Raw genomic sequence first — 72089 nt, 5'->3', positions numbered from 1 at the left:
TTGCTTGTTTCTGTGTGCACAGAAAGATGTGATATTATTTAAAAAATAAATAAAATCCAGATTACAGGTGAAATTCCCATCCCACAGAGTTGTGTAAGGTCACATCCATGTGTTTAAGGGAAATCCTCAGATTCATGTCCTGGATGTATTTGTACTCAATTTATTTCTGTGTTTGGGTGTAAAATGACTACCTATTTATGGAATTCCTTGATACCTCTCTCCATCTCAAATGAAACTGAGCAACACATTGGTGATGTCTTAATGAGACCTGTCCCTGTGGAACCACAAGGAGCGGCTCAGGTATCTAAAGGGGATCCATTCCTTCTTCACTGTGGATGGACAGTGGGAGAGCTGTTTCCAGTGCAGAAATGGCTAATAGAGGCCAGAAGTAGCAGGAGCTAATAGCTGCTGTTTGCCAGGAGCTGCTATTGCCATTTAGATGGTACATCTGGGTGAGAAGAAATGCTGGGGAGAAGTGGGGTAGAAGGGGTGGGGTCAGCTTAGGTCTGTAATACTTTTCTGGTGATCTTTTTGCAGGCACAAGGATTCTGTGAGGATAAAGGCAACAGTTTTGCATCTCTTTCTGTTGTTTTTCCCATATGACATTAAGAGCAGATGCCCATATTACAATGTCCTGTACCTGTGCTATTTTCTGACAGCAGAATCTGGAGGACAGATTTGTATCGGTGAAAATTCAACAAGGTTAGTTCAGGTGACATGAGCACTGTATGTGAAACTGTTGATCACAGCCTGAACCTCTGATTGACCACCTGAGGCAAGCAATGAATCAGCTGTGGGAGCACAGGTGAAGGTAATTCAGCTGTGCTACCAAAAGGTCTGGAGCCTGGATCCATTTCTCCTGGATATCATTTAAGGGCTGACTACCATTAAGGCAGGGTCTTTTTCTCTGGAGATCAATCCTTTGTGGAGTTTACTGTGAACCTTCAACATTGGTGAGCTTTTTCCATTTATCACAGGTTGTCTTTCTATTACAGTAGTCTTTCATACAAAGCATCTGTTTAACTTCAGTTTACCTATCAACCGTATAATTGTGTAACTGCACAAGCACCTCTGTGAATATTTTAAGTTCTTGCCTGCCTTTCTTCTTTTGTAATGTACTTGGTGTCCATCTCCAACTACCTTTGAAGCGGCAGTGAGTCTGACTGGTCCTGTTGGAGGTAATCATTGTTGTTCACCCTGCATACTGACTTGAATTAGGGACCCAGAATGGCTGCCACTGTATTTCTCTCAGTAATATGAGACTACCGTTCTGTTGGCCTATGTTAGCACCTAGCTGTATGAAGCTTCCATTTCAGCCCTTGAGGAGTTTCCATAGGTGTGTGCTCTGCTGCACTGCAGCAAGTGACATGATTTTGTTGCTCCCTATAAAGTGTACTTATAAAAGGTCTGCTGTGGAGGATAACTTGAAAATGTTTTTTTATTATTTTTCTTATTCTAAATAAATTACTGCCAGCTGCTCCATTACTGTTTGTTTTGTCTAAAAATCTGTTCTTAGCCATTTATTTTTCAAATGCTGCTGTATTTCTCAGTGCTTTCCTGAGAATGTTCTATCTAGCAAAAAATGACTAATTGTGGTGATTTTTTTTGTATTCTGCCATCCTAAATCTTTTATATTGGTGTTTTCATCTATTCTCTGAGCTGGTAATAAGAGAAAGGGATTTCTTAAAAATCCACACCATAAATCAGCATGTTATTTTCTGCTCTGAATATATGTGGGATAGGAACTGTTAGTTTTCTTTTGTTCTAGTTACTCCTGGTGATCTTGAATATTCTGGTACTAGGCTGTCCCATTCAAAATACAAATAGACAAGTGATTGAAGACTTGAAAATAGAGTTTGCATGATGGAGTGCATGTTTACCTGTGAGGGGATGTTAAACAAAAAGAGATAGGAACCAGGAACTAGAAGTATTCTAGTGACTCAGTTTTACTCAGAAACTACTTCATTTTGGAATGTTTGAATTTCCACAGTTCTTCATGAAACCTGCTTTCTGTTTAACCCAGCTGTTTCCAAAGAATCTGTGGCAAAAAGGTTTAATTTAAATCCAAAAAGGATGCTTTCTTGCCACAGCTAATACTACTTCTAGACGGTCACGTTGTTTTAAAATGCGCTGCCTGTGATGATGAGTGTTTAGGAGCTTGGGTGAATTTGTCAAATTTGGTTTCTCAAGGGAGGTATAATTCAAAGTTAAGAGCAAGTGAGGGCAAGCAACATCAAATCAGTTCAAAAAAATTAGATGTGCTTGGTTTTCTTGGGAGAAGATATGTTAGATACATTTAATGCTGAACATCCCTATAATCTTCCAGCTAGAACAGCTGCCTTGGGTCTGAGTCTTCAAGTGTGCTGAGCCTTGACTGCCATGTGCAGGAAGTTCTGTATTTGTATGAGTTAGGCCGCATCAAACAAGTTCCTCTCTCTGTTGAATTCCTACGTCCTGTGCCTGTGAGTTAAAATGTGTGAAGCAAGGTGTTTTTGGTAACTCTTACGTGTCTGTGCTTTCCATTCACGTGTGAAGTTTCTGGTGGTGCTTTCTGCGCCACACTCTTGAGTTCTTTGTGTTTTGGTGCCCATATGGGGATGGAAACATTCAAATACTTGACCTCTCCTGTGAGTGCCAAGTGTCGTGAATGTGACATTAATATCTGCTATCAAAATGTCTTGGACTCATAGCGTTTTATTCAGCTCATTGCTATTCTAGAAGCCATTATGCTGTTTCCTCTCAGCTTTTGATACAGTGGATGACTTTTATAATGCAGTCCTTGTAAGTTTATTATGTAATTACTCTGTAGTTGGTCTCTCACTTACCTTTATACATAATCTGAATGCTGACAGCGTAGCAGACTGAAGGTGCTACACAGCATAATCAATAATAGTGGAGCTTTAAAAGGAATAATTTTGTTATAAGGCCAAACATAGACAATAACAATATTACAGTGCTATTTTTTTCTATGTGTATAGGAAATCACTGTGAACATCTGTGCAGTGTAATTACCAGGTCACAGCCTGAACCAATGGTTGAGCACCAGGTGAGAAGGCATGGCTAATGCAGGGAACTCAGGTGCCAGCTGTGTACTTGAATGACCAGAAGGAGTGGATCCATTCTCACTCCCTCATTTTAGGGTTAGCAGCCAAGGGAGCAGCAATGTGTTCCTCTTAAGCTGTCACCAGTCATTGGAAGGGTTGAGTAAATTTTCTTTTTTTTTTTTTTTTTTTAATCTTACTATTGCTCTGTGGAATTTGTATTCTAATAAAAAGCACTGTCAATGCTGCCTTTGGTCATGTAATCTGTTAATCAGATAGAACTGGCATTGTGTGGAAGATGCTCTACAAAGTTCTGTGTAAAGGAACCTTATGGTTCAATAAGTTACATACTTATGTTGACTAAACCAGTGTAGTCACTGTAATTTGAAGTAATTAGTCATTTGTTTATTTTAAGTGCCTGCTGTTAGCCTGTCATTAGTACACTACTAATCTGTGAACCCTGTTTAGAAAACACTGCTAGATTTTAACAGTGAAAAACTCCAAACAGTTGATCCCCTGAGGACAGTGAGGAGGAGTAGAGGAAGAGTCTTAGGTCTTGTAACCAGCTACATAATGACTTTCAAGCAAATACATCAAATTGCAACCCAAAGACAGTACCTATATGGTCTCATACATGTTTCCTAGACTGTTTGACAATCTGTCAAAATGGCATCTGATGTGGAAGCGTGCATGAAGTAAAGATTTCTCCACTGAGGGCGCACTGCTGGCTCATGACCAACCTGTTGTCCACTGGGACACCCAGGTCTTGCTCTGCAGAGCTCTCCTCCAGCCACTCAGCCCCTAAGTTGTATTGATGCATGTGGTTATTCTTTCCCAGCAAGACTCTTCACTTGCTCTTGTGGAACCTCAAGTTCTCTTTGCACCTCTTCAGTCTGTCCAGGTTTTCCTAAATGGCAGCACAGCCTTCAGGTGTGTCAGCCACTCCTACCAGTTTTGTTTCATCAACAAACTTGCTGAGGGTGAGCCCTATCCCTTCACTCAGGTCACTGATATTGAACAAAACTGGACCCAGAACCAGCCTGTGGGAAATACCACTACTTAAAGGCCTCCGTCTAGACTCTGCACTGCTGATCCATAGTATTATGCATCTGTTCTGATGTAAAGAACCTTCTTCCTCCTGCTTTTTGTGAATAGAAAAATGCTTTTGCCAGGGAGCTGTGGAGCTGGACTGAAGCCTATTTCCCCAGTTGTTTTTTTTTCCTCTCCATTTCTCAAGTGGAAACTAAGAGGAGCTCTAGTACTGGTATAATATCCATTGTTAATACAGGTACTCAGTTGCATATTTCTTACATATTTTGTATTAGGCAAAATACCATTTTTCTTGCTCGTTGATGGAGTAGTTCAGAGACCCTTAAAGAATGGCTGTCAATGGACAATGCTGTTTTGCTGGCTGAATCATCACAAGCAATATATTGCTGTGAGGGAGAAGGCCTGATCACATTTTCTTCTCTCTGTGTCTTCTTGCGTAATGAGCTATATTTAGAAACTGCTTTTCTTATCTGCTGACTCATCTGTGTCAAAAAGAAGAACGTTACTGTCTTTTTTAGACCAAGGGAGCAGTTAGAGTTCTTACAACACAGGGCACCTCTTAGAAATGGAAGCAATTGTCTCTAACTCAGTGCTTCTATAAGATGCATGTATGTCAGTATATAAAACAGGTTCTTTATTGTGATTTGGCCTACCTTGACTTCATATGTAGGGCTGCATGCCTGCCTGTCCCCACCTTTTCCACCATCCATCCTGCGTATTAGGAACACTCTTTGTCCTGTGTTCTTGACTGTAACAATATCCTGGCACTATTTGGCACAGTGCTAGGTGACATGGGTCAAAAATGTGTTGGATGGTGCACCAACAAGCATTGTTCCAAGACTCTATATCTACCTGCATCCCAGTTAGTTCACTAGTACAGATGTGACAGGCAATAACAAAATTCCAATTTAACATTCCTGACTTTTAGTCATGTCTGCCTTCTGTGCTGCTTCTGTGTTCATATCCAGTTCCTGTTTCTGAATCTGGAAGAACTTGGCTTTCTGTTAATTAGAGTACTCTAATTATATAGTAGAGTTCTCTACTATAATTCCCTACCACATAAACTTAAAAAGTTAACTCCTTAGTTGACTCACATGTCAAAAGACTATATTTTCTTCTGCATCAACTGTGTTTGTTAAATTCATTGATAATCAAGAAATAAATTTTTTGCTTGCACAAAGGTTCTGCTGAATGCTGGGAGTATTTGACCTCTAAATTATCTCATCCAGGTTGCTGTGAATTTTAATTATGTGTTACGAGCTAACTGAATTACTTCAAAATGTTTTCTTAGGCATTAACACTTCCCTCAGGTGGTAAGGTTCTCTGCCCTTTTTTTTTTTTTTTTAATTTTTTTTAAGCAGAAAAGCCATTAATAGAACACCAGTGTGGTTGCTGCTGAGCAATGGATTTTCTTAGATTCTATCCTCTTCAATTTTTAGTGCTGCGGGCAATTACATCTGTAATTGCTAACTATTCATAGATCTTGATGATATAATAAATTCTGAATTATTTTAAAGACATACTTTTAACTCTTTCTCCTTTGGGCATATGAGGAGAGTGTGTATGTGTTCTGGACTAATGAATTTCCTATTCTTGTTTGCTATGTTCAGAAATTACCACAGATCTTGCCTGGGCTGGTATCATTCTAGAGTTTCTGAATGGAACAAGGCACATAAAAGAAAGTTCCTTTTGGTAGTAGGAAAGCAGCAATACTTCACTGCATTTAGTTCTGAAACCCAAAAAAGATCAGGAAAACATGAAAAACCTTTCAGAAAAAAACACAGGAGTTAATAAAACTAAAAGCTTTCAGAAATATGCCCTATAAAACTGGTGGTAATCAGTGGCCTACTAATATTGCAGAGAACAAGATGTGCAGAAAGAAGTGTTTTAGTCTTGATAGAGATTTTCTCCTAACAGTTAAGTAATTAAATCAAGATGTTCTTAAAATTAGTATCCTAGAGAGATTCCTTAATATGAGCTATCTCTGTCAATTCTTATTGTATAATTAGTCCTGTCCTACATTTTTGATGACTTCAGTGTCTCTTCAGTGGGAGAAAGGCATACTTAAAAATTCTCAAAATTACACAAAGGTTTTGATCTATGAAAGCGCTATGTGATAGTGGGATTTCAATCCCCCAATATATCCTTGAAAAAGTATGAGGTCTCACAAGAATCTAGAATTATGACCCTAGAGCCATGAATTTGAGCATAAAATTGTTCCTATGTTTTCTGAAAATTAGATTCTTAAGGTGATGAATGTCTCAGCAAACCTCTCTGACCCCAGAGATCTATCCTCAGACATTGTCCTTCATGTCATTCCTTCCAGCACAGTGCCTAATCTTGTCCAGTATGTCACCTTATGCTAACACACTGGACTGCAGATAAGGTGGGGTGTGTATAAAAGCAAGCATGCGTTAATTCTTACATCACAGTTATACCTTCTGAATATGTTTTCTCATGTGCCTCTTACAGTGGATAATAGGTGATCTGACAGGACACAGCAGTGCTGATCAAACTGGGCTGGTGTTGTGGTTTAACCTGGCAGATGGCTCGGCAATGCACAGTTGTTTGCTCACTCCCCCACTCCCAGTAGGATGGGGGAGAGAACTGGAGGAACAAAAAAAAAAAAAAAAAAAAAAAAGGCAGAACTCACAGGTTGAGATCAAACTGTTTACTAACAAAGAAAAAGAAAAGATACTAGTTTTGATTATGTGTATGGCATGTGTGTACATATATATATATACACACATGAATACATATAAGAAGTGATGTACAAGAAATTGCTCACCATCTTCTGTCAGATGCCCCTGAGTAGTGGAAGAGAGTGAGAAGAACTCCCACTCCCTTCAAAACTCTTTCTGTATGCTGTTGTATGGCAGGTATGTCCAACCTGCATACTGTGCGCAACCCAGCTCAGCTGAAACTGTGAACATTAGTGTGTTATCGACATTATTTATTTTTCTAGAACCAAAAACAAAATAACATCATACCAGACACTCTGAAGAAAAGTTCTTTCCATCTTCACGAAGACAGCTGGCTTTGGAAATACCCAATAGAATGGTTCATTTGGAAGGGATCTACTAAGATTGAGACCAACTACTTGAGCGCTTCAGGGATAACCAAAAGTTAAAGCACATTAATGAGAGAATGGGGTTTAATAATTGCTTTTTGATTCTCTTGGGTAGACTGACACTTAAGCACATTCATACTCAAAATATTTTGATCATTACTACTTCTGTATTTTCTTTGCCTCTTTAAGAACTACAGTCAACATCATGAGTGTTCTCCTATTGCCATATACTCTGTTTAAATATCTGCCTTGTCTGTTAGCAAGTAGCTAACATTCACTTAACTTCCTACCATGTTTGTTGTCTTCATCTCTCATGCTTTAAGTTTAGTGAGTACGACTGAGTTTCCTTTTGTTAAAGATGTTAACAGGCTTTGTTTAATCTCCACACAACTTTGTTCAGCAGCTCTATGTAGTTTGTCGACACTCCTTGCTGCTCTGTATTTAATGATTATGTATTTCCAGTGCAGAGAATAGTTACCAGTTCTGCAAAATGTTTTCTGTGGGGAAAGGACTTGTGAAGAATCATAAAACCACAAGGTATCTTTTTTTCTCTCCACAAATACTTGTGCACATGGTAGAGGTTGAACTCAGTTCCTATCAGGTGTCACCTCCATAGGTCATCCCTATCAGATCACCTCACAGCTTTAACTTCACCACGCCGAAAAGCCCCAGCTCTCTTAGTCTGTCCTCAAAGAAGTGTCCTTTTCCATGGATCACTTCTGTGGCCCTTCTCTGGATGTGCTCCCACAGGTCCGTGTCTCTCCAGTACTGAGGCCTCCGCACGTGGGTGAAGTATTCCAGGTGAGGCCTCAGCAGCGAGCTGCTGGTCACGCATCTGTTAATGCAGCCCAGGGTACAGTTGGCTTTCTGGATTGTGAGGGCACATTGCTGGCTCATGTCCAGTTTGCCATCCCCAGGTCTTTCTTGTCAGGGCTGTGCTCAGTCCTTTCATCCCCTAGCTTGTCTTGGTAGTGAGGGTTGCCTCGACCCACCCAGGTGCAAGACCTTGCATTTGGATTTACTGAACCTCATGAAGTTCACCTGGGCCTACTGCTCAAGCCTGTCTCAGTCTCTCTGGAAGGCATTCAATTGCTCTGGTGTGTTGGCTACATCCCTAAGCTTGGTATCATCAGCAGGCCTGCTGAGGGTGCACTTGACCCCACTGTTGACGTCACTTATGAAGATATTGAAAAGTATCAGCCCCAGAACCAAACCTTGGGGGACCACTGGTCACCAGTCTCCGTCCAGACACTGAGGCATTGACCACTACTCTCTAGACTCAGTCTTGCAGCCACTTCTTTGTCCATCGACTGGTGCACTCATCAAACCTGTATCTTTCCAATTTGGAGAAAAGGATGTTGTGGGCTACTGTGTCAAAGATCTTACTGAGGCTGTGACAGATGACATCAGTAGCTCTTCCCTTCTCCATTGATGCAGTGGCACCATCACGGATGGCCACTAGGTTGATTGAGCAGGATTTGCCTTTGGTGAAGCCATGCTGGTTCTCCCATATCACCTCCTTGCCTTCCACGTGCCTTAGCATAGCTTCCAGGAGGATCTGTTCCATGATCTTCCCTGGCACAGAGGTGAGACTGACAGGTAGGTAGTTTCCAGGGTCATCTATTTTTTTTTATTTTTTTTTTTTTACCCTTTTTCGGTTTCAACATCTTTGATTGTGTTTCTCCTTCTAGTTAAGTTGGGAAGGCTTTGTTATGTAAGAAAGAAAACTTAAATATCTATTAGCTCCTCTGCTGTAAGAAATTAAGATGTGCACAACTTCTCCGTAAAGTGTGTAAGGTGTTTGGTGCTCACAGATCCTGGAGAGTGCTGTACAGTGAGGTGAGATCACACTGACGTTTTGAACACTGAGCTTGCTTGAAGAAGGGAGTTGTGTGTCACTTTGGTCTTTATCTCTGAGACATCTGGAACAATGTAGGTAAAATTATAGATGCAGGTCTTGAACATATCCACTTACAAAGGGTTGCTTTCCAATGGTCAGTCCAAAGCCTTGATATCTCACCTGCTTCATATGCAACAAGTAATTGGATTTCTATTTTTCATGTAAATGGTAATGGAATGACAGAAATTCTTATCCATACAAGTAAATACATAACGATGTCTTCATTTAAACCTTAAAATTGGTACCAGCATCTGGCAGTATACTGCCTTGATTGGTGTGATGACAACTATAAGAGGCGAGTTTTTAAAGAAAGTATAAGTCAGTTCTCCTTAGCAAAGGAAATGAAAAGCATTGCCTTTGTGGGCATACAGGTGTTCTACAGCTAGACTGCCTTTGGGATATGAGACCAAAATCAAATAATGGATATTATCATGGTGGTAAATGCTGCATGTCTGTCACTGGTTTATAGGCCGGTTTGGCTGAAGTCAATAGAAACAGTAGACACAGCTTGCTTTGAACTTTTCTGGGATTATTTTAGGATTTTTCTGTCATGCAGCAGTGTTCTTATTCTGTAGTGTGAATAGTCTTCTTCCCAGCCATTTACAGCATTGTTCAGCTCTACTGTAAGATGCGTATGTGTCCTCCGTTAAAGTCACTCATGCTGATAGCCTCATTTTTGGTGGTGATTCATCAGCCTTATGTGTTCATGAGTCAGGCTCAACCCCTGACTGTTCCTGTCAAAAGTGCTTTCAATGGCAGAAACAGGACAGGTATTAACTTGGAATTTCATATTTCAGAAGTCAAAGAGGCAAATTCTTCTGCTGTATTCACCAGAAGATGAGTTAAAAAAGTAACAAAAATCAATTATTCATGTTATAGCTGCTTCCTGATTTCAGTGCTAAGTGTGCAGGTTTGTAAAATTGGAATGCACGCATGCAATCTATACCTGTGGAGAAAGCTGCAACTTCTTGGAGGCTACACGTGCATATAGCTTGAAATTTACTTGGTTTATGTGGCATTTTTGAGTATCTGGACTTGCGTGTTATTTAGTTTCTGTGTTTGCCTTTGTTTATTCGAAGAGCTGTACTGTGTTCTCAACTACTTTTGACGAAGAATATCAAGAATGAATCTTCCACAGCCAGTTTAATTCCAAAGATGCTGTTTATAGAAAAACCCAGAGAAACCAGTGCTTTTTCTATACATGTATATTTCTGGAATATTTAAATCACTAGGATAAGTTTCAATTCCACTGCTATTTTTGAGAAATACAATAATGAAGCCTTCTCCCTCAAGTTCTACAATAGCATTCTCAGTTTCCTTTTATTGCTACTTTCTGTTCTTGGCGACGATAACAGAATTAATTTCTGTCTTGATGTTCTTTGTTGCTTAGTGAAAATCTTTCTCATCTGCTTGAGTAGGGTTTGTTCTTCATGATGCTAAGAGATTACTTTCTTAAAGCATGGAAGTGAGATTTTAATTATATCCTTTAAATTGTAATTGATATTAACTCCCTTTTAACTCCTAAAGAAATATCATGTTCTTTGTGTCTTTAAGCTCCATCAGGCAGATTGCTGCAATAACATCAAGCTTGGTGGAGAAGTTCAGCTCCATTATGCAGACAGTAATTGGTAAAGTGCTGGAAACTACAGGTAGACCACTTTTGCAGTTCACTTGATATTACTGTTTCTGCAACTATTTTTGGGGTGATTACTTTATTCAGTCATTGTATCTAAGAGAAGCTGCAGGTTGATCTTGATAAATGGAGTAAAAGACCATGCTATAGTTATGAAACATCACAAATGTGTGGTTTTTTTTACCTATCCTTTTTATTGCATGGATTAATGTGAACAATGACAATATAATAAAGACACAGTATGAAGTATTTGATATGTCTTATTTCAATAATGTAAATGCAATTTAAGTACCAAAAAGGCTTGAGCTAAAAATTAGTCTCAAGACACTTCTAAAATGAAGAATCTGCTTTGCCGGTAGCTCAGAATTGATTTCCATTGGGCTATCAGTAATGAAATTCATATATCTTATTTAAATCTTTTTATTATATTTATATCTGTTTGGTTGGTCGTGAAAGGCAGTTTTCTGAGACCATAAGAAAGACTTTTAATTTGGGTGATGAACTCCCCACACCTCCCTGTTCTTGGCTGTCAGGCTTTTGTTCCTATTTAAGAAAGAGGGCTTGTCTTGCTATGAGGGATGTGACTACTTTGAAGGGTAGTGGGGGAAGGGAGTTTTTGCCATGGGTGTCTGGAGTGCCCCGTATTTCTGACTGGTTGGCAGCTCTGTTTCCTTGAGAGCCCCTGTTGCTGCCTTCACTCCTAGTGTAATCAGAAGAATCATGAAGCAGGGCCTGTGATAATATAGATTTGAAGTTGTTCGTAATGTTATAGTGAAACACAGCACAGCTCAATGCAGATTCCACACTCAAAGGCTTCGCAGACCACTAGCATCCCATGGGTAATGCGTGAAGAACCCCTGCTAAGGGGCAGTGGTTGTGGTAGTGCAGGCTTTTAGGAGAAACCAGTGTCTCTTACCTTAAACTTGCAAGTTAAGGGGGCGGCATGGTTAGGAGCTCATGCTCTGCTTGCTTTCATCCCACACTTCTTATAGTGGTGAATGAAGTAGAAGTATGTAGTCTTCCTTGGTGAGTTGAAGTCAATCAGCAGTGACTCAGAAGTACCCAGGAATAACACTGCATACCAAATGTGATAGTCCTATGACTTGATGGAAGTATAGAAGGTGACTGGATCTTTGAAGAAGTAAGGATACAAGTTAAGCTATTTTACCACACTGCCGTTGCAGTCTTCTGTGTCAGTTCACTTTCATGTTAATTTCTTCTTACTCATTGGCCCACAAGGGAGCAGATCACCTTTCTGAGGTGAGATGTGTTAGAATTTTTCATGCTGAAATTGGAAGCTATACATGCTATTAAAAACACAATGAGAGAATGAGGTTTCTGTTCCAGACAGAAACAAGATGTTATGGATAGGTTAAGTAGTTGTAACCTCACTTCTGTGTGACTGAAAGTCTCTTGATTCTTGTTACAACCTGAGCTGGGCCCTGTTGCCTTTCACAATACCTCCTTATATACTGCATTTCTCAGCTGTGTGTTCAGTTTGTTCTGCCTTGACCTTTCTGTTTGTCCTTCTGAGGAAACTTCAAGAGGCTGACTTTGGTGTTAAGTGCAATTTGGAAGCTGCTAGTGCTAACCCAGCCTGGGCTGACTGGAGTGATAGACCTCTTAAGTGGATATGAGAGAGGGCAAAGAGTCAGTCTGTGGAGTTCAGAGTGGAATGTTGGAGGTGAAGGATCAAATCCCCCTCTGAAAGAAGTACTGCTGTTTGCCCTATGGATTTAATTTTATGGGTGTGGGTAAATCTGTACAACCCTGTGTGAGAATGCTCTGATGATGGAAAGATATAGGCTTAGGTGTGTTTGCACTTGTGTGAGTGTTACACTGATACAGTATCATCAGTTTAAATTAATTCCTTGGGTTACACAGAAAATATCCATTTTGCTGGGATAAAACATTGCAACTATTAATGATATTATCAAGCACGATAATCTACATTTTGGTAATTGATCCTGTATGCAGAAATACTAAAATACTATCACTAAATAGTTTCTATAACAGAATTTTATTTTTTGTGAAGGGTTTGGTGCACCAACAATTTCTTAGCCTGGAAATTGACAGTAGTTTGAAATGGAGAAGCATTTGTGCAGGAGACATGAACATTCTGAGAAATAATAGAATGCACTTAGAGAAAAGTATAATCTAAGGGCAAGTGCTGTTTAACAGTGACTGAGGATCTGAACAAGACTGTTAAATAAGGAATGTGAACTTTTGTGCTCTGGATTGTAATCAATCTTAAATTGATTGAAAGGGATTAAAAATGAATAGTTGAATGTCACAAGTACAGAGTTTCTTTCACTTTAGATAAAGTACATATAGATCTGGACTTGATTCCCACACAAATCTAGATGGGTTTCTGCTGTGTGCTGAGAGTCTCTGTAAGGAAGCTCTTATAGCATGCATATGTATGCTGTACATCTTTTGTTCTAAATGTAGTTTGCTTTCCAAAGAAGCATGTGTCTCCTACTCATTCTGATTCATGACTGTAAACTTTATCATTTGACATTCTCAGTAAACAGAAGCTTTAGGAAGCAATCAGTGCTTATCTGAGGAGAAGTCACTACAGGATTCCAGGATGTTATCACTAGTCTTTTGGGATTTGATTGTGCCACTCTCATTGCAATCTCACAACAGAAGTTATTTTAAAAAATCACATGAGAAATGTGCGCACGCTCAAAAAAAATTGCTCTTCACCGAACTCAAAAGTCATCCCCCTGAGTTGCTTAGATTTTAATATTTAGTGTGCGTCTTCAAAAATTTCCAGTTTGAAACAGCTTCAGTGTTTCTTTCAGTGATGCAGATGGTGTGTTCTACGTCTTTATCACAGCTGCATCTTTAACAGCATAGCAACTCAAGTATTATTTGATGACTAACATGAAGCTGTCTGTTCAGTTGAATTTACAGTTCTAGAGGCTATGACCGTGTCAATATGGTGCATCCATAAACTTATAAATGTAAAAAGGTCAGAAAAGAGGTATACCATATGCACAGATTGCTCTGACTACCACAGTAGTACAAGAATGTGCAAGTGAATAAGTGGTGTTATGTTTCTCTTCTGTGACATTTCTTATTATATTTGTGATAAATGTTTGCAGATTTCCCTGGTTAGGGAGCTGTTCATGGCCACTGTCTAGCCTGCTGCTATTTCTATGGATGTTACCATGGGCACTGATGGAAGGAAATTCATATCAAACAGAAAACAATCATGGACAAAAGACAGGAGGCAGAAAAGGAGACACAGAGGTAACTGTGTTAGGGGTCAGGATGGCCTTTTAACTGTGAAAGAGCTGTGAGGCTGCAACGGCCTTGCACGATACATAAATATTGAATGTATGCGCCACAGCTATGAAGAATTGTAGGAAATGATAAGACTCCCACTCCAAGAGCAAATGTATGGGTTTCATATTACTAATTTAGGAGCTGTGGCTGTTAAGCTCAGTGCTATAGTAAAATAAACGTCATTCTACCCACACTATGCAGAATGTGTGCGTGTCCCTAGTTTGTTCCTTTAGGAGCATGTTTGTACACATAATTGCATCTATGTACAGCATGGAGATGATAATCTCCAAATTACTAAAATAGCCAAGCAGCTTTACCAATGTGAATGTCTGTCTTTGCTAAGATGAGTTCACAGACTCACCGAACCATAAGGGCTGGACACTCTAGAAATCAGGTAGTCCAACTTCCTACTAAAGCAGGTTAGTCACCAGCATCCTGTATCTTTCATTCAGCCTTCAGTTCTCCCTCTTTTCCACTACATTCTTTGTAAATTCCTGACTCAAAAGCTGACTGCTCTGTCCATGACATGCCAAAACTACTGTCAGTGTTTCTTGAGTGTCTTTGCTTTGAGTTGAGTTCCTGTGAAGAACACAAGCTGTTCAAAGAGCACTGGAAGCACCTTCCAGAGTAGGAGGTGTGTGTGAATAAAAGCTAAGAGGAAAGATGCACTGATGGGGATTTAGAAAAGTACGTATGTGGGGGAGAGAGGTGGCGGGTGGTGCTCCTTGATTCTCATGCATTTTCATCCTCCAGACACCTTCCTTCTTTTCACTGCGGAAAAATCTAAATATCATGACTTTTGTCTTCCTCCTGTGCAGCCTATAAATTTCACTTTGTGAGCAAAGTGGGGCTTGTCTGTTTTTCCTGCCTGAGCCTTTCACTCATGTCTTTCAATGAGTGACTTGATGTAAGCTTTTAGGAAAAATGATTCCTAATAATCTAAAATGTAATCTCATATGATTCAGAGTTCAGTTTTTGAAGCTTTCTTAGTGTGTCAGAAATACTTCTCTAGGTTATCAATGTTACTCCCTCCCTGGAAAGGGGAGCATAGAAATATTAAAGTTGGAGGACAAATTGTAGGGCTTTTTGAAACTTAAGACAAGGAATGTATATACAGAAAAAAGATTCTATACATTTATTCAATATTCTCCATCCTTAAACTAAATCTTAAGCAAGCTCTCCTCTCCAAATTAAGCTTCATTTTGTCTATGGAGAGGAATCCCAAATCTGCTTGTTGTTTCATTTATGTCTTACCCAACTCCTTGTGGTACCATTTGTTATATGAAGATCCAAGATGTGATATCATTTTATGTTTTACATCCATCTTGCATTTGTGTAAATTAATAAACAAGTCCCAAGGCAATGTTGAATAGGTTTCAGAAGCTTTAATAATGATACAACACTTCTGCTTCAGGCAATATTGTTTTAATCTGAAAATTTAAGGTTTTAACCTCGAGATTTCTCAAAACATCTGCACCCTTCAGTCTAGCAATTTACAGTGTGGTTTGTTGCTGTTTATTTGTTTGGATTTTGTTTTTCCTCTTAAATCTTGATGGGAAGTATTTGTAATACACTGTCATTTATAATAAAGTTTCTGATGACAGAAAATTTTTACTGTGGACTTTGCAGCATTCAGAGATGCTAATACACATTGAAAATGAGGAGGTGATCTGGGATAGTCAGCATGGCTTCACCAAGAACAGATTGTGCCTGACCAATCTGGTGGCCTTCTATGATGGAGTGATGGCATCAGTGGACCAAGGAAGGGTAACTGATATCCCCTAGTCTTGTGCAAGGTCTTTGTCATGGTCCTGCGCTGTATCCTTATCTCTAAACTGGAGAGACAGGGATTTGAAGTTTGGACTGTTCAGTGGATAAGGGTTCGCAGCCAGAGGGTTGTTAATGGCTTTACGCTGATGTGGAGGCTGGTCATGAGCAGTGTCCCCCAGGGGTCCATCTTGGGACCAGTGCTCTTTCACGTTTTTATCAACAACTTACAATATGGGATTGAGTGAACCTTCAGCAAGGTTGCTAATGACACTAAGCTGAGTGGTGCAGTCAATATAGTAGAAAGAAGGGAGGCCACCTGGAGGGACCTGGACAGGCTTGAAAAGAGGGCACATGATAACCTAATGAAGTTTAATAAGGTCAACACCAAGATGTTGCATCTGGGTTAGGGCGATCCCAGATATTTCTGCAGGATGGAAGAACTTGAGAGCAGCCCTGTGGAGAAGGACTTGGGGGTCCTGGTAGAAAAAAAGCTGGACATGAGCCACCAGTGTGTGTTTGCAGTGCAGATGTCCAGCAGTATCTTGGACTACATCAAAAGAGGGGAGTGGCCAGCAGGGAGTAGGAGGTGATTGTCCCCCTCTACTCAACCCTCATGAGGTCCCATCTGGAGTACAGTGTCCATGTCTGTGGTCCCCTCCACAAGAAGGATGTGGAGCTGTTGGAGCAAGTCCAGAGGAGGATTCAGAGGGCTGGAGCACCTCTCCTATGATGAAAGGTTGAGGGAGTTGGGTTTGTTTAGCTTGGAGAAGAACAGGCTCTGTGAAGACCTCATTGTGATCTTCCAATACTTGAAAGGAGCTTAAAAGCAGGAGGGGGACTAACTTTTTATGCAGGTAGATAGTGATAGGACAAGGGAAATTGATTTAAACTGAAAGAGGGGAGGTTTAGGTTAGATGTTAGGAATAAATTCTTCACTCAGAGAGTGATGAGGTACTGGAACAAACTGCCCAGAGAAGCTATGAATGCACAATTCCTGGAGACATTTAAGGCCAGGCTTGATGGATTTCTGGGCAGTCGGATCTAGTGTTTGGCAACACTGCCCAAGGCAGGGGGCTTGGAAGAGTGTGATCTTTGACATCCTTTCCAACCCAATCTATTCTACCATTCTATGGACAAGTGTAGTTCTTTCCTGATTAAGTCAATTGAGTCAATACTACTTTCTATGCCTTTACTTAAATTTATTTTGAGAAAAAGATTTGGAGAGAAAAAATCTTGTTGCTCTTACAGTGAAATTTTAATAAACCAATGGAGAGCATTACCCATGATGTTATTCATGTTTCCTTTCATTTTCTGGGTTTTGCAAGAAACAACAACAACAAAAAAAGATTTAGTACTTCCTTTCTTCTCTTAAAAATACAGATTTACATCTGTCTACCTTTGGGGGAGGAAGTCCTGTTTTGTTACATTTCAGTCTGAGGGAAATTGGGAAAAGTGAACAATTTGCCTTTAGAGCTGTGATATATCACTGTAACAAGATTTATACTTGCTGGTATAAGATGGTGCAGTTACTCTCAAGATTGTCTTTAGGAGAACTTCTCAAGTGAAGTGTTTCTGTTCTTTTTCTATGTTATACCTTACTTTTCTGTACTGCATCTTGTTTTCCTACTAGGTATGTTTATAACCTCATGTATAACCTTGAGATCAAGCAGTTGTCCTCATTAGTCATAAAAGTGTGTGGAAAGAGGGTCACTGTTTTCTGGCTGTATGTAAATTTGTGAACTGTTTTCAAGTATGAGGTACAAGAAGAGTAGAATTTCATCAAATATCTCTGATTCTTGAATTCCTAATCCAAGTAAAACTGTAGAGTTTTATAAACCACTTCTCAAATTTAACACAGGCCTCAATTGCATTAAAGTTCTTTTTTAAAATCTTATTTAAGTGAGGCTTAATATATAACAATATATAACAAGAGGTGGGGCTAACCCAGACCTTTATTATCAGGGGCATTAATCTTTTGGCTTTTTTGTTTTGTTTTTTTTGTATTTCCTCATTCATTGTTGTGAATAATGAATATATAGAATGTTACGGAATCTTTGCATTGCATTTGATTAGTGAAACAACTCTTGGTATCACAATTGCTGTAACAGTTGACTGAGAGCTGGATTATTTTTGATTCCTCTTTTTCTAGTTTGGATCCAGTGATGATAGTTGCTTTAACTAGCAATTAAATGCTTATGTGTTCTGACTCTAAGATTTCATCACATTCAACATTAGAGTGAACTATACCTATAATTCTGATGTTTCTGTCTCTGAAAGAATGGTAAATGTGTAGAGAATTCAATAGCGAAAATAGAATAAAATGCAATTCCTCTTTTTTTACTGATCATGCAGAAGTGGTGCCATGTGTTGTTATTTTCTATCTCTTGTGAATTAATTAGAGCATAACAGTGTTTCCAGCTAATGAGGTAAACACTCTACTTTAGGTTCATACGTGGAAAGGTTTCTATTGCTCTTTTTTGCACAGCAGCAATAGTAGTTGCTACAGCATGCTCAGTAGAAGAAGCTGCATTAAGATCAATGATTATACACGGTAATAAGCAGACCTAATTTAGTGTTAGAAGCTTTATAAACACAAAGCCACTTAGCTAGTGATGAATTACTGTTACTGGATTGAGGTTTTTTTGGGAGATCTTAATATGGATATCTGCTGTTCTTTGTGTCGAGGATTTTCCAGATGATCCTCAGTGCAATCATTATGTACAGAGACAGGTTTAAGACATCACAAATTCATCAGGTGTGGTAGAAGTTTGCAGAAGTGTTTGTTTTCTTTCTCACTGACTCCTGAACTTGTTGGGAAGGGGTCTTTTGATTTCTTGTGACAGATAAATACTATCCAGCTTGCAAAGACCATGCTGCAGAGATTTAGGTTCATGTTACATTTGCAGAAGGCAGAGAGATGTATTGTGTTCTTGCTGAGAGAATCCGGTTGTTTTTGTTTTTTTTTTTTAATTTTTCTTTTGTTCACACCCCTACTTCATTTCCACCCAGGACAGTATTTTTGGGAAAATCATCTTGCTTTCCTGTTTAAATCATAGAATGACTTGGGTTAGAACAGCCCTTAAAGATCATCTAGTTCCAGCTCTACTGCTACGGACAGAGTTGGGACCCAATAGGTATGGCTGCTGAGGACCCCATCCAAACCAGTCTTGAATGCCTGTGAGGATGGGACATCCATAGTTTCTTTAGACAACCTGTTCCAGTGCCCCATCATTCTCTGAGCAAAGAATTTCTTCCCAACATTTAACCTAAATTTCCCTTTTTTAAGTTTAAAGCCACTCCTGCTTCTCCTGTCACTATTGGACTGTGGAAAAAAGTTGGCCCTTCTCCTGGTCATAAGGCTGCAGTGGGGTTTCCCTGGAGCCTTCTCCAAGCTACACCAGCCCAATTCCCTCAGCCAGTCTTTGTAGAAGAGGTGCTCCAGCCATCTGATCATCTTAATGGCTCTCCTCTCAGTCTGCTCCAACAGATCCTCATCTTTCTTGTGCTGGAGGCCCCAGACCTGGACTCTGTACTCCAGGACAGGGCTTCACAAGGGCAAAGCAGAAGGGAACAATTCCCTCCCTCTTCCTGCTGGCCACAGTGCTTCTGATGCAGCCCAGAACATAGCTGGCCTGCTGGGCTGCAGGCACACACTGCTGGCTCATGTCCAGCTTTTTGTCCACCAGAACCCCCAGGACCATCTCTGCTGGGCTGCTCTCAAGGAGATCTTTCCCCCAGTTTGTATAAATGTCTGGGATTTCCCCAACCCAAGTGTAGCACCTTGTACTCGGCCTTGTTGAACTCCATTAAATTCTCATACACCCACTCCTCAAACCTTTCCAGGTTCTTCTAGATGGTATCCTTTCCCTCTAGTGTGTCATCAGCACCACTCAGCCTAGTGAGCTTTGCTACCCACTAACAAACTTGCTGAGGGTACACATTAATATCTTTTTTGTAAGGTCCCTTAATAAAATGTTTTGCTTGTACCTGCATGATTGCACTTGAGTTCTACAAACTAGTGCTTTCTGTGTTGCAGGCCAGGTGAGGTGTTAACATTTCTCAGCTCCCACAGGACACTGTTGTGTCAGTATCAACTGTACTCATGTTAATAACTCCTTCCTCTTACAATGTGTTATCTTAGCTTGGAAAATAGAATGTAAATACTAAAGGAATTTTTTTTCATAGCAGATTTCTAATTCAGCATTATTTATTGTAACAAATTTACATTTTTTACATGCTCTCTCAATATTATGTGCTCTCTTTATATCCTATGCTGTCCTCTTGGTTTCACCATGACAACGGTCCCTCCAAGGTCATTTGGTAGTGACTAAGTTTCATGCATGAGTTGCTTGAGCATTACTTGACTGCTTGAACTTTGGTAGTGGAAGAATGTTATCTCTTTGCCTCTATGCACTAGCAGAAATCAAGACACAGCATGGAACACACACCTCATGGGGCTGGGTGGTGGGGTCTGACAGGGATAGAGTTACTGGGCCTTGCTGTGTCACTTGACAGTTGTGGTTTTAAAAGGAATGATGCATGGGGGAAGATTGCATGTTGTACTCCTGTGAGATGGTCATTTAACACTATTTCTCGAAATGCTGAAAACACAACTTATTTGTAGAGAGAGAGAAGTATATAATGGAATATATTGTTTAGCTAAAGACCTCATGCCCTTCCAGTCATGAAACTAGGTGGGCTCCTCAGCCCCTCACTGAGGATGTATCAAGGAACAACATGTCTGTTAAAGTTCCAAGCTCACAATATGACAGGGAATATGCTTAGCTTGGTGCCAAATGCTACTCTTACAGCTCTTGATTATCCTCCTCCTGTGAGTCTAGACCCGCCTCAGTCTTGTTGGCGTAGCTCTGTACTCAGTATGGGTAGCTTCCCTGGCTTCATGGAATACTGAAATGCCTAGAACCTAGAAAGAGGGAACTGAAATGCGAACAGCAGCAATGGGAAGTTGTGGAAAGCTAGGTTACTTGGAGTGTTATTTTTCTTAGAGCCAACTTCAAAATGTCTGGGCTGGTTTTCTTGTTTGTTTGGTTTGTTGGATTTTTTTTTTTTTTTTTTCAACGTAAATGCTAATGGTAAACAGTATGTCTTGATAGACAGCAATGTTAATATATAATCAAGTGTCAAGTTTTGCAACTCCACACCACTTGATCTTGAGCAATGCGATTTTTGCTGGTGTCCTGGTGGGCATGCTTAAGCTCTGTAGGCTCCAAACACCAACCAGCTGAAGTTATAGCAGCTCACCCAACTTCCCAATAACGGGAAAATGGGAAACTAGAAAAAATTCCTCCTATTTTTTTGATGAGGGAAACTCAATGTGTGTTATCTACCTGGGCTTCACTAAGCCCTTTGGTATCATCATCCATAAGATCCACACAGAAAAGCTGCTGATGTGTGGACTGGGTGAGCACCCAGGGATGTGGGAATTGCTCTGGGTGTACCAGGAGCTGGATTAGATCGGCCCAGAGGTCCCTTCCAACTTCAATCATCCTGTGATTCTGTGTTGTGCTCTGAAGTGGTGCATGTACTTCCCCACCCCCCTTCCATTTTTGGTTGTTCTTGCAGTTTTACTTTTCTGTTTTGGATGAACCTTTAAGCTCTGTCTCTGAATGACCTCCACAAATGTCTCTCCCATGAGAACAAGCAGCCATAAGGTATTGTGCTAGTCTTTCCTTTCAGTGGGAACGAGTTCTTGTTAATTGACAAAGACCTTTCCATATGTCACTAACCCTCTACCTAACACAGAAAAGCTGTAGTATTTATAATTACTGTTATATAATACTAATCATGCAACAAGATATGACCTTAGAAATCTCTGGGCAAATTACAGTGCCAAGTGGCAGAAGATTTTTTGGTCAAGCAAGCAAAAAATCTCATTCCTTGGGCCTTCCTGTAGCCATGTGGCAGGGTTAAGTATGTTCCAGTCATGCCAATGACAGTGACCTGCCCAGGTTGAGGAACTGCAGGCCAATGGGTACTGGAGCAGGCAAGGGGCTACAAAGGGATGTGAGGCAGCATCGTGGGTGGTGGCATGAGATTTCTATGGCAACAAGGAGTCTGATCACAGGTCATTTGTGGCTACAGTGCAGAAATAACTCCTCAAGCCTTCTGTAAGTAAATGTGCCTAGAGCCTGATCCTTGTGTGGTTGCTTTTGCTACATATGACTCATGCTGTGAACACAGAACTGGTGGAAAAGGAAAAAGTTTGCAGTTCCTTTATACTTTCCAGTATTTTAGGAAATAGGTTTTGGGTTTCTTTTCTTTTTTTTTTTTTTTGTCTAAATGAAGTAATCCAACACAACGCCTAAGAAGGTTTCTGTTATAAAAAAGTTGCATGCTGCAGAAGCTTACAAGTAATTTCAGATTTGCATCAAGAATGCCCTGAACAGCTTTCATGTGATCTTTTCCAAAAACCAGGAATGTTTATGATTCTCCCTGCAATAAATATTTTCTGTACAAGCAGATGTTCCTGTAAACATAATGATTTCTAGCATGTCAATTTGATTTATGAGGTTGTTATGAAAATCTTCCATAACTCACAGTTTCTGGAAGCAAAGGTAGAAGCAACATAAATGTGTTTGGCTTTAAAAATTCTAAATTTTAAAGAGCATTCTCATACTCAAATCTCATTTTTCATCATCTGCTATGCTTATAAAATGTCCAGATCCATGGCATAGTATTAAAAAGACTCTTCTGTGTAATCTTAAACTTATATGTCTGGAAAAAATAAGGAAGAAACAGTACACGGTGATACTGATAGACAAACAAGTTGGAGTGCACAAAACTAGATGGAAGAAAAGGTAAAATCTTATCTAAGAACAAGGGGAAATGGTTTTAAGTTGAAAGAGGGAAGATTTAGGTTGGATGTTAGGGGGAAGTTCTTTACTAGGAGAGTGGTGAGGTCCTGGAACAGGCTGCCCAGGGAGGTTGCAGATGCCCTGTCCCTGGAGGTGTTCAAGGCCAGGTTGGACGGGGCCCTGGGCAACCTGATCTAGTAAATGTAGAAGTTTGGTGGCCCTGCCAGGCAGGGGCTTGGGGCTTCATGATCCTTGAGGCCCCTTCCAACCTGGGTCATTCTGTGTGATTCTGTGATTCTAATTATTTTTTCCTAAGAGTCAATGTAGCTGTTAACTAACTCGTGGCATCATGCTTTTCATGTCAAACAATTATATTTGCCAAAGTTTTCAGTAGTATCAAAGTAGTAAGCTAAGTAGTATCTATTAGCTTCATCCTTTTGGTTTCCCTGGCAACTGAGACAATCAATTCAATGACAGTTTCAGTGCCATGGAAAAGCACCAGTTCTGTTACAGACAAAAAGTACAAAAAACAGGTAGGCTGAAATCTCCTTGTCTGTAGAGCAGCTATATTTCTTCCTCTTCTCCATTCTGCTTCATTAGCTCTAAGATGAATATTTAAGCACAAATTTCTACATACTCTATTATGCTGGTTCGTCGGTGGTCTTTGATGCTGATTCCTAAGGATCCACTCACCCCAGCTGTGAGGACCTGGATTCCATCTTAATTTTCCTGTTCTGGGTTGTGTGCGTGTGTATATATGTAAGTAAATATATGAATATAAATATCTTTCTTCCACTATAATACCTAGAAATTAGCATCATCAAGATCACGCCAGATTTGTTCCAGGGAGCAGAGGAAAGAGATCTGGTTGTTGCTCCTTCCTATATTCCTTTCCAATACAAAGGGGTGATGTTTGGATTTCTGTCACTCAGCCTGCCTGAAGAAGAAATTCAGAAAGCCAGCTGTAATGGTTAACGTCTATAAGTCATCCTACACTTGCTGCTTCTAAAGGAAAATGATTTGGCTAGGGAGGTGTGTTCCTTTCACGTATCTGTTATCATTTTGTTTTTTTTTCTTTAGGGGCTTCTTTGGAGTCCTTCTAAAACTTCAAGCTGGCTTCATCAGACCATTTCTGCATGCATTTCTCTTAATTTGTACTGCATTGTCAATACCGTAGTACTAGCAAGCATTATAGTAGTGATATAGGGTAAGATATTTGTCAAGCATTAAAGCAAGAATAGGCCATTTTTCCTTCATGCAATTTTTCTTCATTTCTTCAAAATATGACAACTAGAGGAACTTTATAGCAACCACCTCATACACTGTAATTTTTCAGTCAAGAAGACATGACTGTGTCAAACACAGCCCCTGGAGCTTAGGCATAGAGATTGTTTCGAAGCTTACATTATTTAGATCCTTAAGAAAACAAGCCTCCTCTTGAACGGAATGCAGAAAGTCTTTCAGGTTCCTGTGGGCGCTGATCCAGAGAATATGAGAAGTCAGACAACTATAAATACATTGTATGCTTCATTTAATTCTGGTGACCAAAGATGCAGAGTGCCAACAGTGTCTATCTTAGTTCTACCAGTCTCTAAGCCTGCGAGCACTGCAAACATGAGTAAGATTTCTTGCAGGCTTCTGAGTTCAGCGTTGGAAAAGTATCAGGTTGACAAGTCTGATTTGCTCACTGTCATGAGTGCTGGTTAATCTATCTACCCTCCTAAAACAACAGAGCACTGTTGAGTGAATCACAGGCTTTTTTGGGACTCTGCTCTCCCCTGAATGCTTCATGATTCAGTTCCTATAGTTGCCATGAAAGAGCTGTGAAAGAAGCTCAATCTCATGGCTGAAAACTTTTATATTCCAGTGTAACAGAGACCTTGAGCTGATTTCAAATGTCTTCATTATTTCACTAATCTAACTGTGGGACTCCAGTGTGGCACACCATGGCTGAATTGATGTGAGCACATAATGTCATTTGATCTGAGGTGGAGGAGGTTTTGGCTTTTAGGCATTCTAGAGTAGTTTCTAAATACCATCTGTGAGTGTTGATAGTTTGATTTGAACCCTAGACTTAATAAGAAATATTGTTTGTGTGTATATGCTGTTATTTCTCTGAGTGTAACAAACTAACTTGGATTTAACTGGGCACAACATTTTCGAAGACAAATTTCCCTCACTATCTTATATTTTTCACCCACACCTTTTTTCCTCCTCCTCAGCTTTTTCCCTAACTGTACATGTTTTTGATAGAACTCAACAAAATGGACCCAAGTGCAGCCTTTATTTTCCCGATTTCCTTTCTCATGACCATTCAAGATGAATAGCGGTTAGAGAGAGTTGCATATTGTATAGTGATCTTATGTTTGTGTGCTCAGTGAGTGCCTTTTCAGATATAATTGCAAATGGACTACAGAAAACATAAATTTTTGGCTGACAAATGTAGAACATCCAGTTCAATCATCCACCTATCACCAGTATTTCCCACCAAACCATGTCCCTCAGAACAATATATAATGTTTCTTTTCCCTCCTCCCCTCCAAGGATGGTGACTCCACTATCTCCCTTCCAGCACCTGCCCACTCTCTCAGAGATGTATTTCCTAACATCCAATATGAATCTCCCCTAGCACAACTTGAGGCCATTCCCTCTAGTCCTATAAGGGACTGACAGAGAAGTACAGTTTATAGTTAGTTGATGCAACAAGGTGTTTTTAACAAAAACAGTCTTAAAGTACAGTTTCATTTGACATACAGACACCATAGCTGACAGTATGGCTCAATAGACACACCTAAAAAAGAAGGTAGGCATGAGTTAAAATGGATCTTGACCTTCAGTACGATCCACGTGCTCACTTTTCAATTGCCAATGTAAGAATTCTGCTACTTTTCGATACCTAGTGACCAATGTTTCCATGCAAGAATAGAATTTAAGGACATTTATGACAAAAGAACTCTGTATGAAACAACCATGACAGGTCCAGATGTGATGGTCCCACCTAAAAGCACTTTTGGAAAAGCAAGGAAAAAATTTTGTTTGAGAACTCTGCTTGAGATCCATTTTAATTATTAATGCTTAAAAATATATTCACTGTAGTAGCTGTGTGTAATTTTTAATTTCATTTTACCTTAAATACTACATAAGTGATGACACAATATAAAATGCCACTTGCTTGTCAAAAAGCATTCACAACCAATGTTTTAACACAGAAATCTGCTGAAGTAGAGATGCTGTTAGCAGAGCAGTGATCCTGCAAACATTTCTCTTTGTTAAGGCATCTCCTGTGCTGATCTCTAGAACACAGATTTTAAAAGGAGAAAAAGGAGCAAGAAAGGAAAAACTTATTTTAGTTACTTATTACCTGACAAAAATAGGAGCTACTGGAAAGAGCCTTAAATGCGTGCTGCTGATGGGTATCTCCAGGTACCCACAGACAGTCCTACACTGATCCTACATTGCAGCTTCATAGTCATTCTCTGGGATGCAACTGCTTTGACTTCTGTGGTCTTCCTTCTTTTAATCCTGTGCCTGGATGAAGACTTTCAGATACCACCCCAGTGTGGCTGGGGAAGGAACATCCATTACATTGGCTCTGCTTCCTGCCTCTTTGCTGGCAGATCCACATCTGTGAGTAACACAGAGAAAACAAGGTCAGCCTCTGGCTTCTCAGCTTGCGCTGGTTGTAAAGCTGTCAGGGTGTTGCAGACTGTCCTGTCAAGTGTCTTAAAGCTCTGTTAATTTATTTGTTTCTAATTTAGAAGCAAGTTAGTAGAGCTGGTAATATACAGATACTTTTTAATACTGGCTCTGAGCTAGTGGCAGTGTGTTTTGGGTGATGTGGTATTTTCTTCTTTTGTTTTCTATTACAAAGTACTATCGGTGTTAAAATATTTTGTCTAGAAGTATTTGACGAGTGTCAAGAAAAATAGTTTAATCTTCCCATCTACCCAAGGAATCCTGTATTTGTTTTGTTTTTAAAGACTGACAATTAGACTGGCTGATACACATAATTGTGTTTAGATTAGAGGTAAGAAAATTGCTTATTGATCATTCTTGAGTAGCTTTTCCCACAGAAGCCAGGATGTTTTCTACTTGGAAATATTTTGTGAGGGTAATACACATTTATACAAGGAAGAATTGTTAGAAATTCCTCAGCAATTGTCTTTTAGAGTGTTTAAATCATTCTCCAAACTCAAAACAATATAAAATCACCTCTCAAGAGCATTACATGTTGTGATGTTGCAAGCAATTGCATAAAGGCATCCTTTGAATAATGACATCTGCTGCCATTTGTTTATGCACAACTGTACATCTATAGCAACTGAAAGGCGAAGGTGTCTCTGGAGGTTTATCCGGTGATGCACTGTTATGAGCATATACGAACATGATGAACTGACTGTGTGTTCCCTGTTTGCACTAGATTCAGCACCAAGGTACGAAGAATGAAGGCATTTCTACCAGCACAAAATCAGATTTTTTTCTAACAGATATGGGAGATCATATAGACTGTTATGTTAGTTTTTAATATTGTCTTCATGGATAACTTCACTAGGTTCTATAGAAATGGAATAAACTTGATCCAAAAAGCTTTGACTCCAGTGCACCACAAGTCTGAATTACAGTTGACTTTCACATAGTTCTCGAATACAATATCTCTGTTCATGTACTTTATATCAGTTTTATAGGCAGGAAAGCAGACCAAGGAAGAATACAAAACAACATCTACTGCAGGGACTAGCACTCCCTTGATCCATAGTGACCAAACCAAATCATACCAGAAAGACGTGTTGTTCAGTGAAAATCTTTCTCCACATACAAGTTAAGGATAACATGACTGATATCTCTTGTTAAATACTTTTGAAGTACTGCACACTTACAAATGAATGATATGAAAGGACAGCCATTCTGTTTTCATCACAAGTTCTGTCTGACCCTAGCCTTTATATCCCTTTTAGTCCTCCATTAGAAATATGGGGAATGAAGTATAATCTTAATCTTCAGTTTGTGGATTGTTGCCGTGTCTACTCTGTGAGCTGGCAACAGGTGAAATCATATGATCACAGATCACAGAATGATCACAGAATGACCCGGGTTGGAAGGCACCTCAAGGATCATGTAGTTCCAACCCCCCTGCCTAGCAGGGCTGCTGAATAGTATTTTAACAAGTATAGCTGCATGGGAATGTAGGTAGAGTAGATAGGAGTAAAGAATCTAATCTATTAGAGCTGTTGGGGGGGGGAAATATCAGGTGGAACATTTTTATAATAAGCCTTTCATTGCGGCTTTCTTAAAGCTATAGTAAACAAGCGAAGTATGAAAAAAAATTACAGCTGATGTCAACCTGTTTGTATAGGAGCTCCTAATAACTGCAAACCTGAAATCACAGAATTATCAAGGTTGGAAAAGACCTAGAAGATCATCCAGTCCAACCATTACCAATACTTCCCAGCTAAATCATATCCCATCATATTAGTGAATGCTTTAGAAACAAATACCCCCAAAACAGTTGCCATCAGACCAAAACTGTGAAGCAAATAAAGACATCCAAGTAGATTTTCTAATTGCCTGGGTAGGATGTATGGTATTAAGCATTCAAATATTCAAAGGATGAACAGTACTTGGTAGGAGTCACGGTGCCTGTGAGATAGGCAACAAATGGGTATCTGCCACGAACATATATAAATATATATATATAAAATATATATATTTTTGGTTATTAAAGCTGTACAATTTCTGACTTTGGTCTGAGAGGGCTGCTTGTGTTGCTTTTCTTTTACGACAGTATTGCTGATCTCTTTTCCCTGTCTTGATAATGGTTATGATAAGCATAAGTATCTATTTGCTAGACAGGATTTGATTTATAAGTTATATATGAAAGATATGTAAATTCTGATAATCTTATTAAGATTCTTTTTGCTTAATACAACCCTGCTGCATGCTACTAGGTTGTATTTCAGTACGGTATTTTAATGTGTGACAGTTAAGATCTGTTACCTCTGATGAAGCAGGCTCAGAATATTGCTTTAGCTGACTACCATCTGAGCTGAACTTTAATCATCCAATGCCTGATAAAAAATAACTTCACAGTATGTTGGAAAGTGCTCCTTTTTTGAGTTTGCAAGTTATAAGCTAGTAAGGTATTAATCTTTCTCTGCCAGTAAACACTGGTAATGCTACAAGACTATAAGCTAGGAAAGTAGTCCATTTATTTTTAGAAATAGAGAAGGTACAAGGTAGGAAAAGGTAAGTCCTAATGAATCTAACTATCAAAAGCACTGGAAAACTGGATAGTTCTGGCAATGTACATCTTGAACTGAGAAACTGACAGGAAACTGAAGAAAACCGGAAGATGGTACCTAATTTTTAAAAATGTAATGTTATTCTCTTGTTGTTAGTAATAAGATCTTTATGCTCCTACTCCTTTTTCTTTACCATTTCAATTCCTCCTTCCCTTCTCTACTACCATATTTTTTGAATGTGCTGTATTCACCAGAGTTCTCAGACATGTATAAATGACCATTTTAAGGCATTTTTACTGCTCAGATATCCAAAAGTGATTACATTTTGGCAACTCTTTTCCCTGTCTCAGATCTTGCATGTGATTTTGTGTGTGTGTGTCTGTGTGTTCTTTTATTGTTGTTTTTTTCTGTTTGATTTCATTAAACATTATTTTTAGATGAGTCAGTGAATGAAAAAGTCTCGCAACACTGTTCTTTCAAATGGGAGCTAGATGTTCTATCTCATTTTGAATAATTAATTATCAGTAATTTAATGAGGACTAGCTTCCATAAACAGTCTTCAGGATTTTCTTATTTATCTTTTGCTTATCTTTGACATGTATCAGTCAGTGTTCCGATGCCTCTACAGTACTCAACTGTTCTTTGCTTGATCCCAGTCCAATCTACAAGCATCATTATGTTGTTGAAAGAGCAATCAATTTTGACTGCTAGTGGTGGAGGACTAATGAATGAGATTTTACTATGCCTGTTCTGTAAATGCTTCTTGGAGTTTAGATTACTGTGTTGTACAGGAGATCTTGGAGGTGTAGATGGTACCATTGAGATGATACATCTTGGGTTAAAGTAGATTTCTGCGTGCTTAGCAGGATTCCATTATCTTTGTGTTATATGTCTGGATTTTAGATGTCTGATTATTGTTGTTTAGGTGGAAGAGATTAAACATTTTCTGCTTGAGTGAAAAACATCTGTCTCATTTTTCCTTGTGAAGGAATTGTCCATAGTTTTCACCTTTATGAGATCATGGGGAGTGGGATGCAACCTGGCTTGGATGCTGTGGTTTGTTTGTTTGTTTGCTTGCTTGCTTTAAATTTATTACGGAAACTATTAATTCTTCAAGCACAAAATTCTGTGGAAGCAATTTTGTGATGTTTTTTAACTTGTCAAAACACTAATTGTTAGATATGCGTGGGAAATAGGGAAAACAGGATACTGGAGTCTGTGAGCTACTTATTAAATGTTGTTCTTTCTCTAAGTGTGAAGTTTCCAGTGTTCCATCCAGAAGCAACGGAGTTCTTAGTTGTTAATTTCAGTAGGCTCTGGATCTGCTCTGGTGTTTGTACTGATCCCAGGGCAGTTCCTACTGGGAAAAAAAGTCCTGATGTTAGTTGGCAGCAACCTGGTGCTTTTGTTCCCTTTCTGTCCCCCAACATTCTACTGATATGAAGAGAATTTGAGAGTGATCCTGACTGACTCTCTTGTGACTGGGTTTTATGGTGTTGCAGATGCAATCCAGCACATAACTACAACCAGAAAGAATCTCTTCTCTTATTCATTTACACCAGAACCAGCTGCAGTGAGCCAGCTAACCCATCAGAAACTTGCTTTGGTTTGTATATTTGAAGCACATTTTGTGTTTAGCTTGAAGTACGTACAAAGGAGATGCTCAGAATAAGATGATAAACTGCAGGCTATAGGATAACTAGATGAGTGTCACCCTGGTAGCAACTCTCTCTAGGGAAAGTTGCAGTATGTGCATGGATCATATTATTTTTTTTTTCAGATAGGCCTATAACCCGTCTGATGTAGTAGCTTGTCTGAAATTGTCAGATCTAATGTAATTTAGTCTGGCTCTACACTAGGAACTGTATGCTGCTAGAATTCTGCTATTAAGACTGAATCACTGAAAATCTGTTTCTTGTGTAAATCTTCTGCTGCTTCCCAAACACAAGCACCTAGTTGGGCCTTCTTTTCCCATTTGGTTTATAAGTTCTTTCTAGCTCTACATGTATTTTACTTCTTACTATAAAAATAGTAAAAATGTTTAGGCATGTCTTGAAATATACAGTAGCTCATTTTATTTTCTAATTAGAGCCATGAGGTGTGCTTAAGTCTTATGGCAGGGAACATGCTAGTGTCAATGTAATTTCCTTGCTTCCAACCCCCATTCCCCCAAAAAAAGAGAAAAAAATAAAAGCAGTTAATTTTTGATTATTTACAGTGTAGTAGTTAGAGTCCCTCATAAATGTAAGTAGCAGAGTTACGATATAACCTACACTTACAGAAATGAGAAGGGAACTCCACTTTACCTATGCAGTGACATGATCTGTGATTGTAGAACACCCCTGTGAGTATCCCAGAAGGACTGCCATTGAGTTCACTCTCCTGAACGAGGAGCTTTCTTCTTTTATTAGGATAATTCAGCTTCTCTTCCTCACCTGGATAATATGTACAGAGAAATCTGTGACTTGTACCACGTTGGTTCAGCGGAAGAGCATTTTCAAGAAAAAGTGGAAAGAAATTAAAAACCTCAAACCTCACATTTTCCTTTATTTGTTTGTTTTCTCTCTATCTCACTCTGAGTGGCTTTGGTTGCAGGAAAAACTGGGCATTTCTAGGCATGTTATGCCAGCTGAGCTCGTGATACTGTTTTAATAGTCTATCCGAGATGACTCAGCCAGCTCAGACTGTGTAAAATCATCCATTATTTATTTCTAAGTTTTGTGCAATGATGGTCTATGGAGATCATTAAATCTAGATGAAAAATTACTGTGGAAAGGAGGTGCTTTGCTTCTCTTGCAGAATCATTAAAAATATTCAAGTAGAGGTTGCAAACAAAGAGGTTTCCCCTGGAGCAATTGCAGTCTGAGCAATTATTCTTCATTTCATATTTTGCGCTTATTTTCTCTTTCCAAATCTCACCTTGCCAAACTGCCATGCTTGCTGTTGCAGCTGAAAAGACCTAAGTTCAAGCTCATGTAAATTCTTTTTCCTTGCGTATTATAGCAATTTGGTTTCCTTAATAATTCTCCCTGCTGTTGCACTAAATCATGTTATTTGGCTATGACTCACTGGATTTCTCTTCACATGTCATTTTGCAATTAGAAATGAAATGAGATCAAAGGGAGCTCTCTTTTATTCTCTGTCTAGGTACTATTATGATCTTCAGTTTTTCGAAGGGCTGGTGATTTGGGAATTCTTCTAAATTCTAATAGTGATTTTACAATTACAGCCATGATGTGTTTGAGGCAAGGTTTGTAAATGTTCTGCCTGTTTTTTCAGTTAACCAATGCAGTTAGAAAAAAAAACAAACAACTACTCAGTTTTCTAGTTTCAAGAGATTCTTCAATAAAATCTTGCTTGCTCTTCCTTCCTTCCTTCCTTCCTTCCTTCCTTCCTTCCTTCCTTCCTTCCTTCCTTCCTTCCTTCCTTCCTTCCTCCTTTCCTTCCTTCCTTCCTTCCTTCCTTCCTTCCTTCCTTCTTCCTCCTTCCTATTCCTTCCTTTCCTGTCCTTCCTTCCTTCCTTCCTTCCTGTCCTCCTTCCTCTTCCTCCTTCCTTCCTTCTCCTTCCTTCCTTCCTTCTTCCTTGTCCTCTTCCTTCTTCCTTCCTTCCTTCCTTCCTTCCTTCCTTCCTTCCTTCCTTCCTTCCTTCCTTCCTTTTATTTTTTTTTTTCTTTTGTAGATAAATTTCCTACTTAGATTAAAAATGAGAGGCAGAAACGCTCTGTGGAAATAACAACACCCAGGCTGTGTCAGATTCTGGTATTACAGCCATGTCTTCATAAACATAGCCCAGTGTCTGCCACAGACACGGTTAGTAGGTAACTCAACCACTAGGCACTCTTTTCATAGTTTGGGGAACAAACTCATTTTTCATTACATAGCATTAAAAAGATACTTTGCATATGCTGCCTGTGGGAGTTTGTGGAAAAGGAGCTGTCTAGAGGATTCTATGCTACCCTGAGACTTAGAGGTGTCTAAACGGTGGTATGTGACTGATGGAACTGAAATATGAATATATCAGAATGATAAATTGCTCAAAGACAAGATTATTACCCATTACACAGTTCTCCATAGTCTGCTGCTAAAGGGAGAAGGATCCACTCCCCGCAGGAGTGCAGTTCCAGTCAAACCTTGCTAAGGAGTCTGTTCAGTATAGTGCTGGATTAGGAGATGCTATAAGGAATTTCAGCCTTATATCTGTGTTTTGATGTGAGCCATTTAATGCTACAAAACTTTTTCACACAGAATAAATCTTACTACTTCCACCTGCCCCCTTTTAATTTATATAGGTGACCTAAAAGCAATCCATGTCTGGGAGAAGCTGAGAAATAGTCATAAGAAATGACGTTCCCAAACCAAAGGGAACTTGGGAAAATTGGGACAATCTTGCTGATGCAAGATACTTTCTAAGTATGTACTTTTTCCTCAAGCCTGCACAGTGACAAAAGCTAATCAAGATGCATAATCAGATACTTTGAATGAGTCATCAAATGCCATGAAATGTCACAAGAAATTGTTAATAGGACACTCACTGAAAACATTCTGCCTGATGACTTCCACTGCTAGGCAAGTCATTAGACAGAAACATGAAGTGAAGTTATGGAAAACATAATTCCACCCAGTGAGAAATTAGCTTTCCCTCCTTTAAATCTACTGAAATGTGGCTGACTACTCAAAAAAGACTGTGCTTTCAAAGAGGCTGCTTCTTTAACTCTGCATCACTAACCATCTGGGAAGGTTGGAGAAAGATCCCAGAATGGACCCTCACTAATTTGATTTTAGGGATGAGTTGACTGCTAATGCTTGTGTGATGATGTTGATATCTCATACTCAGGATACAGACAGATGAGATGCTTAAAAGCGAAACAAGGATCATTCCTAGCAAACTGTATAGTAGAACATTACCACAGTGACTTACAAAGAGCTACAGGTCATTACACACAGTAATACTTCTAAAATTGTGTCATATCTGGAGAAAAAAAAAGCAGAGAAATGGTCTCTTTAGCTATATAAGGGACTGGCAGAGATTATAGGGTCTTTTAAAGGTCCAGTAAGGAAGGCTGAGCAGGTACCTACATCAGTATGCTATTAGGCTGAGCAGTAAGGAAGATGGCTTTGAAGGCTGGCTCTTATCTTGGGAGTTGTTTGCATTGCTGGTGTTTAAGCGTGTAAATGTAACTGAGACACAAAGCTAAGGCTAAGGAGCACTGAGGAAGAAGCCAGAAGAGAGGAAATATGATCATGACCTGCTGGCCCAGAATATGCAAAAATACCATTTTACGTGTCTTTATTACTCAAATTCCTCAACCTGTTTTTGGCCTTTTGTGTTCCTGCAGTACAAACAGAAAAGGCTTCAGTGCTTGTGCAGCAGTCTGTTGGCTGTGCTTTTCACTATTGTCAAACTTCTCACAGTGCTACATACCTAAAAGATGTAGTTCCATCAGTGCTGTAATATAACACCACAGAAGGCTGTGATGGGAAGACGGAAAGAAGCAGAAGTTCTTTTCTCATTCTCATGCTTTGACAGCTGCCTTGTTCTGAGAGTAAATAAGAGTACCAATGAGGATATTTCAAAGGTGGCAGCTGTTAATTCTTGTTTGGTTTTGACATACGCATTTCACAGAATAACAGAATTGTAGGGGTTGGAAGGGACCTCCAGAGTTCATTGAGTCCAACCCCCTTGCCAAAGCAGGTTCCCTAAACCAGGTCACACAGGTAGGCATCCAGGCAGGTCTTGAATATCTCCAGAGAAGGAGACTCCACAACACCCCTGGGCAGCCAGTTCCAGTGCTCCATCACCCTCACCGTAAAGAAGTTCTTGCACATATTCGTGTGGAACTTCCTATGTTCCAGTTTCTGGAATGGTGGACCAGCAACTGAAGATTAGTAATAAATAAATAAATAAAATGTTTTGTTGTGGAATTCTGCATCACAATCACTTCTCCAACTTTTCCTGTGATGTGAAGAGGATCAGTCAGCAAGTGATACTGTGCTCAGAGGGATGGTGAGGATAAATCACACCTTAATAAACTGGACATATTTAGGAATGGGAAGGAACACCAGTGTGGTCAAAGAAATTAAAAACAACCACCAAAACTTTCTGAAATATGGGCCGTGTGTATCAGTTTTAAAAACCTGTTTTATACTGTGTTCTAATAAAATGGCTGTGCCACCAAGCATTTGTGGCCATGTTGACAGGCTTTCCTGTCTGTATGTGTTGGTGGTCATTTTGGAGGAGCTGGCTGAAGAAACTTGCAACCTGTAGAGAGCAGTTGGGTGTTGTATTCTCTGCCTCACCTCTGCTTCAGCTGCTTTCAGTGTTCTGAAAGGGCAGGTTAGTGAGCTGTAAGGAGAAGGAATATTTAGACAGATTTTGAGATAAGTAAGTTTTTATTCACTGAAGTGCTGAAGGTTGCTGAAAGGCTCCTTATTTATTTATTTTCCTTTTCCTCAAATCCAAGGGGAGCAAATCTATTGCTCTGCATTGTCTTGAAAGCATAGCAAATCTAAATGCCTTTCAGTTGTACATAAAGAAAAACAGTTAACCAAAGGATTACATCTTTTCATTGACTTGAAATGAGTATTGAAATTTACGTTCAAAGTTTTCCATCATTCAGAGTGTATATCAAATCAAACAAAAACCCAGTATTTAAACAGTTAGTTTCCCATTCTGATCAGCTTAGAAATGAGCTACTTTCCTGAGGCTTGAAAAATTCAAAGTGCAATTCATTCAATTTGAAATTATTATTTCAATATTATTATATTATTTCATTATTATTTCATTATTATTATAATGAAACGCCCATTATGAAAAGGGCGTTTTGTGTTTTTTTCTTCTTTCCTTTTTTCTTCTGTGTAATGTTCAATAGTACATTAACTGCCAGTATGAAATCCTAATAGGAAAACAAAATCTCACCTTTCTTTTCCTCTCTCCAGCCCCATCCTTAATTATTTTTTTGCTTACTTTTATGAAGTGCTGAGGTTATTTTTAATTTTTCCCACCTCCTAGTGGGCCAAAATCACAGAGAAAAAGGATCCCAGAACTTTCTATAAAATTATTCTGATTTTTTTCCCAAGTTGACTTCTCTTTAACCTTGGTCAGACTCAGAGGTGCTTTTGTGACTCATGCACTATTTGGATGGGCCCCATAGTTTGTAAACCTGTGCACCTAAACCCTTTTTTTTCAGGTTCATTTTAATTTTTTTTCCCACTATTAATTTGTTGCTGTTTTGTTATTTATTTGTTTGGGGAGGCATATGGTACACATTCACTTCTGGTAGTACTGCTCAAAGTTGAACCTGCCTTCTGAAAACTGAATATCATTGCAATGACCTTCATGTGTTTTCCTCTGCTTACTCAATTTTTATCCTCACTGCTATTGATTTTTTTTAAAAATAAAACTCCTTGCCTTTCTTCTTGTTGCTTCAGTCAACAATTTCTGATAACCTGTCTGGCCTGCCTTTTCTGCTGCTTCTTCATATTCTATAGCTTACATAGAAATCTGTAAACCTTTAATGAATTTAAAAGCTTCAGAATTGATGCAAACTATTTAGAAACTTAAAAATAAAGAGTTTAGAGTATGGGACAGTATGATGTGTTGAAGTCAGCATGTGCATGCTGGCAAGTTACAGGTTTTTGTCTTTGCGAAGCTGTAGCTTCCTTAGGGATTATTAGTAATGTAAATGATTGTACTTGCTACTCATTCTGCATGACTACATATTATTCTACTTTTCTTTGTGTGTTCTGCTGGCTTTTGCCCATCTTGTCTGCTTTCTCTCAATATTTAGTAAGCCATACTCCATGCTCTGAAGGGAACTTCAGTTGGGAGGGTATAACAATGTGTTTCTAGCTGATTGTTTCCAGGTTAAATGTGATAGTTTGCACTTACCTTTAGCCTGTATCTGACTGTGTGCCTTGACAATTTCTCACTCTGCCTATACCCAGGTAATTCAAGCATTTTTATTGTATACTTACATCTCTAATCCTTTGGAAGGAGAGCTGGTATCTTGGTTAACTGAGAGAATTGCATACAATAGGAGTCCTGCGTTTTTGACTCCTCCTGAAGGAAAAATTAGTATACAAAATTGTATACTGTGGTGAGTATACAAAAAAAAAGTAGGTGAGTTCCCAACTGATAGGTCTGGGGTTGAATCCCAGCAAATAATGCTGAAATGAAAGTATTTGAGTTTGCAAACTGACCTGAGCAATCCAGCTGGTACCAGTCCTATGTTGGCACTTAAGACTGACTTCACCCTGGTGTCAGAACAAAGGAATAAAGATGTTACAGAAAGGTTGGCAGAATTGCATTTGCTTCTTGAGAGCTGAAATTATTTCAAAGTTAGAGTCATTTGCCAGAGTGTCCAAAACAGTATGAGCATGCTGCTAAAGGATAAGAAGTAGAAAGAGAGAGGGGCACGTGCCTGAGTTCTGATTTCTACTCCCATTTGCAGTTTTCTCTGCTATTGGTGTATGGTGTAATAAAAAAGTATGCCAGAATTAAATATGGCATTTCCTTATTTACCATAGCAATTTATAGGTACTATCTTCAGAGAAAGTATTTACAGGTATGTTTTGTAATGGAGACACTGTCTTCCTCTCTATAGTTACAAGAAAACAGTGAAATTCACAGTGGATTGCTGTCAGATTTCTAATAATTGAAATTATTGAAAAATCAGAAAGCATTGCAACTTACTCTCTAGCCGTGAATACTAGAACATTAACTTCAAGTTATGGCTTTCAAATAAATGTTTACAGATAAGTAATCTGTAATCGCTTTACATTGTGCCCTTGAGAGAAGCCCGTCACCCCTGCCTCTTAGTTTCTGTTATAGCGCCATCTGCCGACTAAATGTGAATATGGAGCCGTTCTGCAGATGGATGCAGGATGAGTTTGGCTAATGGCTCAAAATTTGAAAATCAGGAGAAATTCCTTTAACAAAAAAGCACATTTTTGATATTTTGTTTAAAGAATAGCATCCCCTAAAGCCTTTCTGGCTTGGAAGCAGAGTTTAGAAGCAGTACAGCCTGGTGAGAGGTTATAGACCCTTTAACTATGTCCCCATGTCTTTCCCCAGAGGAAATAAGAGCCTGAGTACTGCTCAAGTAATTAATCTCAGTGTCTTCCCATATCAGCTCCATAGAGAGGCAAAGAAAGCATTAAAGTGTGGGGGAGAAAGGGTCTTGGTCCTCCAGAGATGGCCCCCCTAGCCCCCCACCCTCCCAAATCCCCCAACAGTAGTAACATGTGGACTGTGGAGGCTTAAAATTAACTTACTGAATGAAGCACAGGGTGTTAAGCAGGAGTTTGAATTTGGAATTTTGTGCATCTGTTGCCTTACAGAAAATAGGAATTTCTTGACCAGCCAAGTTTAGGAGAAAAATGCCCCACAGAGTGGTACTGGGATGCAAAGGGTAGTACCTGTGATATTTTTGATTCAGCTGTGAGAAATTCACCCTGATAGCCTTTGGATAGTGATTGGTGGAAATGCTGCGAGAGTCCACAGCAAGACCATTCCTTAACCTTTGCAGCAGGGCCATGGCATGCCTGATCCTAGAATGGCCTGGGTGGAAAAGGACCTCAAAGATCGTCTGGCATGGGCAGGGTCACCAACCACTAGATCGGGCTGACCACAGCCACATCCAGCCTGGCCCTGAATGCCTTCAGGGATCGGGCATCCACAACTTCCTTGAGCAACCTGTTCCCTCTGTGTGAAAAACTTCCTCCTAATATCTAACCTAACCTCCCCTGTCTCAGTTTAAACCCATTTCCCCCTTTCCTATCACTATCCACCGTTGTAAACAGCTGTTCCTGCTCCTTTTTACATACTCTCTTCAAGTACTGGAAGGCCACAATGAGGTCCTCTTCAGAGCCTTCACTTCTCCAAGCTAAACAAGCCCAGTTCCCACAACCTTTCTTCACAGGAGAGGTGCTCAGCCTTCTGATCTTCCTAGTGGTCCTCCTCTGGACCTGTTCCAAGGCCTCTGCATCTTTCTTGTACTGGGAGCCCCAGGCTTGGATGCAGTACTCCAGATGGGACCTCACAAGAGCTGAGGACAATTACCTCCCTCTCCTGGCTGGCCACCCTTTTTTAAATGCAACCCAGAACGTAGTCGGCCTTTTGGGCTGCAATAGCACACTGCTGGCTTGTGTCCAGCTTCTCATTGTCCTCTGCAGGACTGCTCTCAAATTCTTCCCCCCAGTTTGCATAAATACCTTGGATTGTCCCAGCCCAAGTGCAACACCTTACACTTGGCCTTGTTGAACCTCATTAGATTCTCATGGGCCCACTTCAGCCTTTTCATGTCCCTCAGGATAGCTTTGCTTGCCTCTAATGTATTAACAGCACTGCTCAGTTCGGTTTTGTTTGCAAACTTGCTGAGGGTGACCACAAGTAACAATCCATTTGTGCAATGAAACTAACAAATCTCTAGAACATTGTGTGGAAATGATTATGCTTTTTTTGGCACTGAGTCTCTTTCATATGTGGAGGAGCAGTCAAAATCTTCAACTTGCTTTCAGCCAAGCTATTGTTCGGATGCCACTGGCAAAAAACAAACAAACAATCCAACCCCAAAAGTCCAAAAAGCAGCTAATCTCTTAGACGTGGTTTAATATTTTTCATGGCTTTATCTGACTGGCAAATAACTTCCAGTACTGTAGATTCAAACATGAAGGTATGACTCATTAGAATTTAGCATCTTGTGGGTCAGGAAAAGTGAGCTGTGTTTTCAAAGCATCATCTGAGACCGGCTTTTTTGCTATTTGCAACTAGGAAATTTGGACTTCAGTTAGAAAAGTTTTGTATTGTGTTGAATTCTGAAGTCTTAAAAATATCTTTATTCATTACTAAAGATGACAGTAGGGAACAAATCTGTATGCTATGAACATGAACCTTTCTAATGTGGAAGATCTAATGAAGGGGAAATCTTTTTCATGGAGTTTTCCCGGTGGCTTATAATCAATTTTCCATGACTTGTAGGTGACAGGGTGACTTGTGTTTTAGAAAGCCCGCTGTGGACAATTTAATTTGAATGGCATGTTTACTTTTTGCTTGCAAATATTCACTGGGAGGAGACAAAAGTGTTTAGAGATAATAATACTATGTTGGTAGAGCTGAGCTTCATATTTTGATCTGGTGCTGCAGCAAACTGGGAGACAAGATGTGATTACAGATCACACATGAAAGGATTTTGTGTGTTGGAATGATCATTCTCCTGACAGTCATCATGCACATAAGGAACAGATTTCCATCTTGTGCAGACTGAAGAGCATGGCTCTTGCATCAAGTTTCCTCCTTCTGTACATCACTTCTGCCACTGCCTAAAAATAGATGGAGCACAGAATTGTTGTTTACATTTAAAGTTATAAGTTGTTTGTAAGGGCGAATGGACTGAGAATATACAGAAAGCTGTATTTGGTTACTGGCAGAAGCTAATTGTGCATAACTTCTCTTCCGTTTTGCCTGCCTCCTTCCAACCTTTTTCTCTGTAGCATCTACAGTCCTTCAAATATTATGTCTTCTGAGTGACCATAAATGGAAGCAGAGGATGCCCCTTCCCTTTTTTTAGTCCCTACACTCAGCTACTTGCTTTCATTACACTTCATTTGATGTGGAAATGTGGGAGGGAGCCCGTGTCTGTCGGATGAATTTCCCTCATGGTTCTCATAGGAATCAGCTGGTCAACAAGAGTTCATAACAGGCTGCTGTCCCTGCTGTGCTGACTCACCCTCGCTGATTATCAGTGGAGAATTTCAATCACAGTCAGAGGACTGTAGGGAGCTGCTGCTATTTTATAAGTATTTACAGTACAATGCAATTTAAATACATGACTGAATATTTATGCAAAAACAAACAAAACAAGAACAACAAACAAAGAAAGAAACAAAACCCACCCAACCAGGAGTCAGCATTTTAACCCCAGTCTTTTGAATGTTTGTCCAAATCTGGTATTATTTTCCCTTTATCCATATATAACCAAAAAACTGCCATGAGAAAAAGCTCCAGCAGGGAACAATTAGAGACATTTTCTGCCTGGCTCTGAGCTGATGTGGGGCACAGCCCTCTATGGTGGAAATTCTCAGGTTCAGTCCCATTTTCTTCATGGTTCAGGCCAAGGTGTGTTAACTCCCTTCTTTGGTAAATGCCTTAACTATCAGTGTTGGAAGCGTTCCTTCTCTGTCTTAATAAGCATGGGCTGCCTCTCATGCCTTTTAGAGTATTTTGACCCAAAACTCATTTAAAGCCAAAAGAGCTTTATTGTATGAAGTTGTGAGTTTTAGCAGAATGAATAATGGAATTAATTCCTCTAGGCATAGATCAATCTGTTTGACTTTCTGGCTGCATAACTAGATCTCTACGTTTGAAAATCTATGGGCAAATAAGAAAAAGTTTCAGTTCAAATTAAGAATCACATTGCTTGAAAAGGCTGTACTTCCTACATGTGAAAGGTACAGTTTTATGACAATTAGCTCCTAGATCTACTTTGGAGCAATTTAAAGAGGCAGAATGTGGGCAGGTACCAATTACGTGTCACAATTAGCATACATCTTTTGTACATATTTAAGAAATTAATGACAGTAGATGGTTAGAAGTGTCTCATTACTACTAATTAATATGAGAAGTCTTTAGTTAGACCACTGGCAAAAAAAGAATACCAATTAAATGTGATGTCAATAGAAAGTCATTAATTATAAGAGGATAGATACACATGAGATCCAGAAGCAGTGGTGGGGGAGAATCTGTGCTTTTTGAAAAAGAGACATATCGAGCAACTCCTACTTGAAAAACAAGTGTATTTTCTATCTTAGCTATATATCAAATAGAAATCATGCGCCAGGAATACAAGGATGTATCACTGATGCTACACAGATGGTATAAGTGGCTAATACTCCAGAAGTCTGTGCTGCCATTCAGTGAGACCTGGACAGGCTGGACAGCTGGGTGGAGAGGAACCTTATGAGGTTATGAGGCTCCACAGGAGCAAGTGCAGAGTCGTACACATGGGAAGGAAAAACAACACACATCAGTACAGGTTAGGAGCCAATTTCCTCAGGACTCTCAGATGCACCTCATAGACTTATGCACATTCAGGATCTTCAGGTGATCACAAACCTGATCATTGCTTACAGTGGGAGGAGCAATACTCCCCCAGTACCCACCTTCTGAACTTTCCAACTTGTGCACCTTCAGCCTCATGAGGTGGTCTCAGACTTGTTCTGCTCTTATACTGATAGGAATTTTTCTCTCCTGGCCCCCAGCTGGAAATTCGGGGATGAGGAGAACACCACCTGTGCTCTCAATCCCTTCAGCATATTCCTAAGAGATGTAAAGTCTTTTTCAATATTTTTTAATTCCCTAGTCACAGCTTTGTGTGACCCAGCTTCAAAGACTAGGAGTGGAAAGTAGTCCTCTGGCTTATCATACCTTCTTCCTGATATCCTGAATGCAGGCCCCTGGCAGGCAGCAAACCTCTCTAGAGAGATTATCTGGGCAGCAGATGGGTGCCTCAGTGCCTCTCAGCACTGAGTCCCTGGTTATTACGACCTTTCACCTTTTTTTAATAGCACTAGTTGTGACTCTAGTTCTCAGCTGGACCTTCTTAATGCAGTTGCCCCTTTCTAGTTATGAACCACAAATCCATACCTTCTTCTGTTCTGAGGGCTTCATATCTGTTGATTAGGGGAACTTCAGGGACAAGGAGAGGCTTCTCCTTCTGCCCTGAGTTGAGATGATATTCCAGTCTCCCTCATCCTGCACGTGTTTTCCTTCCACCAGGATGGAAGTCTTCTTATCTTCTCCCCCCCGCTAAGACTTAAGGCAGGGCTGTCAGTCTGTCTCTGCCATTGCATAATACTTGAGATTGCCTTATTAATATTTTGCAGGATGCAAATGATAAGACGTGAGAAATAACTGAACAACAACAAGTAATATAGAACAACAACACAGCTGTAAGGCTGTGTTCCAGCTGACCTCCCTGATTTTGTGAGAGTGTCATTTCATGCATTAGGGGGACTCGGTTTTTATCAGTTTATTTTATAATTTTCTTTACTTTCATATGCCTTCCATTTGACTTGATAGCAGAGTAACAACCTCTCCTCTCAGGCTACATGCTACACATGGTTTTGAATGCTGTTGAACAAGTACTGATGACTCTAGCATTAATGAAGTTTCTACTGTGAGGGCAGGCATCTCTGCCAAGGTGCTTTTAAGAATTTGATTAATTACCAAACAGGACAAAAGCCACACTTTTCCCGGGGTTTCAATGAATAAATCATCATTCCTTTTTCTGTGTTAAATTACAGCAATGCCATTATTATTGGAAGCAGCCTCAGCAGCCTTCTCCCAACATCTTGAAGATTTTTCTTTACTGCTTTGACCCCAGCAACCACCCTCAACCTGTCAGTTTTTAAATGATGAAGTGTTGCACTACTTTAACTTCTGCTATTTTGTACTGCCTTCAATCTTATGGCTGAAGTATTCCTGAACACTTGTAAAATAGCTGACTACAGCCATGCTAGAGGTATGAAACATTTTCTATTTCTGTGACTGAAAGGCTTTCAGATTGTCAGAGGCTTTAAACGCATCTCAAGAAAATTAATTGAAGATGGAAAACGGACATAGCGACTGTAGCTTTTTGTGACCACTAGGGAACATCAGATACGCTTTTGAGGATGAAAGACACACATATACACATGTATCACGTAGTGCCCTGAGATGGTGTAGGCAACAACAGTAATTATCTCCAGGGACTAATTGTTTCAGTAGTCTCTCATTTCATCTCAAGTGTGTTTTTTTTTTAAACTTAAATTCAAAAGTTTTTTTTCTTTTTTTTTTTTTTTCCTCCAGAACTTGTATATCTCTGAATTGTCATGTCTTAAAGGAATAATCTGCTTTGTATCTGTTTTTATACAGTGCTTACCTTTTGTCTTGAAAATGCAAAGGTACCTTTTTCCAGTGTTCCTCATTAATTCCTCCTCTTTTTCTTTCTCTTGGCTCAATCTGCTTTTCAGTACAACTAGTCACTTCAGGAGACAACAATACAGTTGTGAAAGGGCATTTCTGTCTCAAGATTTTCAAATGCAGCCTTAATGACAACATAAAAGATTTCAGGGGAATATTTTGGACTGGCAGCATAATTAATATTTTATTGAATCATGTCTAAAGGATAGCAGAAAATACCCAGTTTTATGTATTTTTTCTTATTTTTAGAGTATCAGTTAAAGCGACAGACTAATGGAATATTGCTGCAAAGAGCATTTTGCCACACTCTGTGTCTACAGTGTTCTTCAGTCTCCTGGTCTCATTCTATTTACCATGCGAATTTGCTCACTTTGAGCTATTTGCAGTAATTGACTTGAACTCACCAATTCTCTCTCGAAAGACAACATGTCCAATCCAATTTCTCACTGCTTAGATGTCAAAAGAAGTTTGATACTTGAATATAAGTTGGGAGTTTTAACTTTAAGGGTGATTTGGTAGAATTTTTCATGTGCAATTTTTCAGAACAGTGAGCATAGTACTTTCAATAAGGTTTATATACTGAATATTAAAATACTGTTATAAACACAGCTTTTATTAATTCCCTAAATTGTATAATGTTTCAGCAGAGGCCTTGATTCACTGCAGCCCTCTCAGCCATGTTTGCCACAAGTTGAGGATCCTGGTTTGGCTTAAGAGCCCCTGGACCTTCAGTGCCAAAGCAGTGCTGACAGGCCAGCAGAGGTGAGGAGCAGGAGCATGGAGTTGAAGGATGGCCACACACCAGAGTCTTATTTAATAACTGCATTCAGTAGCATAAAATGTCTTGCGTAGCTCCAAAGGGAAAGAGCAGAAAGCAGATACTCTCTTCTGGTTCAGCTGCAAGCACTCATCCTCCTGAAGATACCTTGATCCCTGTGCTCTAAGCTCTTCTAAAATTCATTAAGCACTACTTCATTATGTCAGGATGTGCTTGAATAAGGATTGGACAGCATTCCCTCAAGAGTGATATTTCCCTGTAGAAAGGGCACATTATGAATAGCTAGTATTGTCAAGAGAAAAACATCTTGTGGTGTACATGGGATGCAGGTATCTTTACCTGTTATACAACCTTCTGTGTATTCCTTTAATATTTTGTATTAATTTAGTTCATGGGAGCTGAAGGAAGATCTATCAAGCTGTAGCTTTAGAAGGTGCATACAGTAGACTGTAATAATGATGGAGAGTTGTGTAGTTCAAGAGATCATGCTGTGAAAAGTATTAATCACTTTCATGCTGAGTCTGTCTTCATCAGTCAGATGGATCCAGATTGAAATCAATCGTTTCAAGATGATCTGTTTTCAAAAACTGCAGGTTCTGAGTTGTAATACTAATGTGTGAGCAATGGTACCTGAAATGCCGAAGGCCTATCAATTTAGACACTTTGGCCTTTTTAGACACCTGTAGGTGGGAAGGATTTTTATGTGCTCTATGCAAATTGTTTGCAGAAAACACTATAGTGGTTAGACAAGTGTAATGGGGAAATTATAAAGGGAGAGTTTTTGAATACTGCTGTTACAAATAGACTCAGGTATCATTCTGCATTTCAGGGAGATGTGGAGTATGAAGCACATTTTGATAGATGTATCAGTTCCCCCCTTGGCTTACATCTTTCTGGACTAAATATAAATTTTTATATCTCTTTTTCAAACTTTTATTTGGGAACTGAGCAGGAAAGTGGTAGTGTGAATGTGAAAATCAAGTGAGAAGGGAAGCAACTGTCCTGAATTTGAAGGGAATCTACACATCACCTGTAAACATGCACCAGGTACACTTGCACAGTAGCTCTCTATTTTGTATGTACCTCCCCTGCCTCAGTTTAAATCCATTTCCCCCTTTCCTATGGCTGTCCACCCTCGTAAACAGTCATTCCCCCTCCTGTTTATACACTCTCAAACATTGGAAGGCCACAATGCGGTCACCCTGGAGCCTTCTCTTTTCTAAGCTGAACAAGCCAAGTTCCCTCAACTTTTCCTCATAGGAGAGGTGCTCCAGCACTCTCATCATCTTAGTGGCCCTCCTCTGAACTCATTCCAAGAGCTCCATGTCTTTCTTTTGCTCAGGTCATGGCCTGGATGCAGTACTCCAGATGGGATCTTACAAGAGCTGAGTAGAGGGGGACAATTGCTTCCCTCTCCCTGCTGGCTACCTCTTTTTTAATGCAGCCCAGAACACAGTTGGCTTAAAGAAGATGATTTCTTAGCCAGAAAGCTGAACACATGGGATGCATGCCTATGTTTGTTAGAAAGTAATGGTGCCTATACTTTCCACAGCAGGTGGAGAAATGAAAGGAGTGTGCTGTTGCTTAGTGATAAGGCAGAGTAGGGACATGTCTTCTTTCCTATCCTCCTCTACTCAGCTAGCAGTTTTGACATCTTGAACAGTAAAGAGATATAAAAGAAGGTGTTCTTGGGGGTGGTGGGGGGAAAGAAATACATGATAACTGTTTGCATATTGATGTTCTTACTAACTCCAACCCAATTCACTGCATAATTTTCAGATTTGAAACTTTTTATGTTTTTCTCCTTCCATGTAGTTTTAGCAGACACTCAGGATAGACTTGAAGGGTAGTTACTTTAAGTAGAACCATTTCTTACTTGTTTCTGTTCAAAGTGTACAAATGTTATTTCTGCCCATAAGGAGACTGCTTCATGATCTGTGAAAAATATACCAGAAAAGTATAGGTGCCACCAAATTAATCTAGGAAATTTTGTTCTTATCACTCTGCTTCATAGAGCACTTAGGTTTTGTGTCCCTGCATTTTCCACAGCTTTCAGCTTTCATTCTATTTCTCAAATAGATACAGTGACTGTGGACTCTGCAATGGTAGGGGCTAGTGAGTCCTTGCATTTGGCTGCAGCATGAGGATTTTCCCATCACAGATACAGGAAACAAATCAACATATGCATGTGCATGTATGTATACAGCTTACACTCTTGATTTCCAGTGCTGGCAGGTCCACCAGTAGCTTTGAGCAGTTGAACCCGTCAGACAATCTGCATGCAATCTCTGGGTCTGCTGGGGGCCTCTCCTATACTGATCCTTTTACTAAGCTGCCTTTGGTGTAAATGAGGATTTAAAGCCCCAGTTAAATGATTTTAAACTCATTATTCCTAACACTACAGATTTTCTCATATTTATCAATCAAATACTTGCTACTGTCTACAATTCAACAACTGTATTTCTTCTCTAATATTTGTTTACATAAATCTTAGTACTGGATTTTTAAAGATGATTTTCAAGCATTCCTATGATCTGCATTATTTTCCCTTTATCAGAAGGGTCTTCTGACTATAGGCTGTTTTTCTTTGAGCTGCTAAAATCCAGACAGAAGGAAGCTTTCATTGTTTTGATACCTACTTGCTCACTCCAAAAGTAAATCCTCCTATTTATTTTCTTGGGAAGTACAACAAATACAAATAACATGCTTACAGTACTTGATAGAGCAAATTCTCAGCTGCAAAACACTATTTTTTCAACATAAGTCACCAACATTAGCAGTGCATTTTCACCAGTGAAAAGAGCCTGCGTGCCACACTTGTAAAAACATGCATCGGTGGTAGTGATCCACTGTTTCACAGCTGCTGTGACAGCATCACAGCTAGAAAAACGTTGCCCATTAAGTGCATCTTTCATCCAGATCTTCGCTGTTTAAGCTTCACCTTGTGTACTGTGTGCAGTTTTGGACATCACAATACAAAAAGGACATAAACTATTATTATGCAAAGTAGGGCTACAATGATGATGAAGATTCTAGAGGGGAAAACGTGGAGAGTGATTAAAGTCTCTTGGTTTGTTCAGTCTGAGGGGAGACCCATGGTTTGCCTACAGTTTCCTCACGAGGGGGAGCAGAGGGGCACGTGCTGATCTCTCTCTCTGGTGACAGCAATAGAACCCAAGGGAATGGCATAGAGCTGTGTCAGACATGCTCAGGTTCAATATCAGAAAAAGTTTCTTCACCAATAGAGCCAGCCTGGAACAGGCTCTCCAGAGTAGTGATAATGGCACAAAGCTTGTTGGAATTCAAGAAGTATCTGGACAACAGTTTCAGATACATGGTTTGATTTTTGAATGGTTCTGTGTGGAGCCAGGAGTTGGACTTGATCCTTATGGGTCCCTTCCAACTTGGGATATTCTATTCTATGATTGTATGTTCAGCCTGAATATAGAGAAGTCAGAAGGCACCAAATCCAAACTAAATAGTGGGTATGAGGTAGGACAGCTCATCCAAGATTGGCGATGTGCTCCACAGTCTTCAAACTGGTAATGATACCTGATGATATCAAGCTACATCCCTTTACCTACCATGGGCTGAGTCTTGAACTTTTTCTTTGATGGAAATTTCTCATGTTGCCACTCTGTAGACTGCCATTTAGTCTTTGGCTTACAGTGGTGACCATTTCTCGTCACTGATAATGAAAGGAAATTGTTACCTTCAGCCTTGTATTTGTTCAGAAGGTCCTAACAAACTTACATACAGAGATTTATTTCTGTTCCCATGTGAGCATTTGTGGGACCCACCTGGCACAAACTTTGTGATATTCCAATATTGCCACCATCATTTCCAATGCACTGAAGCCAATATTCAGCTCTGTACACAGTTCCCTGGTTATAATCCACCAATTCATATGGATGAGCTGATTAAGACAGTACTAATTTCATGATGTGACAACCACACGTGGCTGTTAGGAACATGGCTTACTTTTCCTGTCACTGTTGGCACTGCAGAAACACTACTCACAGCCTTACTATGTACTATAGTTTGCTCAACTTCCCTAGTTGTTCTCTGTGCACAGCATTTCTAGACTGCAGATGATTAACAGGCAAAGAACACATTCTACAGACACACCATTGACTTATGTCTGAGGTTAATTAAAACTGGTGAAGGATCTATAGAAGTACTTACAAAAAAAAATACAGTATAGAATTACATGTAATTTATTTAGAGTAGTAATAGCTTTGATTTCTCTGCCCATAGAAGGGCAGAAACAATTAGACCTTTGCTTAAATGTTAACAGTGTTATACTTATGTATAAGTATGTACAAAAATGGAACAGTAGAAGTTGCAGTACCTGTGAGCTTTAAAAATGTTTTTAACTTTGGAATGTTTGTCAAGAGAACGGGAGACTCATGACTGAATGGGTTTGTACTTCTAGTAGAGCATCCAAAGCTATCTATTCCTCATTGTCAGCTGTATTTCTTGCAGAATTTGCCTGGTGTATGTTCAGATGTACCAAAGGAAAACTGATAAATTGGTAACTCTGGCAACACTATGCTATTGTTTAAAAACAAAAAACAGTGAACTGTCTGGTTGAAGGCAGATGGCAACATGACCTGCCTCCAGAAAGGAAATTAGAGAGCAGATAACCTTTCCAAATGAAATTGTCTTTTGTGGACTTCTATGTAGCATCCAGGTTAGACAGATTCTTTTCCAAATGCCTCTGCAAGTTTCCTAACAGAATGTTTTCCAAATAGCTAGAGAAGCAAGACAGAAAAGTGTTGTATTTACTTTGAAAGTAGAAGCTCAGTAGAAGCTCATCACTTTTTTTAATGCACCCCTGAATTCCATTGGCCTTTTTGGCTACAAGGGCACACTGCTGGCTCATGGTCAATCTGTCGTCCACCAGGACGCCCAGGTCCCTCTCAGCAGAGCTCCTCTCCAGCAGGTCATCCCCCAGCCTGTACTGGTGCATACAATTATTTCTACCCAGGTGCAAGACTTGCTTTTGTTTAACCTCATCCGGTTTCTTACTGCCCAGCTCTCGAGCCTGTCCAGGTCAAATTTAACAAGTTTTGAAAAATGTGTAAAGTGCGTGCACTATTACAATGTAGATTCAACTTCTCCAGAAGCCAAAGCTGAAAAAACAGTTATTCCTTCTTTCCTATGTCTCTACCTTACCCAGAGAATTTTAGTACATGGGAGAAGCTGTGTTTTGGTGCTTTTGGACACAGAAATTTCATCTAAACTTCCGTGCAGAGATATGCATCTGCAAAGCCTCCATTAAGTCGCTTATGTGAGAGCTAATCACCATTCCTCACAACCTCAGTTTCCAGGTTTTGGTACCCAAACCTCCTGTTTCAGTGCTAGTGTTACTGCTGGTGGCATTTTGGGGTTTATTTGTAAAGATCTGCAAATTGAACTGTTACCTCATTATCTTTAAAAAATGCATCAAGTTCCACCTTCATGGTAATTCCTTTCATCATAGTGAGTCGACCGTGCCATATGTAATGTGATAGAAAATACAGCAATGACAGTGGGGTAGCACAGTCCTAGGCTGCAGAAAATGAGGACAAAGTCAAATGCAGCAGACTTAAATACAGAAAGGAAGGAAAAAAAGTGCTGCTTGTCTCCAGAAGTCCTTATGTATGCAGCAATCTTCATCAAGATACCACCACCTTCACTGCCAACATTTAAATGAGGTCTGGGAGGGGGTGGATCCTGGCTCCACCCTTTCTGGTCACACATGTCCATTGCATGCAATTGAGGTCCTGGGTTGGCCCTGACTTTCTACCAGGTGCTCCATCACTATTTCAAGCTGTGACTTAGCATTTCTGCTACACCATGCTAAATAACCTAGGCAACATAAAATCACAAAATGATAGAAGAAAGAACCCACAAGCTTAAAGTTCATCTTTCTTTTTTTCTTGTACCAGGTATTGTAAGCTTATTTTACTTTCCTAATTGTGCCTAGATTTTGATGGATAGCAGTTCTGAATTACACGTGCCTTTTTCTAAGTCTCTCTGTTTTGTTCTTATTTTCCTTGTGTCTCCTCGAAAATTATTTGTTTTCAGGTAGTATTCTAATTACTGTAATTCTGTTGTGTCTCTTTGCATTTTTTTCTGTGTTTAAAGCAAATGTTAAGTAAATCAAAAGAGTAATCTCTCATTCAATAGCTACTATTTGGAATGAAGTTATCTATTTCATAGTTTTTTTTTTTTGTTTGTTTTCTTATTGCTTTATGGTACAACAGCAGGTTTTGCTGTTCTTTTTAGTTTCAGAGACCTTCAGCTCCTCAGGAAACTTTTCACTACTCTGTTATCCTAAGCAAGCTGTTTTCCATAGTTATCACAGAAGCATATAGGACAGAATTGTCAGGGTTGAAAGGAACCCATTAAGATCACCTAGTCCAAACCCCTGCTAAAGCAAGTTCCCTGCAGTAGGTTGCACAGGAAAGCATTCAAGCAAATTTGAATATCTCCGGAAAAGGAGACTACACAGTGTCTTTGGGCAGCTGTTCCATGTCTCTATTGCACTCAAAGTAAAGAAATTTTTTTCTCATGCTCAGATGGAACTTCCTACATGACAGTTTATGACTGTTGACCCTTGTCCTGTCACTCAGTACCACTGAAAAGGCCTCATCCTCTTGACACCTGCCCTTGAGATATTTATAAGCAGTGATCAGATCTTCTCTCAGTTTTCAGAGTCCACCTCACCTTATGCGTGATACTGCTGGGTGAACTTCTACTTTGCAAGAATCAGCTTTCTGTTTCTTCTACTTTCTTTGTAAGCTCCTCAAACCAGCACAGTGAAAAACAACTTTTGGAGCACGTTCTCAAGTCCAGTCTTAAATGCAACTGAACAGATTAACTGCTAGTGTGACAAAACAAAGTAAAATATGAGAGACTTCTTTTTTTCATATTTCCTACTGATATCATTCTTTTTTGATATGTTTCAGAAATGTCATTTTAATTTGCTGTATGCTTTTCTACTATTCCATTAATTTGTATTTTTCTTTTTAAATTACTGGAATACATATAAAATTGCTCCTATAGAACACTTCTGTCAATGTACAAATTTCTGAACAAAGTTGAAAGAGATTCATTACTTTACCTGTTAACTTGTGAAAGCTCCATTTGAGGAGATGACAAAAGCTCAATATGATAGCTGATACATAAAAGCAAGTTGCTATTTCTGTGTTATGTTTCTAAGCTTCATCAGAAGGACTTTTTTTTCCTACTTTTTCTGAGAAGTTTTAATCACACTGTCACAGAATGGTTGAAGTTGGCAGGGACCTCTGGGTCCATCTGGTCCAACCCCTGCTCAAGCAGGGATACCTAGAGCAGGGTGCCCAGGCCCACATCCATGCAGCATTTGGAGATCTCCAAGAAGGAAACTTCACAGCCTCTCTGGGCAGTCTGTGCCAGTGCTCCATTGCCTGTTTAGTAAATAAGCACTGCCTGATATTCAGACAGATTATCTGTTCCAGTTTGTACCTATTGCCTCTTGTCTTGACACTGAAGCCTGGCTTCATCTTTACTGCACTCTGCCTGCAGGGATATATAGACACTGATACAGACCTTGAGCCTCTTCTTCTCCAGGCTCAATAGTCCCAACTCTTTCAAGCTCTCCTTCATAGTGAGGTGCTCCTGTTTTTCTCCAAAGAGATACACTCAAACCGTGTAGAAGTCAATGCTAGCACCAGATCATAACTGTCATTGGAAAGAGACTCACTAGGCGTTTTCTCCTCTTTCACACCAGAAACATATTCTCCCAGATCTGCTGCCACAGCTCTTCTGCCTCCTCAGAAGAAATGTCTGCTCTTGGTCAGATCACATGCTGCTGGGCAGAACCACATGTGCAGTGTCAACGCTGTTAATGAATCATGATTAGTGGTATTGTTTTGTTTGTTTGTTTTTGTTATACCTTATTATAGTTCTGCTTCAGGCTGACACTGCACAGCAGTTTGTTGATGCTGAAAAGGAAGACTCAGTTTTTCCAAGAGTGAAATTAACTCTCCTGCTTTCTGCAGAAGTCCTAATGCTCATTGGATCCTTTACTGAGCTCATTTAAGGTAGGTAAGGCTAAATTAAAAAAAAAAAAAAAAAAATTCTTATGCACAGGTAGAGTCAAGATGCATAGTCTCTTATTAGAATCATAGAATCATAGAATTCCTCAGGTTGGAAAAGACCTTAAATATCATTGAGACCAACCACAACCTAACCATAGTACCCTAACTCTAACAACCCCCTGCTAAATCACATCTCAGGGATGCACCACATCCAAAATGGTTTTTAAACACATCCAGGAATGGTGACTCAACCCCCTCCCCGGGGAGCCTATTCCAGTGCTTAACAACCATTCCTGTAAAGAAGTTTGTCCTCAGATCCAACCTAAACTTACCCTGGCAAAACTCAAATCCAATTCTGCTCGTCCTGTCACCAGTGAGAAGAGACCTATCCTGCTCTCACTGTGAGCACCTTTCAGATATTGTGAAAGAGCGACAAGGTCTCCCCTCAGCCTCCTCTTCCCCATACTAAGCATCCCCAGTTCCTTCAGTCACTCCTTGTAGGGAATGGGAATGTTATGTATTCTGTATGCTTCCTGTCCCACACAGTGCGTGGGATAGACAAGATCAAATACAGCAGCTGCACCAGTGAGAAATCTTCTACAGTGTTTCACAAAAAGAAAGTTATCATTGAGAATATACATGTCCCATTGTGTTCAATCTCCTGCCTACTCCATTTTAATATAATAATGAGAAATTCTGAAGTTGCATGCTCACTAAGTTTACTGGTAAAGTGTGCTTACCTTCATCTTGTTTTTTATTGAATGAAAGCTAGTACAGGCATTGTTCTACTGACTGTTCATTACAATATTACACACTGTTAATGAAGGGGAAGTGCTTCTTAAATGTAAAAATTCTATTACCTACAGTGTGTCATAAAGAGAACTTCTAGGAAATTCTCATCTGTAAACCCAGTCTTGTCTAGAGATGAAGATTCAATGCAAGTGTACACCAAATGGAAAATGTAAGTAATTCTTACTTACATGTATATTACGTGTTATTGTGTCAGAAAATTGTGTGTTGGAAATAATCAGAAACAGATGTGACTGTCAAGTGATAAAGACATTTTACATATACTTCACTCTTCCTATCTTCTTTAAGAGCATTTTGATATGGAAGCAGTACATGTAAATATTTCAAATAGACAAGTCCATGTTCAGATGGCTGTGCTGTTGTATTTCATTCGGCATTTCAAGAATGAGTGCATTAATTGGTGGGGTTATCATGTGTTTCAGGCTTCATTCTCCAGCTGTTCATTTTTTCGTACTGTAGCTTTTTCATGTCTGCCTTCAGAAAATACAACACTCTGCACTATATCTATTCCAGTTCCTTTCTCTTTGCTCTCATAAACCCTTTTGCTGGCAGTAACAGCACCAGCCAGTGATTCCCTCACAACTTCCTGCTCTGGCATTCTGCCCTGATGGTCTGGTGATCTTCACTTTTCTATGGATAATTCCAGCTTGGGACCTGCACTAGTCACTGCTTTACAGTGATGCCTAAAATAATTTTTGATTCTGCTGTGATGAACCTTTAAAATGTAGATTGAAAAGTCCCTCTGGGTTAAAAAGGCAGATAAGAGACAGATCAGATCCTCTCTCCCTTCCTAACTCTGACATGCTTGTGATGTTTCCCAGTCAGTACTGGGCTACTGCTATCCCTGCCCTTCCTATAATGCAGGCAGCAGAAGGCCAAGAGGAGGACTAGGAGCTCCCAAAAGCACATCTGCGCTTTCCCTCCCTCATTCTCCCACCAAAGAGCTGTCACTGTGCCTGGAACACCAGCAATGCTGCAATCTGCTGTTTTAATTGAGTCAGAAATGGCATGTAAAAAATCATCAGCTACTGATTCAAAACCATGGGGAAGCACTGCAGGGTTTATTACTTGCTTTTGCTAAGCAGAGGCTCTTGATGCCAGAGACTCCACGGGCGCCTCGCAATGTCTCTTGCAATGTATCCATGGATGTTGCATGCTGCTATTTGAATTGGGCAACAGGTGGTGAATTAAGAATTCAGCTGCCATGGAGAAAAAGCTGTGTTTTCTTTCTTTTTTACTTATTTTTCCTCCTATTGCTTTATGGCTGGTAAGGACAGAAGATGTACTAGTAGCTAAAGCCACTGCTGCTGCCTTGAGGGCTCTTGTACTGTTTCTGTTACTGCCATTGCTATCTGTTTTGCTCTTGCCTTGCTCCTGCTGCTTGCACAGCTGATTCCTGTGCTTTGCTAGGAGTTCTAACATATTTTGCAAGGTGGAGAGCTGATGATGTTTTGGAACTAACTGAAAGGCAAGAAAGGTAGTTGTAGCCTCTCTCTTGTTTGTTTCCACTCATGTTTTCTTAGATTGCTGTTTTTGTCACTAGCCTGTCTCACTTTGATCCCAGCCAAATTCACGATCACTTAGGATTTATTTTTCCAGACAAAATAAAGCAGCTGATAAAGGCTTCCTTATAATTTTACTTTCCATCTGAAGTAATTTCTATCAAATCTGATGAAAATTTAATAAATTAAATGTGATGCTTTCATCCCCCTTTTGGTATATGTTTCTGAAATGTTTCCTTGATGTCCTAAGCAGACTCTACCTCTCCTTGACTTCCTGTTCTCTATTCAGTCTAATAGCTAAGATTCTGAATCCATTCCTATTAGAATATCTCACCTTGAGTAAGAAGTCTAATTTTTAAAACAGCTGTCCAATTATTTTGACTGATAATAGCTATAATTAAGTTCTGTGGTCACAGTTACCAGCGAGTGTAATTAAATTTCCAGTTTCATTGTATAAGTTCATCACCACAGAAATGAGGCAAGACTTCCTATGTGTAGTATTTAGGGATGTTGATTAGAGGAGCAATGATTATATTTAAATGTGGTAATGCATATCCTGTTGTTATAGTTGGTATGTGTATTTATCTTACTGTGTCAGACACTATGTATGCTTGTGGTGGTAGATTTCCTAGCACCCCTCTCAAACCTGTTTAATTGCTAGTGATCATCTTGGATTGGTATTTCAGGCTTTGCATGAAATGATGTCTTTCTAACATTATCTTCCACAGGAAATTACCTCTGATTAGCAGTTGATTTAACTCAGTGGAAGAAAATGATAAATATCTGGTGGACTGGAATAGAAGGATGAAAAATCACAGGAACTGACATTTCCTTTGTATTGCACAAGCATGCCTTTCCCCTTCTGTGAAGGAAGTCTGGACTTGACAACCTTGCAGGCCTCAAGAGTGTAGTGCAGAATTAAATCAGACCCTCCAGTGATCCACAGTAGAAGTTCTGAGTCTGGTCTGAATTTGAATACCAAAATAACAGTGACATTCAGATAAGGGACTCAGCCCATGTGGCTTTCACATTCATACTTTTAACCAGTGGGTTGTAGTGGTAGCCTTGCTCTTGCAAGCCTGGAGAGGCAGCTTTGTTTTTGCATGGATGATAGAGCTTTCTCAGGCCTTTAGCTGATGTATGATTTAGTGTTCCAGCCCATGTCACACCACGCTACCAGTATTACATGAGCTAGTGTCCGTGTATGACAGGTGTTAACTTGTATAAGTCAGATTTACTTCCCTAGTAAGAGAAAGATGGTGCTCTGTGGACTGATGTGAATATGCTTGAATGAATGAGATTGTGCATTACTCTCTGAAGATGGCAGCAGCTGAGCACAGAAAATATTTTTACTTAAAGAAAAAAAAAAGAAAAAAGTGCTGCTTAAGCACCAACTCTAGTTTATCTTTTCCATTTAATGTTTTGTCCTTTCTCAAGGTCTCCACTCATGTTCACTCAGATTGCTATGAGATCTTTCATTGCTAGACTTCATAGCAGAGACTAAGACAGAAGCTCATACCAAATGTACTGCCTCCAGCTGGAGAGGTTGCTCTGTGGTGTTCTGCTTGGCTACAGCTCATGTATCAGGATATATTTGGGCATCGTCCCTCAGCCACAGCTCTTCCAGCAGAAGAGGACATCCATGTGTCAGTGCCCTGAGCTGAAAATGTTATCTTCCTGAGGTTTATAATCTTTATAATCAGATCACTTTGTGCTGCTGTTGCCTTATTTACTTGTCTTGGAATTAAACCACTTTATGGCTCATCTAGACTGGAGCAAGTGAGGTGGTTCTGTCATGAGAGGCGTGAGGGGTAATGGCAAGCAGGATGATCTGGGTCAGTCCCTCCTAGCTGGTGGCAGTCTGTGTCCAGGGCACCCTGGGCTTTTTGACAAGCAAGAAGACTTTCACTGGTATAATTTCTGTATGTATAATATCAGTATGGAGATTCCTTGGCCACAACTGCTCATCATGATAATTAAAGGGTGATACTTCACACTGCTGTGTTTTGGGAATCAGACCTCAACACAGCATAACCATGTCTGAGCTAGCTCTAAAGGAGCTTCAGGGTGCAAGAAATACTGACAGTGTTAAAATGTAATCTTCTTTTGCCCATTAAAATTTGTGCCAAACACTACTTGCAAAGATTTGTTTTTAATTTTTTTTTTTTAAATTCTTTTTATTTTTTTACTCATAGGGCTGTAAGTTGATTGGAAAAACATCAAAGGCATCACCAATGCCCCATCCCTGGAGGCATTCAAGGCCAGTCTGGGTGTGGCTCTGAGCAGCCTGGTCTGTTGGCTGGCAACCCTGCACATAGCAGGGGGGTTGAAACTAGGTGATCATTGTGGTCCTTTTCAGCCCAGGCCATTCTATGATTCTATGAGTGCTAGTAGTTGAGGACCAAACTAGGCCTTCAACATAGCTCTGAAATTTTCAAAAAAGAATAGCTTTACTTTTACTAGAAAACAGAGAAATGGGGCAGTTTACTAGTCCCCTGGCCTGTTGTCCATGAATGGAATCTCAAAGGTGGCAGTGAATCCTAGTGTAGGAACTAGTGGGGCTCATCAAAAGAGCTTTAAACTAGCTACAGTGGGGGGAGGGGACAAAACAGGGCTCACCAGGGGAACAATTCTAGGGGAACAATGCTTAAAGTGGGAGAGAGGCAGATGACTCAGCTGAAGTGCATCTACATCAATGCATGCAAGAGGAGTTGGATGCGATTGTGTGTCAGGCTACCTATGATCTAGCTGCTATTACTGAAACATGGTGAGACCATTCTCATGACTAGAGTGCTGTAATGGATGGAATGTAAGGGATAGACGAGGAAGGAAGGGTGGTGGTGTGGCCCTTTATATTAAAGACTGTTTTGATGTTGAAGAGCTTGGGGTTGGGAATGATAAAGTTGAGTGTCTGTGGATAAGAATCAGGGGGAAGGCCTGCAGGGGTGACATCTTGGTGGGGGTCTGTTGTAGACCGCCTAATCAGGATGAAGAGATGGACAAGGCATTCCACAAGCATCTTGCTGAAATAACGCTTTCACCAGCACTCGTTCTCTTGGGAGACTTCAACTTCCCTGATATATGTTGGAAATATAATACAGCACAGAGGAAGCAGTCCAAGAGGTTTCTAGAGTGTGTGGAAGATAGCTTTATTATGCAGTAAGTACAAAAACATACCATAGCTGGTGCCCTGCTAGACCAGCTCTTCACTAACAGTGAAGGACTGGTGGGAGATATGAAGGTTGGGGAATGTCTTGGGCAGAGCAACCATGAAATTGTAAGCCTGACTTGAATTTAGATTAGCCACTACAGTAAAAAAGAATCTTTTTACAAGATTCTTGATGTTTGGCTGAACATGAGCTGACAGTGTGTCCAGGTGGCCAAGATGGCCAATGGCATCCTGGCCTGTGTTAGAAATAGTGTGGCCAGTAGGAGCAGAGAGGTAATCATCCCTCTGTACTCAGCTCTGGTGAGGCTGCATCTCAAGTACTGTGTTCAGTTTTGGGCCCCTCAATACAAGGAAGACACTGAGGCCCTGGATGAAACTGTCAAGGGGTCTGGAGCACAAGTCTTAGGAGGAGCAACTCAGGGAGCTGGGATTGTTTAGCCTGGAGAAGAGGAAGCTCGGGGGAGACCTCATTGCACTCTACAGCTTCCTGAAAGGAGGTTGTGATGAGGAGGATCTTGGCCTCTTCTGCCAGGCAACAAACAGGACCTGAGGAAATGGCTGCAAGTTGTGCCAGAGGAGATTTAGACTGGACATAAGAAGGAACTTTTTCACTCAGAGAGAGGTCAGGCACTGGAATGGCTGCCCAGGGAGGTGGTGGAGTCGCCATCTCTGGCAATGTTCAAGAAGTGCATGGATAGGGAGCTAGGAGACATGGGTTAGGGGTTTCGTGTAGGTATGGTAAAGGGAGGATGGTTGGACTAGATGATCTTGTAGATCTTTTCCAACCTTGTGATTCTATGATTCATATTATTCTAATATATTCTCTGCTCACTTGCTTCTGTAAAGGAAGAAAGTTCAGTGGTTCTTCACAGCAAACGTTTGTGGAGGATTTAGTTTTCCTCTACTGGCTATGTCAAAAACAAAGAGAAAACGTTAGAGAAAAAAACGTTGATAGTATTCCTTGTATAAAGCTACTAGTAACTGCCACGTTAGAGTACATAGAAAAGATCAAAGTGAGAGAGAATGGAGAATGGTGATTACTGGAAAAAAAAGCAAAGGTACTAAGGAGGCCTGAGGAGAATTATCTTTCTAGGGCAGGGTTTGCTAATGTTAGATTCAGAAATCCTTGCAATGTATAGGATGTTGAGAGTTTGGGCTTAGCTTCTGAAATGACTTGGGATAATATCTTTTCTCTGGTGAGTGGATCTATAGTGATCATGTATGCACACGAGTAATAAATAATCTTTTTAATAGTAATCCAATCTTAGTATTGCTTAAAAAACTGCTCAGTCTTCCTATCTTCAAAAGTTTACTTGTAAATGTTCTGATCCTCAATTGGACTGTTCACATAGTGAGCCAAAAGTGCCATGTATGTACTCGAGGCAAATGTACCTAGGAGCTAGAGAGGTACACAACGTAATGTCAATTAACATTTACCAAAGTATCTATGACCTTTTGAAAACATATTTCTGTAACTTGTAAGACACAAAATGCATTCCTGTGTGATGTGGTGAGAGGGATATGATGACTACTACTTTGTGTGACCTGCCTTCTTTGCTCATGCCTTTACCACCTGAGTCTTATTAGGAGACAGTGATTCATCCTGTTTCACGTGACCCATTAACTAAATCATCAGGGTACTGCACTCCATTATGTGAGCCAGATTAAACATGAACAGCTTTATGACTCTCATGGAGCCTACTTCAGAAACCAAAGTAAAAATATATATATATACATATGGAATTTGGTTGAAATTGATAAAGTCCTTAAGCAGTCTTAATTTCACTTAATGTATCCACTTTGGAAACTGTACCCTTCATTTCATCTTTCCACATCAATCTGGCTCCTCAAGATCTTCTGGCGGGGAGAAAGTCAGCTTCCAGAATGTCGACACAAAGAAGAGGAGCAATTGGTGACTATGTGATGGTCTTTCCACAAAAAGGTGCTAATGTTGCACCAGCAAGCCTGCATGTATGTTTATATACATGCACATGTTTATATTTTGTTTAAAAATATGCTTATTATTATATTATTATACTTATTATTTCTGTTTAATGGGTTTTGGCAACATTTTCAAATAGGCTAATTTAGAAGTAAATCTCTACTTCATAACATAATTCATAACATAAGCTGTGTCAAATAGAAAGTAAAGAAAGTATTAGGCTATGTCAGTGTTCCCAAAAATGTTTTGTCTTCAAAATTCTTTCAGAATTCTTTCTGTGCTTTCAGAAGAGACTGGGAGTAACAGAAAGGGAGGGATCTTTTAGGGTGATTCCAAGGACCGTCACATGCAAGAATTTCAGGAAAAGAAAAAAAGTCATCCCATTGAGTCTCTCACTATCTTTCTTTAGAAGTACCTCCAGTTCCTTAATCATTGTTATGTGTTGCTTTAAAATATGTAATTTCTGTACTGAAGACTGTTTTTTCTCAAGTATGTTCTGTGACATTTAATTTAAAAAGAATTAGGGCATAATTATTACAGATGTTTAAAATGTATCCCTTGTAAAATTGAGAACAGATACAAGAAAATGAAGTTAAGTGCTGCTATTGCATTTTCCATTTGGTTGAAACTTTGCTGCATGCTTTACTCCTGTGGGAATGCACTAAATGGAGTGGAATTTTCATTTCATTTGTTATGACAGACAGCTGGTTTTTTAGATACTTCTTCGTATGCTTCGTTTTACTAGTCAGAGCTACTGCACTGCTAGAAATTGTGTACTTCACTTGAACTGTACAATGGAAAAATCACATGAGGTCAAAATCACCAGTAATTAGTTGATCCCTCTCTTGAAAACCACTGTTAATAATGGAACCTTTTCTTGTGCAGGATTTTAAACAAAAACTCAAGTTCTTAAAGGCAGAATGGAAAACTCTTGAAAAATGACTTTGTAACATCCTTTTAGCAGAACAGAGGATTTTATCTTTTCTGTGGAATGGCTCCAAAGATCTTGAAAAATAAGCCTTTTTTCATGAAATTCAAACCTTGATTAATGCTTCTCTCTCACTGGATCTTCATTGTCTTCAGAGGAGTTATCTATACTTACATTGCAATCGTAGGGATAACTTCTTCAGAAATCTCTTTCACTCCTATGGAATGTTATTTGTGTTCTAGCTTAGCTTCAGCAAGACTTTTGACACTGTCCCCCACAGCATCCTTGTAGGTAAGCAAAGGAAGTGTGGGATAGGTAAGTGGACATTGAGGTAAAATGAGAACTGGTGGAGCTCAAAGGATTGTTACCAGTGTCATGATGTCTATGTGGAGGCCTGTAACTAGTGGTCTTCCCCAGAAGCCAGTACTGGGGCCATTGTTGTTTAACATATTCGTTGACAATCTGAATGAAGGGATAGCACCCACCCTCAGCAATTACTGATTATACAAAACTGGTATGTGAGGCTGACACACTGGAAAGCTGTGCTGCCATTCAGAAAGACCTGGACAGACTGGAGAGTTGGACAGAGAGGAATCTGATGAGGTTCAACAAAGGCAAGAGTTGAGTCCTACGGCTTGGAGGAATAACAGCAAGTATTAGTACAGGTTAGGGGCTGACCTGTTGGAAAGGAGCTCTGAAGAGAAAGACCTGAATGTCCTGATGGATGAGTTGACCATGGGACAACAGCATGGCCTTGTGGCTGATAAAGCCAATGGTATCCTAGGGTTCCTCAAAAGGAGTGTGGCCAGCAGACTTGGGGAGGTGATCCTCTCCCTCTACTCTCTCTGGTGAGGTCACATCTGGAGCACTGTGTGCATTTCTAGGCTCTGCAGTTCAAGAAAGACAGGAAAATTCTAAAGTCTTTCAGGGGGCTACAAAGATGATTAGGTGCCTTGAGCATCTCCTGTATGAGGAAAGGCTGAGAGACCTGGGACAGTTCAGCCTGAAGAAGAGAAGACTGAGCAGGATCTTATGAATAATTATAAAGTGCTGTCAAGTGAATGCCCAGTGACAGTGGGCAAGAACTGTGAAAACAGGAAGTTCCATCTGAACATGAGGAAAGACTTCTTTACTTTGAGAGTGACAGAGTAATGGAAAAGGCTGTCCAGGCAGGTTGAGGAGTCTTCTGTGGAGATATTCAAGACCCACTTGGATGCCTACATTAACAACCTTCTATAGGGAACCTACTTTAGTGGAAGACTGGACTAGATGACCTCCAGAGGTCCCTTCCAAAATCTACAGTTCTCTGATTCTATGTGATTCTGTGACTTTGAGATTAGTTCTCTCCCTGTTAAATTCTTCAAGACTTCTCCCTGAGGTGGGAAGAAGGAGAGGACATTGATGATTCCATCTCACAGCCATGGAGATGACTCTCTGCTGGACTTGGACACTGACCTGTCAGATACCTGCTTGTGTCAAAAACAAGAAAGAGCTGGTAGGCTTTGAGATAAACTGATTTAGTGTCGGTACTTCAACTGCCTTGAAACGTAGATGTTTTATTTCCAGTTTGTGTACAGATTCAAGGGATGCCATGAAAAAATAATTTAACTGTTGCATCTTTGGCTTACTAGAACATTAAATGTATCATCGGTGGTCTTAATTTGTGTTTTAATGTTACAAAAAGGAAACCTCGGAACTGATATTTGAAATGAAAGACCATCTCAGTGTGACACTTTCCCACATTGTGTCAGAATGATGGGGAGCTGCAGGATAGTTCGCTGTGTTGAAATGCACTTTTCCCATCCAGATTTGGTTTTGACTGATCTTCTGAGTGCATTATCCATGTGTATTCCCTGTGTGTTGTTTCCTAGAGATGGGGAACCTCTGTTGGTGAAGTGAAAGTAGGTGGATGTGCAGAAGACTCCTGTGCTTTGGAAACTCCTGGAACAGTGATATCTGATTGCTTCATGTGGCACACAGAAGTACTAAATAACTTCCATAGCTCCTACAGGAAACAACAGTTATACATTCAGTGGACTGAAAGGCCATCCTAACTGTAGACTGTCATTTGAAAATATTGTTTATTGAGGAGAAACACCTGAGAGTGAAGAAAGGAACTGGGGGTCTGATTATGTCTCAGTGACTCCTTGGTAGAACTGCTGAATTAAAAGCTCCCTGCAAAAAGTGCTCACAAGGGTCCCTGCAATTGGGAGTAATGGCAATTGTTACTGAAGAGTGTGATATTATTCTGGGTTCTGGCAGAAAGAAGGTGGTGATGGAACATGCTGCCCAGAGAAGATATGGATACTCCATCCCCGCACATGTTCAAGGCCAGGTTGGATGGAGCTTTAGTAAGCCAGGGGGGTGTCCCTGGCCATGGCAATGTGGTTGGAACTGGGTGGTCTTTAAGTTTCCTTCCAACCCAAACCATTCTGTGATTGTAATATTCTCTGGTGTGAATCCTCTGACTGTCCTGGGGAGACCTGCTGTTTGCTTTTTAAGCAGTTAAATGACAAAGATCTAGCCTGTCTGAAGTGAGTGAGGGTGAGAGAGTCTGTGATGCAGCAGTAAGATTTCTCTTTGCCCCAGGAATTTGAAAAAGTCAAGTATCGGATTGCAGAGGATGTTTGTTGTAGGGCCAGACATAGAAAACAGGGAGTGGAAATGGTGATGAGGTAGAAGGTGACAGCAGCCTGGAGGACAGTAGTGGTAGGATAGTGATGTGAATACACAACAGGAAGATAAATAGGGCATTTCCTTGTGGATGCCAGGTATTAATTTCTTTCTAATCTCTTCCTTTACTCTTACCTACTGGAAAGGATCTTACGTGTTGCTGTGTTCTCATGACTAACAACTTGTGCATAAGGTACCCCATTGGAATAGGAGAGGAAGAGTGGTATGCTTAAAAGGACATTTGTTTGGGGGCTTTTGAGACAGCAAATGAAGAAACTAAAGGAAAAGGAGCATAATTACTGTCAACCAGTTGTTGCAGTTATTACTGATTATGATGGATATACTTCTTCTGTGAATTCAAAAATTAGCATGCACTGAGAAACAGCACTTGAAGCAAAGGAGGTTATTAAGCAGTGAAGTATTGCTTAATATGGATGCCTTGCTTGGGCAAGATGATTTTTAAGAGAGACTTCTGAAGCCTGAACTCAGACTCATGCTGCTGTTAACCTCTTCCAGTGCTTGATTGAAAGGACAAATCACAACATGATAAGATACTATGAATATAAAGCTGTGAAATCATTCAAAAATAGTATTTTTTTGTTCTAATGTTATAACCTAAATAAAACTATCTGAAATACCTCATAAATATTCTGCAGAAAAAGTCTCTTAGTTATGAATACACATGCTTGAATAAGATCATGGCCCACTCTCCTTCTCATGGTGACATGGGTTGGGGCAGAAGAAATATCTTGGGATATGGTACTACAAAAACTGTTGGAAGAAATTAGTAGAGCAGAAAAAGTGTCAACTGCCTGCTTTAAGGGCAGCTGAACAAATGTTCACCTTGAAAAATATTATCACCTGGATAGGATGCAACTGAACTACCCATGGCCAGTTGCAGTGTTTTATTTAAACAGATGAGCACTCAGATTCATATCCATACAAGAACTCCCAAACCCTACAGCAGTGACAAGATAGCAATGGTGGAAGCAGGTCCTGCTTCCTAATTCCATTGCTCTTACAATGTCTCACTTACCGTCTTTGAATACCCCAATGTGTGCATTGAACAGGACTGTCAGTTGATATAAATATGAAAATCAAATAATTTTGTTTGCTGGGAATACTAGCAGATCTCATAATAGTCAGCAGGGCAAACCTAAGGAGAGAGTCAAAGTGATGGACTGCAAGTTGAAGTTGAAAGTCTATGCAATATGAGTCATATTACTTCAAGAAAATGGAGCAGAAGAAAGGGAGGGATGCTGATTGCCAAGATGTTCCGGAAAGCATTAAGATCAAATATTTGGCTAGTAGATCTCTGTCTAGAAAATCTTATTATTGCATAACCTTGTTTGTAGAGAATGAAAGGAATCTGAAATAATGTAGATCTAGAGCTCTAGAGCCTTACTTAGGATATATATTTGCTACTGCCAGTCAAAGGGAAGTCTTACTAGGCTTCTTCTTACAGTGAATTAGACACTTCAGTCTTTCCACAGAACCATTCATTTTTGAGCCAGGAGCTTGAGGATGTTTTTGTAGCAGATGCAGTAGTTAGAGCTGAATAAAAGCAAATGTGATAATTATTGTGGGAAGAATCTCTTAATTTATGACAAAATAGAGTATCTTAATCTTTTTGCAGCCCAGAGGCCTACAAATTGTAGGTTATTTATTGCCTTTCATGCAGTCACTTTTCTTTTGCTGACCCTCTGTGGTTTTAAAAATACTGCCTAGGGCAAACATTAAGAATTTAAACTTCTGTTACACTAGCAGAATAGTATCTTGGCAGCAGCGGCTAAAAAAGCACCTGAATTCCAGAGGCTTAATGGATTTTCTGGGTTTTTCAATCACCCCAGGATTGGTATGGCTAACCATCAGTGAAGTAACAATCACTTCATTTTACGCAGGTGCAGATGAGATGCATGTACTTGCCTCTCATAGCTGAAATGAGGGGCTGTCAGCTTTGACAGAATTCATTTTAAACTATCCAAGATGCCAGTGGCTGAGTGCCTTACTGTGTTTATACTACGCTTTCAATGTCCAGCATTTCACAAATTTCCTTCACTGAGATGAAATTGAAATAGCAGGGTAAGTGAAGTACAAATAAAGTGGCTTCTTGGCCTTTTCAGTACATCTATGCATAGTGCTGGAAAAAAACAAACAAACTGGACGGACACAGTCCTTTTGCTGTGTCACGTGGTTGTCCTGAATCATGTTAGCAGTCAGGGGAGTATGTAGGTAGTCCTTTCTTAATGTTCTAATCCTGAAATAAGAATTACCATTCATAAATGTGAGGCATATTTTCCTCTGTTTATCGCTCACAAAGTCTAGTGCTAGCTCAAATAATGTTTGCATCTAGCCCATTAGAGATCCAATGTCTTTATCTTATACTAGATTTTGCAACACAAGATCACATTTGCAAAAGAGTTCCCTTACTTGGGAAGGATATTGACTATTTTTCAGTGCGTATGTTCTGCTTAGTACTACTTTAAAAGAGCTTGGCTTTAAAGAATCTCTTGGGATAATTTAACTACTACCAGTTGAGTTACAAATGCAAACTTTTTACTTTGCTACACCAAGTCCTGCTTGCTCTTTTGCATAATGGTATCTCAGAGATGCTGGATCTCTCGATGAGCCCTTCCATGGTCTCTGATATGATGGAAGAATTTCCTGGAAAGCTGAGATTTCTCAGGGGGGCTCTGTAATATACGTTTTTTAATTGTAGCGATGAAGATCTGGGATTTATTTTATTTTATTTTATTTTATTTTATTTTATTTTATTTTATTTTATTTTATTTTATTTATTTTTTGGTAGAGATTGAAGTTATAAAGATAAAATTCAAGTGTACAGCATCCTTATAATTGAAGCTAGATATCAAGTCTATGCCTGCATTCAAACTCTCACACTTGCACTTACATTATTAGCAGCCTGGGTGGTCCAGGAAATCCCTTGCTTGTCATCTGTCATGATGAGATAATGCCTGGTCTGAGCCTGTGAATTGATTCGAAACTCAGCAATCAACTGTACTCCTAGACAATCTCACAGCAAAGCATTTGACTTGTATTTAGTGTAAGATTTCACCAAGTATTTGGCACAGGAGTCTCCACATGGAAATTCAGGCTGCCCTGATGATTGACCCTCCACAGCTTTTCCTGTGCTTAAATCTTTTTCTTTTTTTTTTTTTTCTTAAATATGGTGATTTAAAAAAAAAAAGCTGGAGAAGTTGATTGTCTCAGTGACACCCTTGGACGTTATCCTGAGTTCATGCTGCAAAACTCACCAAACTGTGCATAGATGTTTGCAAATCATGAGTAGAAACTGTCCCTGCAGATGCAGAAACTGTTGTGAAGTAAGATCTTATTTGTAGCTGAGATGGATAGAGGATGTTTTGTACGTTGGTTAACATAATGGATCATGTGTAGTCATTTAGCATCACGGGCCAGGTGGTACAAGAAATCTGTTGAGGAGCAGTTTGGGAAATCTAACCCAATCCAGCTGAAGACATTACCATCACAACCTTTGCAAGACACTCATTGCCATCTGGGCAGTGAACAATCAGCCACTTTGACATCTGTAATCCTCATGTGCAAGTTTGCTTTTCTCAAGATCCTACTACTAGATTAAGCATTATTTTATTTATTTTTAATGCAAACTCTGTGAATGTTTGAGAAATGTTTTCTTTTATTATGAGTCTCAGCTTCAGATTAAAACTGCTTTTGACAAAGGTTTTTTGTTGTTGTTGTTGTTGTTGTTTTCCTCTTGTTTTCAAGAGTATTATCAGTTTAAGTTCAAGAGAAGATTTTTAAAGGATTTTCAAAATCTTCAAAGCAGTAATGAAAGAAAAAGAAAGAGCTGTCCCTCTCAAGATTCTTATAATAATGTATTTTTTTTCCAATTACTAAATTCATCCCTGCCCATTTCTAATATCTTCTACCTTTTCCCTGCATTCTCACAGTTTAATAAAAAGACAGATGGAACATTTTAACTAAAGGTCTGGCACTGAACTGAGTGTGGTTTAACGTATGTTCTTATTTGGGTTTAAATCTGGTTTGTGTCTGCCTCAGATAATGCTTTTTAAAATTATAGCTAGTAAACATTAATTATTTCTAATAGTTCTAAACATGATAGAATTTGTCATTGTAGTGGAGCTTGGCAATGTTTTATAAGCAACAATGTTGGAAGTTAGTCATCCAAGTTTTAGATAATAAAAGCCTGGAGCATATACAGTCCCATGTTACTACTCTTCCCACTACTGGAGCAAAAAAAAAAAAAAGGGATCTTTATGGTTTCTGCTTTTGCTAACAGGAGATGAATTCGCAGGGACAAAGGAAGATACTTTCAGAAAAGCCTCAGAATGTGTTCTGATTTTCAAAGGTGCAAGCTCCTCCAGATCACAGTATCTTCACCTAGAGTGGGCAAAGACATTTTGTAGGAGCAAATAGTAAGGGCAGAGCAGGGCTGAGAACAGTAAGACCCCTTTCTTAATCCTTCCTTACTGCCTTTCTGTCAAGCAGTCAGTTACTGAGACACTTTCAGTACAATTCAGATAATACTTGTCTCCAAATTGCACACTTATCTCGTTCCATTAACCAGACTCTTGGTAACAAAAGCAATTGAAATAAATTGCAAACAGATTAAGGTATTTTTAGAATGTTTTTCTATGTGAATTATTTGTAGGCAGACTCACAGCATTCCTGCACAGCAACTGCTGATCAAATGTGCACTAGATTGTATAGGGATATCCTATCCATTTATTTTATATTTTTTTTATTTTTATTTTTTTAAAAATCTTTTTAGATGTTATATACTGAAACAAATTACTCTTTGTGGTTACAGCCTAATCCCTACTTACACAGTTGTATCAGGAAGGTTTTTATCCCCAGTATGAAAAAAAAACCTTCTGAAACAGGAGAAAAATCATAAATGAAGCATTATCCTAGATGTCTGTGTATAAGAAATGGATACTTTGTTCCACATATGAAATTGTTGTGGAGGTGAGCTGTTAACAAAGGGATATGTAAGCTTTCAATCAGAACATCTTTTAATAAGAAAACATAGACATCACAGAAATTAAATATTTTCACAAGAAATACTGGTGTTGAAGACAAATCAATACTGGTAGCTATCCAAGACAAAAAATAAATAATAATTAAAAAAATCATTCTTTCAAAAATATCGTCTTACCAATAAACCAGAAACATTTAAACATCTGTTTTTCACATTCATTCAACCTGAGATTGGGATAAAAAATCTATGCAAGCCCTACCTTTTCCACTGGGAGTGTTGCTTAGTCTGTCTAGGCCAGTATGCTGTTTCTAATAGGGATTAATGCTGGGAGCCTTACAGTCTATGAATCGGATCAGTATAGAATAATAACTCATTGGTATATTCTCCCAGCCTCAACATGATTCTAATTTTGGATTTATTTCTACTCCTTAGGTACTCTACTACCTCTGCTATCTAGAGAAAGAACACATCTCCAAAACCACTAATTCTGTTTCGCATTGTCTATTAGGACTTGAAGTTCGATTTTTTCCTTTTTTTTTTTTTTTTTTTTCCTTTCAGCTTAAATTAATTTTTCTGCTAATCTGTTTTCAAGTACATCTGTTTTCTTTACTTCCTCACAATTAGTTTCATAAATACTTTAGTGTCCCTGGAGATGTGTTTTGTGTGAAACTGTGTGACTCAGTTTACACTTCTAATATAGTCTTCTTTCTTATGTGGTCTCAAGAGCCTCTGCTTCTTGCAGAGATGCTCACTGGCAATAGGCGGTCAATGAGTATGAGACTGTATGCGTTTGAGAGAGAAATTTTGTAGACCATCTTGATATTTGGGACTAGTGATGTATGAAATAAAATGGAAGGCTTGAAGAGACCAAGCAAAACAAGACACTTACTCATCATGGTAAGTCTTGAAGCAAATAAGCATGAGTGGGCCAGCACAGCAGTCTGATGAAAGCTCAGAGGAGGACTTCCAGGTGATTAGTGACAGTTCAAACTTAAAAGGATAAACGTGCTTTACATATAAAAATAGCTGTTGACTGATTTGTGGTGTTCCCTCTATGGTACCATCTCAGATGCTGAGGTCCTTTTCGCATCTGCATTACGTTAACCTTGTAATGCATTCATTTAATGCCTGTAGCCTGGGACAAACTAGTCCACTAATATTTATCTTCATTGCGTTACACCAATTCCAGTTATTTGTTTTTTCATTTAAAAATTGTTAATGTCTGCAAAATGCTTGTAAGATGACATAAATGGTGAGTGAAGTGCTATTAACTGAAATCTGAGAGGCAAGAAACAGTTCTATCATAGGGGCGCATAAATGCTGATTCACGTGACAGTAATCCTACTTGGCTGTGAAAGAGTAGGATTTAGTGAAGGCAATATTAGTTTAGCAGTTGGATAGAGAACTATCTTTGCATGCTTTGGCATCCTGTAAATCTGGAAGCCTACACCCTTTCAACTCCATTAGTGAAAGACTGAATAATGCTGAACCATTTATCTTGGAACTTTGTCCACAGACGGGTTATTCTTATAAAGCTTGCTTATTTACTTGCAATGGAACATGGATACAAGTGTGAAAGAGGTTTTGATCTTTTGATAAACTGTTCCGTTTTTTAATTCCTTCTTCATTTTTTTGACGTTCACATCAGAAGTTTTTAAGGCAGTGTTACAGCTGTTGAAATGCATCACCATAGTAGTAGCTTTCCCTACTTAATTGATGCAACAATTGCTTTTCCTTCGTTACTTCTTATAAAGTATTTTGGTAAACAACAATTATAAACTCATTAGTCTCATTTTTCTAAATGGAGCAGATAAATGGATATCACTTCTGACAAAGATGCATGTAATAAATGACAAATAGATGGAGTTTAGAGAGGTTTTGGTTGAGATATTCTGTTGTTATTAGGCTACTCCAGAAAATAATTTACTCAGTCTTATTGATGGGAAATTGGAAGTTTCCATTCTAGTAATCTATTATGTAATACACTTAGACATGTTGATTGTGAGATTTTTTGCTTTGAGTGTTTTGTCTAAGCACCTATGATTAAATTGTACTGTAATGAGCCTAATGACAGTCATCAAAAGAGATGACCCATTCCAGTCCAGACAGAATAAGCAGAGTAGTTTAACAGACTGAGTCTTTTAACTCTTGCGAAACTGGCAAAAGCAGACTCATGCAACTATTTGTAATTACAAGGAGGGAAAAGGGTTCTTTGTGGAATGTGAATTCATCTTTTTCTTGCACTCTACGGAATTTAATGGCTCTGGTTAGGTTATGGTAATTATTCATCCTTTTAACACATACTGTGGCTATTCTAAAGGGAAGTGAAAAGTCCTGTTTATTCATTGAGCTAGATGTGCTGCAAATGTGATGGAGGATTCTAGCCAGTTGTTAACATGGAGGGAAAACAGTGACGGAAAACAGCAAAGAAAGTATTTGAATAAACAAGTATAGGAGACAGCTAGCAGTATATTTAACTGAGATGGCCCTTTAGCACTGTCATGTGAAGAATATAAATTCCTTTACACCACATTTTGTGGACATGCCTTAGAAGGTCCTGTATCAAGATGTATTGACCTTGTCTTTAGGCTGAGCCTTTTGATTGATGATTCAGTTGATTTAAAATTGAACTATTTATATATGCTTTGCATGGATCGAACACTTAACCTTCAAAACGGAAATAGGCTTTCTTGAATTCAGATACAGACCTGCACTTTATGGCTTCAGTTCAGGATAATAAAAAAGATGGCCATAAGTTATTGGAGTGTTATTACTTGAAAATGATTTATACTGGGTATGAAGAGTGTGGAACCAAGACCAAGTTCCTTATATACACTGCAACAAGGAATTACCTGATCCATTAACTTTCCTTCATGAATGCATACAGTGCTAGATGCCTTCCAGTTCCAGCATCCTGACTTCAGGTGGTGTTCCTGTGAGGAAAGAGATATTGATTATGTCAATAAGATCTCTTTACTGCAACATAGATGAACAGCAAATCCTTTCTTAATTTTGTCCATTGCTGACCTTATCTGCATGCTTGTTCAAGAGGATTGTTCTTTGCTTGTCTTTCCTTTCTTCCCTCCTCATAAACAGCTATGTAACTGCTGCTTTTAAAGCCTGTTTTCTTGACCTGAAATGTATTTTTTAAGCTTTCACGAAGTGATAGAAAGATCCTACATCCTTTAGTGCATTTTGAAAACTCAGATGAATGACAGACAGTAACTCAGATTGTGGACATTTCTCCTTGAATAGATTACTTAATAACATTAAATTCTCTTCGAAAAACCTGAGACTGCTTTAACACAGAAGCAGACTGCAATTTTTTTCTGGGCACTGGGGAAAAAAAAGAAAAGAAAAAAAGGAGGGAGGAAGGGGAGAGGGAGGGGGAAGGGAAGGGAAGGGAAGGAAGGAAGGGAAGGAAGAGAAGAAAGGGAAGGGGAAG

Source organism: Coturnix japonica, chromosome 2, assembly GCF_001577835.2.
Source record: "Coturnix japonica isolate 7356 chromosome 2, Coturnix japonica 2.1, whole genome shotgun sequence".
Classification (NCBI taxonomy): Eukaryota; Metazoa; Chordata; class Aves; order Galliformes; family Phasianidae; genus Coturnix; species Coturnix japonica.
Note: the sequence above shows the minus strand (reverse complement) of the source record.